This window comes from Leucopleurus acutus (assembly GCF_964270905.1).
Source record: "Leucopleurus acutus genome assembly, chromosome: 1".
NCBI classification, from domain to species: Eukaryota; Metazoa; Chordata; class Mammalia; order Artiodactyla; family Delphinidae; genus Leucopleurus; species Leucopleurus acutus.
The window spans coordinates 74,101,771-74,170,940 of NC_139142.1; the positions used below are offsets into that span (position 1 = coordinate 74,101,771).

At 46.9% G+C, this 69,170-nt stretch overlaps 4 protein-coding genes across 7 annotated transcripts in view; all 4 read left to right on the forward strand.

The window, feature by feature from the left end:
• The first annotated feature begins 5,222 nt into the window (after positions 1-5,222).
• On the forward strand, positions 5,223-10,762 carry PSMB5 (proteasome 20S subunit beta 5). Its single transcript, XM_082844627.1, has 3 exons — positions 5,223-5,426; positions 6,160-6,466; positions 10,257-10,762. Exons 1-3 carry the CDS (start codon positions 5,229-5,231, stop codon positions 10,541-10,543), a joined length of 792 nt encoding a protein of 263 aa, XP_082700753.1. The 5' UTR covers positions 5,223-5,228; the 3' UTR covers positions 10,544-10,762.
• Positions 10,763-33,973: 23,211 nt separating this feature from the next.
• LOC309957764 (uncharacterized protein C14orf93) lies at positions 33,974-44,308 on the forward strand. 3 transcript variants are annotated; one of them, XM_082833205.1, is made up of 7 exons: positions 33,974-34,026; positions 34,599-34,916; positions 37,000-37,320; positions 41,447-41,508; positions 42,099-42,202; positions 43,070-43,182; positions 43,490-44,308. In XM_082833205.1, the coding sequence occupies exons 2-7, from the start codon at positions 34,905-34,907 to the stop codon at positions 43,907-43,909; spliced, it is 1,032 nt and encodes a 343-aa protein (XP_082689331.1). In that variant the 5' UTR covers positions 33,974-34,026; positions 34,599-34,904; the 3' UTR covers positions 43,910-44,308. The 3 variants fall into 3 exon arrangements, with proteins under 3 accessions (XP_082689331.1, XP_082689330.1, XP_082689329.1); XM_082833204.1 differs by lacking the exon at positions 33,974-34,026 and having other exon boundaries at positions 34,198-34,916; positions 43,490-43,604; positions 43,725-44,308; XM_082833203.1 differs by lacking the exon at positions 33,974-34,026 and having other exon boundaries at positions 34,198-34,916.
• Positions 44,309-47,725: 3,417 nt separating this feature from the next.
• On the forward strand, positions 47,726-57,418 carry AJUBA (ajuba LIM protein). Its single transcript, XM_082855351.1, has 8 exons — positions 47,726-49,020; positions 52,017-52,118; positions 53,768-53,835; positions 53,954-54,016; positions 54,736-54,866; positions 54,950-55,001; positions 55,702-55,770; positions 56,225-57,418. Exons 1-8 carry the CDS (start codon positions 47,988-47,990, stop codon positions 56,378-56,380), a joined length of 1,674 nt encoding a protein of 557 aa, XP_082711477.1. The 5' UTR covers positions 47,726-47,987; the 3' UTR covers positions 56,381-57,418.
• Positions 57,419-67,943: 10,525 nt separating this feature from the next.
• The window catches only part of HAUS4 (HAUS augmin like complex subunit 4), a 7,772-nt gene continuing 6,545 nt past the window's right edge, over positions 67,944-69,170 (forward strand). Inside the window, exon 1 of one of the 2 annotated variants that reach the window (XM_082839591.1) lies at positions 67,944-68,101. The gene's annotated coding sequence lies outside the window, so the exon portion shown is untranslated. Of the gene's footprint in view, positions 68,102-68,192 lie in introns of those variants that run through there. The other variant, XM_082839592.1, reaches the window with a different exon arrangement.

Consider the following 69,170-nt stretch of genomic DNA (forward strand, 5'->3'; position numbering starts at 1 on the left):
CCAGAACCAGCTGAGAAGGCGTGTGATCTGTGGCTTCCCTTCTCCCTAACCCCAAACCAGGCTTTGGGACTGACTGACGGAGCAGCGCCCTCTCCCTCAGAGGACTGCTGAGGGGAGACAGAGCGAGGCCAGTAGAGTCCCCAGCGCTGGGGAGACGCTGCCCATGACACACCCGAGCGTCATCCAAGGAGTCTCCTGTCTGTCATCCTCCAAGCACCTGGAGTTGGGTGGTGGCTGGGTAACTGCAAAGGAAAGGGGGCACCAGTGGAAGGAGCAGAGCTGGGTTCCTCTGGGTTTTCCTGTGGGGGGCACTGGGCGCACAAAGATAAATAAGGCCCTGCCCCTGCCCTGAAAGGGCTGCCAGCCTAGGGAAAGGTGGAGACAAGTCAGTGCAGTGGCACAGTCAGAAGAGATTGCCATGGGCGTTCCCTGGTGGCCTAGTGGTTGGGATGCCGGGCTTTCACTGTTATGGCCCGGGTTCGATCCCTGGTCAGGGAGCTGGGATCCCACAAGCTGCGTGGTTTGGCCAACAAGACAAAACAAAACAGAATAGATTGCCATGGACCCACCGTGGCAGGAGTCCCTAATGCTGGGTTCTCTCTTCTGGGGTGTGGGGTCAGGGGGCTATGACGCTGAGCTCACAGGTTCACCTCATGGTCAAGGTGAGGAAAGAGAAATGGACTGGGGTAAGGACAAAAGAGACAAGAGCAAGAGAGCCTGGTATGGGGTGCTCAGATACCTTCAGAAAGGCAGAGTACTGAGGGGCCAGGTGAAGGGGAGCTAGAACCTGGAGATCTTTTTCTCCTCTGCTTTGGGGGTGAACGTGAACTTCCATCTGCATACAAACGTGGCACTTCTGACAGTTCTCTGGCAGTATAGCTTCTCTGACTGGTGTTAAAGTTCTGAGGATGTAGCTGAAAGGATCTATTGGTCCCCCTTCTGCCCAATAGTTCTCAATGGCAAGAGACTGGTTTGTGGTTCCAAGGCAGGAGAAACAACGGACTTTGATGCCGTAACGCTGAGTCTAAGTCTTAGACCAACCAAGGGTGGACCCTGACAGCTGGCCCTTCAGAAACATAAAGTAGATTGGGGCAGAGTGACAAGCTACAGCTACTTCCATATGCAGTATGTTTTACTAAACATGACAGCTCAGAGAGGTGCAATGGGAAGGGGTTTATTCAAAGAAACAGACGTACATGCAAAGGAAAGAGCCCGGACCCTCCAGACGTCATGATGCTGAGGCTGTGGCATCATAGTTTCCTGGAGTCTCAGTACTAAGGGCAAGTGTAACATGTTAGGGGAAGACTGGAGAAACCAGAAAGTCACACAAAGGTCCAACTAGTCCTTCTTTCTTCCTTGGTGTCGGACCACATGGGAATCTTACTGAAGAGATAAGAACGTCTCCTCTTTCTAACAACTAAGTCTTAGACTGTATATGGCTGGATCGCCACGTCTCTAAGTCAGGCCATTTTTAAGTCAGATCTGCGCAGGTGAGTGGCCCAGTAACTGGCCACCCACCAGTCTCCCCCTCTAACCTTATCCTCCACACTGACATGATTTCCTAAGGTATCACTCAAATCCCATGTCTCCTCTAGTAAGAAACCTTGAAGGGTTACAAGATCAAGTCCACCCTAGGCTGGCATTTAAGGCCCACTGTGGTCCAATCCTAATCCACCCACCACAACCTCTTTTCATGCAATTCCTAACACATCTCCCACCTCCCCTTCATCTTTTTGAATCCTATCTTTCCAAGTCTGGCTTAAGTACCACCTATCCTGAAAATACTTCCCAGATCCGGGCCGAGAGAGGAGAGACTGTGAGTTTGAGAAGAAAGGGGATCTAAGTGATATTTAAGGAAATGATCCAGACCTCCTTGGCAAAGCCTTCCTGGACCCCCAACCTCACCCCAATCTATACCAAACTCTCTCACCTCTGAACTACAGCACTTATCATTGCTTTCTTCCCCCAACCCCTGCTTTATTGAGATACAATGGACGTATAGCATTGCGTAAGTTTAAGGTGTACAATATGATGATTTGATACCTCTGTGTGTGTGTCTGTGTATTGCAAAATGTTTACACCATAAGGTAAGTTAAATCCTTCACCTTACTTGATTACCATTTTTGTTGTTGTTATGATAAGAACATTTAAGATCAACTCTCTTGGCAACTCTCAAGTATACAAGAGTATTGTTAACTATAGTTGCCATGCTGTACATTAGATTCCCAGAACTTATTCCTCTTATGACTGGAAGTTTGTACACTTTTGACCAACATCTCATTTTCTCCAACCCTGAGCCTCTGGCAACCACCAATCTACTATCTGTTTCTAAAAGTTTGGCTTTGTTAGACTCTACATATAAGTAAGATCATACAGTATTTGTTTTTCTCCATCTGACTTCTTGCACTTAGCAATAATGCCCTTAGGTTTCAACCAAGTTGTCACAGATGGCAGGATTTCCTTCTTTTTTATGGCTGAATAATGTTCCACCACATATATAACACTTTATGCGTTCATCCATTGATGATGGATATTGTTTCCATGTCTTGGCAGCTGTGAATAATGCTGCAATGAACATTGGGGTGCAGCTATCTCTACGAGATAATGATTTCATTTCCTTTGGATAAATACCCAGACATGGGATTACTAGGTCATATGGTAGTTCTATTTTTAATTTTTTTTTTGAGGAACCTCCATACAATTCTCCATAGTGACTGCACCAATTTATATTCCCACCAACAGCAGCACTGATCATTTGTACCTCTCCTCTTTGAGGTCTCCCTGAGTGGGACCTTGGAGCAGAGAACTAATGTAACGTAAATTGGGAACAGATTATGGAAGGCCTTGAATGCATGCTGAGGAGCTGAACCTTACAGACCATTTTTAAGCAGGCAAATGATAAGATCAAGATGTTTCAGGAAAATCAATCTGGTGCTGCGCAGAATAAATTAGAGATATAGTTTGTACCCAGAAAAATCAGGAGAATATTTCAGTAATTCAGGAGTGAGGAGATAAGAAGCCAAAGGCGGTATCAGTTGCAATGAAAAAGAATGTGAGAAGCACTGTAGAGGGAGAATGAACAGGACTTGGCAACCTAGTGGACGTGGAGTAAAGGAAGGGGAGTTGTCAAGATGAGCCAGGGCTTCAAGCCTCTGTGACTGGAAGAACATTATTGTCATTCTTTCATGTGTTCATTTTGCAAACGTGTATTAAGCACACAGCGGGCACAGAGATAAATAGTAGAGAAATGCCTGTCTTTACAGTTGCTGGGTTTTTTTGGCCATGCCGTGCAGCTTGTGGGATCTTAGTTCCCTGACCAGGGATTGAACCTGAGGCCCTGGCGCTGAAAGTGTGGAGTCCTAACCACTGGACCGCCAGGGAATTCCCGAGAAATGCCTGTCTTTAAAAGCTCACAATCCAGTGGGAGATAAATGTATATTTATAACCAGGTAAAATGTGAAAGTGCCTTAAGAGAGGCAGACAGCATTAGTGGCAGAGGGAAAGAACCACTGAGAGAAGTCAGGAGGATTAGTTGCATTGCAGGAGTGACTGCAAAATAATACATGCTCAGTAAACAGAGGCACTCTGCATTTTCCACACCATCCAAGTGTGAGAGCCACAGAAAGATCTTCTGCTTCATTACATTCTGATGGCTGGGTTTGGAAAGAGTTGCCAAATTTCAGCATTAAAAATACAACACTCTCAGAGTCTGTTGGGAGGAGGAGGGGCTGAGTTGGGCATCAGAGGAAAGAGGAATTTAGATATATATATATGTATTTTTTTTAATAAATTTATTTTTGGCTGTGTTGAGTGTTCGTTGCTGCACACAGGCTTTCTCTAGTTGCGGTGAGCGGGGGCTACCCTTCGTTGTGGTGCGCGGGCTTCTCATTGTGGTGGCTTCTCTTGTTGCGGAGCACAGGCTCTAGGCATGTGCTTCAGTAGTTGCGGCACACGGGCTCAGTAGTTGTGGCTCACGGGCTCTAGAGCACAGCCTCAGTAGTTGTGGTGCATGTGCTCAGCTGCTCCACGGCATGTGGGATCTTCCCGGACCAGGGATCGAACTCGTGTCCCCTGCATTGGCAGGCGGATTCTCAACCACGGCGCCACCAGGAATTTAGATATTGATGGATGTTGCTGCTGGAATCCAACAAGGAAGGGCAGATGCTGTCTTCATAGAACCATAAAGCAGGAGGCAACATTTCATACACTTGCCCACTTCCTTGCTTGTTATGGTTCCCAAAAGGGCTGAAAAATGAAGGTGGGTGAAGAGAGGAAGAAACAATGAAATACAGCACATTCCTGAACAAGAGCTTGTCTTAGCTAGCTTAAGTCAGAAAACCTCTTTGTACATCTTTATGGAGCCTCAACTCTCCTCCGGGCTCTGAAATGGTAAATTACTATTGACTCAGTTATTCAGGAGCTGAATTGCGAACCCAGTCTGTGGATTAACTGGGCCCTTTCCTTTTCCTTCTTTATTCTTCTATCTGCCTTTTGGTCAATTCATTACTCAATAGAATTTCCACCAGAGGGTGGGAGTAAAGACAATGCTGAATCTTAAAAACTGGTTACTGTTAGAGAACGTGGGTAGCGTGGAGATTGATGTTATCAAACAACAAGCGGTATAGCGCTCTTATTTTGTTGCGCTTTTCAGCACAAACTACTGTGGTTTTACTAACTTCATAGGAAAATGGCCTCAGCGTAGATCATTATTTTACCCAGTATTAGAGAGTGCCCTTACACAAAATGGCAACTTCAGTCGCGTTAACAGACTGCTGAAGCAGTAGTGATGTAAGTGTTGCTAGGACACCGGGAGGGGCGGGGCGGGGCGGGGCGGGGCTGATTTACCGCTACCGGTTTAGAACAGGTTTTCATCCAGTCACGCCCTTCTGAAAGATGGCCGGCCCCACTTCCGTCCCTCAACCTGGACGTTTGCGATTGCTTCCTATGAATTTGAGGTTAATCTAATCCCGTGTTGTTTACGTGACCAAAGTCAAGATGGCAGCCACATCTCTTTGTAATTTAAGGGGAGTGAAGCCATTTATTTTTTCCTCCTCGGTGAAAATAATCACTCGCTTCTGGCTCTTGTGTTTGGAGGCGTGGTTGCCAGGAGTTAAAATGGTTGCTCCCTGTGATAGATTTAATAGGGAGTGAAGCTGTGACGACGAGGCGTTGCCCGGCCGCTCTTTGCTAGGCGTTCTGGCAGGCAGTTCCCTTTGCCCTTACTAGACATGGCGCTGGCCAGCGTGTTGGAGAGGCCGCTACCCGTGAACCGGCGCGGGTTTTTCGGGCTCGGGGGTCGTGCGGATCTGCTGGACCTGGGTCCAGGGAGTCCCAGCGATGGGCTGAGCCTGGTCGCGCCCAGCTGGGGTGTCCCAGAGGAGCCGAGAATCGAAATGCTTCATGGAACTACCACCCTGGCCTTCAAGGTGCGGACCCAGCCGTCGCGCCGGGCTCAGTTCCGCGCGCCCAAGCCCTTCCCGACCTCCCAGCTGGTCCGGAACCCGCGGTGGTCGCGGCCACGAAACCCAGACGGAGGCTCGGACCTCTCACCCCAACCCCGGCGGTTTTGCTGTGTCACTGACCCGAGAGGCCTCGGTTCTCGCTCTGGCCGGAGTGGGGGGCGATGGGGCTGGAAGGGCGGGGCGTGTGGTAAGTGGGAGAAGGAGCCCGAGGCCGCTTGGGTTGATACCTAGGCGACCCCAGGGTGCTCCTGTCCAGGAAAGGCCGCAGCAGCAGTGAACACTGGCAGAGGGAAGGCTGTTGTAACCACCAAAGGTTTTAGAAACTGAGAAGCCCCGATAGGCCAGGGTTACCGAAACGTTATGGTTTGAGGAGGAAGATTGGTGGGAGGAAGCACTGTACTAGGAGCCAGACAATTGGGATTCTTGGCCCAGCTTTGCAATAACTGGCTGTATGATCTAGGGTAAGTCATTCGATCTCATTCCTCAGCCATCAAGTGAAGGTAATACTGAAGGTAATCCCATGTCAAGGGATTGAGGTGAAGCTCTAGTGACATTAATATGAGGGAAAGTATGTTGTGAAGTATAAAACGGCAGAGACAGAGATGTTCTGGGTTTGCACTGATGCGTAAAGAAATGTCAAAGATGATGTTTTTGTGGTCTCATGTGGCCTGTTCTGTGTTTCCTCTGATCTTAACAGTTTCGCCATGGAGTCATTGTTGCAGCAGACTCCCGGGCCACAGCAGGTGCCTACATTGCCTCCCAGACAGTAAAGAAGGTGATAGAGATCAACCCCTACCTGCTGGGTACCATGGCTGGGGGTGCAGCGGATTGCAGCTTTTGGGAGCGGCTGTTGGCTCGGCAGTGTCGAATCTATGAGCTTCGAAACAAGGAACGCATCTCGGTAGCAGCTGCCTCCAAGCTGCTTGCCAACATGGTGTATCAGTATAAAGGCATGGGGCTGTCCATGGGCACCATGATCTGTGGCTGGGATAAGAGAGGCCCTGGTGAGTTAAGCTGCAACCATGTGATTCTTGGGCTGGCACTACAGAGAAGAGGGGTTGGATGAACAGATGAATGGAAGAGCTTATGTCAGTGCTGGGGATGTGTTGGTTAGTTCTCAGTCCTTTCGTCTGTTTGTTCAAGGAAGGGCTGTAGTGCAGGAAGGGGCAGGGAAGTAGATCAGCTGTGTCATTGTCCACCCATGTGACCTTGGGCAGGTTGCTTATTTTCTCAGACTGTTTCATCATCTGTTACATGGGTTCCATGAGGTAATATATGTCAAGCATGTAGTGTCTGACACATAATGTGTTTCCTTCTGGCCTCTCCTGTAAAATGATAAGACCTGCAAAGAGTTGTATTTAAGAATTAAATCGGCTAATAGACATAAAAACTGTAGTCAGTGCCATCTGATAGAAATACAATGTGAGCCGCACATGTAATTTTACATTTTCTAATGGATGTATTTAAAAAGTGAAAAGAAATGGGTGAAATTAATTTTAACAGTTCTCTTAATCCCAAATAACTATTATCATTTCGGCATGTGTCATTAGCCCCATTTCAGGTGCTCACAGCCACATGTCGCTGCTGCCTTCCATATTGGACAGCGAAACTAAGTACCTACTCAAAAGTTAGTCATTTCTCTTCCCTTTTTTCCTGAAGAGAGTCTTTGGCCTAGAAGGGGGGCCCTTTGGGGCTCATCTCCTTTCTTTGCTTGATATAATCACCTAGGTCCTGTTGTCATCTCTGAAAAGAAATTCCTTAGCCTATTTTTCCTTTTGGTATATAAAAACCTTGCCAGGAAATTCAGTCTTGTATCTGATATCAGTTCTTTTTCAGCCAATTGTGACTGTCCCTTTAGTCAAGCTGGGATACAGCTAGTCACTTTCTGTTTAATTTTCCCCTTTGGTGCTTGAAAATAGTTACTCTTCCCTCCTATTAGTTTTGCTTCATTCATTTACCTGCCCCCCACTCCTTTTTTTTTTTTTTTTTTTTGACTGCACGGCTTGCGGGATTCCTTGACTAGAAATTGAACTGTCAGGGATTCCTGACCAGTGAAAGCACTGAGTCCTAACCACTGGACCACCAGGGAATTCCCTCATTTACCTGCTTTCTAAATGCCTAGTTTTCCTCTTTTGAAAAACTGTAGGATACCCACCACTTTTTCATTTGCTTTGGAGAATATTAGTTCATTACTCAATAGAGGATGAAATGGGCTTCCCTGGTGGTGCGGTGGTTGAGTCCACCTGCCGATGCAGGGGACACAGGTTCGTGCCCCGGTCTGGGAAGATCCCACATGCCGCGGAGCGGCTAGGCCCGTGAGCCATGGCCGCTGAGCCTGTGCATCCGGAGCCTGTGCTCCGCAACGGGAGAGGCCACAACAGTGAGAGGCCCGCCTACCGCAAAAAAAAAAAAAAAGAAATAGAGGATGAATGAGGAGAGATTTAAAAGTGCATGTGATAGAGGAGCTCAGTTTGTTACTTTGGAAATTGAAACACTTTTCTCTTTGAAAAGTGTGAAAGAACAGTTCCATACATCTTGTGTGGTCTAGGGTAGCATTTCAGAAATGTTGTTTTGAACCCTTAGTTATTGGATTGGTCCCAGGTGGTGGAAAACAATGTAAGAGAGTACAGAAACTGGCTAGCAAGGAAAACCCAGGAAGTCATAGCATAACCTAAATTGTACCATCTCAAGAAGCCTTCCTGACAAGCTGTCCCATTCAGGATGAGTCAGCCCCTGGCCTCAAGCTGACTGAGAAAGGGTCACAGATTACTTAATGCAAGGCTGAATGAGATGAATGCCACTTTAAAGAGAACCAATAAAATGTTGAAGGAATTGGGGGGGTGGGGGGATTGCTTCTGATGGGAGGAATTGAGGCGGACTCATTTTCCTGGATGTGAAAATGAGAGAAAGGAAACAATGAACAAAAGAAGACAGGGAAGAAGCATGAGATTTTGGGGGGAGTAACTGGACATCTAATTTAATTGGAACTAAAGTCTAGTTTAATTGTGAAGCAATTGGAACCAGATGGTGAGCTGCTAGGCAAGGTAGTGGCAATGGGACTTGAGGAGGGGCTTCATGTTAGAACCATTGGAACCCGAAAACTGATAAGGGCAGTGCTTTTCAACCTGGCTTGTATCATAATCACCTGAAGAACTTAAGAATCTAGACCCATGCTTGTCCCCCACCCAGACCAATTGAAAAAGAATACCTGGGGTAAGTCCTAGGCATCTTTTTTAAAAACTTCCTGGGAATTCCCTCGTGGTCCATTGGCTAGGACTTAGCACTTTCACAGCCGGGGCCCTGGGTTTGATCCCTGATCCAGAAACTAAGATCCTGCAAGACACTTGTTGTGGCAAAAAAAAAAAAAAAACTTCCTTAGAGGATTCTGATGCATAGTGAGTGTTGAGAACCACTGAAATAGGAAAAATATTAGTGATGCATTGACAGAATTTGAAAATACAGAAGGATTGGTGGGGCAGAAGACGGATGAGTTTGGTAGGTAATGGAGAACCACTAAAAGTATTTGAGGACAGGAAATTTAAATATGAATTTGGTGACAAAGGCATCCAGCTGGAGAGGCCCAGTAGGCAGATGGAAATGATAAAAATTTTACTACATCTTTGTCTAAACTTTTGTCTATACCAGAGGTTGGCTAACTTTTTCATAAAGGGCCAAATATAAGTAAATATTCTAGGCTTGTAGGCTATATGATCTTTGTCTCAACTACATAGCTCCATTGTTTTAGCAAAAAAGTAGTCATAGACAATATATACACAAATGGCTGTGGCTATGTTCCAATAAAACTTTATAAAAATGGTGGTTGGGGGAATTCCCTGGCAGTCTGGTGGTTAGGACTGTGCGCTTTCACTGCCGAGGGCCCGGGTTTGGGGAACTAAGATCCCACAAGCCACTCAGCGCAGCCAAAAAAAAAAGAAATTAATTTAAAAAATTAAAATTAAAAAAATAGGCGATTGACCTGGCCTACCACTGTACCAGCACTGTCCAATAGAAATATAGTGTGAGCCATACATGTAATTTTAAATGTTATAGTAGCCACATTTTTTAAAATAAAAAGGAAAATTAATTGTAATAATATATTTTATTTAACCCAGTAGATCCAAAATATTATTATGATGTGGTACTAGCTAGCATGTGGTACTAGCTTCATTTCAAATGCTTAGTAGTCACATGTGGCTAGTGGCTACCATACTGGACAGTGCAGGTCTTTACAATATGATTAAAATTATAGGCTTTATTCTCCTACTGTGTGACATATGCCTTGCACTCCAGATAGTCTAAACTCTGAGGGTTAGGATTGTCTTTTTGGGTTTTTTTTCCTTCATTTTTTGGCTGCACAGCCTGTGGGATCCTAGTTCACCAACCAGGGATCGGACCTGCACCCCCTGCGTTGGAAGTGCAGAGTCTTAACCACTGGACCGCCAGAGAAATCCCAGGATTGTCTTACATATTACCTCTCACAGTGCCTGAAGTTCTGTGCTTGAAACCTAAGTCATTTGAATTATACTTGCTTTTTGGTTGTACAGAGAAGACAGACAAGGCAGTTACTGTAATGTGAGGTAAGATGGGATGGTATGTGTAGAATCCTGAAGTCTTAAAATTTAATTTGATTTCTTCACCTTTTTTTTAAGTAATTTTATAGAAGTGCTATTTTCTTGTATTTCTGTTGGTCTCCCCTGGTTTTCAACAAGAATGGAGAACTGTTGCCTTGGAGGATGAATCAGATGTCAAAAGGGGTGATCATTTTTTTCTTACTAACCTCATCTCTCTTTCCAGGCCTCTACTACGTGGACAGTGAAGGAAACCGGATCTCGGGGGCCACCTTCTCTGTAGGTTCTGGCTCTGTGTATGCTTATGGGGTCATGGATAGGGGTTACTCCTATGACCTGGAGGTGGAAGAGGCCTATGATCTGGCCCGTCGAGCCATCTACCAAGCCACCTACAGAGATGCGTACTCAGGAGGTTCCGTCAACCTCTACCATGTCCGGGAGGATGGCTGGATCCGAGTCTCCAGTGACAATGTAGCTGATCTACATGACAAATATAGTGGATCTACCCCCTGAAGGAGGGCAGATGTGGCTGCTTGCCTTGCTTGGGGTGACTGTTGTTGGTAATATGGGTACAGCTCCCCATCCTCTAGTGGAGGGGTCCCTGATTGTATCCATCATTTTTTTTTAATCTCTGGTGCATTGACCTCCATGTGTTACCCGTTGTTAATGAGCTACTGCAGAGGTAATTATTTGTTTTACTTTCTTGGATGTTAACATTACACTACTCGATCTTAGCCTGTGTTGTGTCTTTTCTCCACACTGTCCCTCCTCCAAGCACTTTACAGTCAAATAAGCCGGGACAGTGGGAGGGAAGTGACTGTAATTACAGGAAACAGCGGTGTGAAGACATCGTCTAGTGAATACATTAACGTCCCCACTCATGAAGCTAATAACAAAGGAGAAGGAGAGGGAGGGAGGAGGGAGAGACTTCCTGATTCTGTCTGCAAAGAGATGAAAAGTTGATGAGGTGGAAAGATGCACAGGGCTGTACCAGGCCGAGCTCGGAGGAAAAAAGCTCTCCTCCTGTGGTGGGGGAGGGGAGGCTGATGCTACATGGAGAGCAGAAAGGTGAAGAGGGTAAGCCAGTTGGGAAGGGAAGCCTTTGACCCTGGGGAAAGAGAGGACAGAGGTGTGTGTGAAAGCAGTAGTGACCACCAGCCTGGTGATCCCGGTCCTGGCCCTCCAGTGTGTGCCAGTGTGGGAGACAGAAGGAGATGATGGTGGACTTATAGTCTCCTGGGCAGGAAGCGGCACAGAAATTTCACTGGAACGTGTGGGTGGGGAAGAGGCCCTGCTGAGAGCAGAGATGGCTGATTTATCACACCCAGCGCTCAGGGGCTTCCCAAGCTATGGTGGCAGCAGATGGCAAGGCCTTCTGTTAAAGAGAAGACATAGGACGTAGGGGAGATAGAGGAGGTTGATGGGAGAAACTTTTAAGAAATGGGAGAGGAGGGCATAAACACTGATTTGTATTAGTTGGCAAGAAGGAAGAAAGTGGTTGGTGAGGGTGACAATGCAGTGTCGTCTTTTGAGGCCAAGGGGCTGGGAAGGGTTATCCACAGAAATAGAGGGGTAAAGCCTCTTCTCCCCCATACTGCAGCAACCTTCCCTTCTTGCACCTTCCCTCCCCCTTCAGCCTCCTGCAGTCTCCCTATTGACTGATGAGGGCTGTCGGCCAGGAACTGATGGAGGCTCATTAATTGCATTTGTCAAATGCAGGGAAATTGGGAATTAGTGAGACGAGAGAAGGGAGTTTGGAAAACAAATTATTCTGGTGCCTAAGGAGATTCATTTTGCTGAAAGGTGCCTCCAGAGCCTCTGGAGCTGAGGAGCTGCCAGCGTGGACCTAGACCTGCTCTACAGTCAAAGCAGGCAGGAGCCACGCTACAGCTCCCTTCTGCGCAGCCGTCGGCAGATGCTTAGCTGCAAGAGGCAGAGACACAGTCATCTTCCTCTCACTTAGGGCAGTGTTTTGCAGACCTTTTACAAAATTAGAACTCTTTTTTAAAATTTTTATTTATTTTTGGCTGTGTTGGGTCTTCATTTCTGTGCGAGGGCTTTCTCTAGTTGCGGCAAGCAGGGGCCACTCTTCATCACGGTGCGCGAGCCTTTCACTGTCGTGGCCTCTCTTGTTGCGGGGCACAGGCTCCAGACACGCAGGCTCAGTAGTTGGGGTGCGCAGGCTCAGTAGTTGTGGCTCGCGGGCTCTAGAGCACAGGCTCAGTAGTTGTGGCGCACGGGCCTAGTTGCTCCGCGGCATGTGGGATCTTCCCAGACCAGGGCTCGAACCCATGTCACCTGCATTGGCAGGCAGATTCTCAAGTACTGCGCCACCAGGGAAACCTGGGACTCTTATTAAAAAATGAACTCTTAAAAAGAAAAAAAAAAAAGAACTCTTAGGAGAAATCCAAGCCCCTGAAAGAAATCAAATCAGATTGAAGTAGAGTTGAAGGGTCCAGAGCCTCAACCATTAAGCTTCCCCCTCCAGCCACTTCCCACATCACCTCCCACCACCGCGCATACTCCCTGGAACTTCTTGGAACCCCAAGGAACACAATTTGAAAATAACTGCCCTGGGAAATAACCTTCAGGAAGAAAAGAGAGTTGAAGATTGAAATTCTTTTACACTGACCCCCAGAGAGCATGAGACTCCCTGGGCTCTTTTCCCATGAAAGAAAATTCAGTCTGGAGAGAAGAGATAGTCATGAAGCAATGCTGCCCTTGCCTTGTTGCTGTCTCACACCTGACTTTGCAGTGGTCTAGCTGTTCAGTGTAAACACCTGTTCTGCACTGGCTGAGTCCTTATGTTCAGGCGAAAACCGCATATCCTAGAGTCCTGTGTTCTGGCATATCCCTGCTTCTCTGCCTTCCTGCATTTTGGATAAAAGAAAGACTGGCTTGGGCTTCCCTGGTGGCGCAGTGGTTGAGAGTCCGCCTGCCCATGCAGGAGACACGGGTTCGTGCCCCGATCCGGGAAGATCCCACATGCCGCAGAGTGGCTGGGCCCGTGAGCCATGGCCGCTGAGCCTGCGTGTCCGGAAAGCCCTGTGCTCCGCAATGGGAGAGGCCACAACAGTGAGAGGCCCAAGTACCAAAAAAAAAAAAAAAAAAGAAAGACTGGCTTAATGGAAGAGATCAATCTGTGGTAGGTTTTCTGGAAAGAAATTAGAGCAGAGACAGAGGAAAACTGCAAGTCTCCAGGCCCAGTGATGCTCACTCTGCAGTTGCAGTTTCTTGCTGCTGGGACTGGTGGGGAGTTAGCTTTGCAGTGATGTGTGTCTCTGCTTGTGCAGGGATGATGGATGCTGCATAGCACTGGAGAGATGCTGTTGAGTGGAGTGTACCAGTTCAGGGACTCCCATCAGATTAATTTCCCAGTGCAGTCCTCTTGACAAAGGATTATGGAAAAGAAATTGCCTTAAATAGCCAGAAGATTAATTTCTCTCTGCAATTCCCAGGCATCCAAGGGCCAGGGCTTTTTCAGTGATGTCTGACAATTTCTCCTTCCACGGATAGCTCAGTAACACCAAAATGTGACTCCTCAGGGTAGGTGATGGGACTAATCTGATTAAACAGGGAGCAAAACACTCCTAGAGGCCCCATGCTTCCTCTTGCTGGCAGGGAATGCTGTGGGGTTGAAGACAGATGTGCCTTACAGCATCTCCAAACCAGGCAAGGGAGGGCTACAGGGAGCAGCGGTGCCCTGTGGGGTGAGTAGAATGTTCATGAGGGAAGGTGAAAAGGTAGGCGAGGACATGAGGAGGAGGGAGGAAGGTCACAGTTAAATCAGGGACTGAAGCATAATAGTTACTGAGTGTTCCCTCTTTAGGCAAAACCAGAAGGTCAGTGTCTCTTGATATCCTCCTCAGCTAGCAAATGAGAAAACTGTCAAAGCCATTTGGGGAATGGAAAGTTACATCCTTTGAGGGGAAATAAAACAACTGATTTGTTATGGTCCACAGGTTCTATGTGGACTCTCAGGGGAGCGAGGCAAGAGGGGGGATGGAAAGGGAGTAAGGTGAAAAAAGGTGGAGGGAAATTGGGGGAGCATTTCCCTAGTCTCAGAAGAAGGAGGATGGTTGGGTCAGTGATGAATTCACATGAGCGTTATCTAATTTGGTGAATACAATTTCATTTTCTGTTAGTTTTGATTGTTTTGTTAAGACCCCCTCCTGCCAGGGCTCTAGCAGTAGATTAGATGCTTTGAAACTGACCAGCAGCAGTGACCTCAAGACAGGATTAACAGCTTTATGATTTAAAATATATGTATAGGGACTTCCCTCGAGGCGGTTAAGAATCCGCCTGCCAATGCAGGAAACACGGGTTAGAGCCCTGGTCCGGGAAGATCCCACATGCCGCGGAGCAACTAAACCCGTGCGCCACAACTACTGAGCCTGTGTGCCACAACTACTGAAGCCCGTGTGCCTAGAGCCCGTGCTCCACAAGAGAAGCCACCTCAATGAGAAGCCCGCGCACCGCAACGAAGAATAGCTTCCGCTCGCTGCAACTAGAGAAAGCCCGCGTGCGGCAACAAAGACCCAACGCAGCCAAAAAAAAATTTTTAAATAATAATAAGTTTATTTTAAAAATAAAACATGTATATTGCAACTAAGCATCTCTGCTATTTTGGGGTATTTTTTCTTGTTTGTTTTTTAAATTCTAGTTTCCCTTTAGGAAGCCAGAATCGTATTGGGAAAGCTTTAATTATAGCGGGCAAGATGAGAGAGCAAACACAGCAGTCACAACTGCTCTGATGAGCAGCTGTTGCCACCTCCTGCCTGACCCAGGCCGCTCCCCACCCCTGCATCAGCCGACTCTCCACATCCCCACAGTGCACCCCAGGCCTGGCCTCACAGCCAAGTTCTTGCTTCTCGGGGCTATGCCCCACTGAAGCATTTCAATAAAAACCATTTCTAAAATGTCCCATTCGCCGTTGTTAATGGGTCAGGCAGAAATTCTACCCACGTCAGCTTCTTGGGTTTATTTAACCCAACTCATTTCTCCCTGAAGCTCTGCCTCTGAGTCAGGTGCCAAGCCTAACTTGGCTCTTCACACTTTATAATCCAGACTTAGCTGTCATCAGCCGTGAAGATCTGAACCAGTTTATGTGAAAGGAAATTAGACACCGTGGGTTCAACCCCTTCTGATGCCTCCCCCTATATCAGCCCCACCCCCATCTTCTCAGGATGCCCCTTCTTTCTGTTGTCTCTCTGCTTGATTTCATGTTTTCTCTCTGCTCTCACTTTATAAAAATTCCCTTCTCTTTCCTCCACAGAATTTAAATAAAAACTAATCAATCAATAAACCAAGTGCTGCTTATGGACATTAATGTAACAAGAAAAGGTTATTGCTAGCTTCAGGGTACCCAAAAAACTGGTATTACAGAGGGAAACACAGATGGAATGCGAGAAAGTGAGCTAGAGAAAACAAGAGACAAATGAGACAGAAAAGCGACTCCTGGACAGCAAGAGTGAGATTGAGCAAAGAGGAGAGGGAGACGGGTCGTGGCAGAGAAGATGGATGGAGACATTGATGGGCAGAGCTGGACTGTGAATGGGGGTGTGGGTCAGAGAGTGGGAAGGGAGACTCAGAAGGACAAGTGATAGAGTGGGCAGAGAAATAGGGAAGAAGGAAGCAGCGAGAAGCTAATGCACAGTGAAACATGTCCCCCTGGAGACAGATAATTTCTCCAGCCATACATAATGAACACGTGCCTCTGTGTGCTGCCCCTGTACTGTCACAGTCACTTACATTCTGCAAGAATCTCTCTCTGTCTACTCTGCTTGTGCAAGGTTGGAAAGAAGGTTTGAGCTCTCTCAGAACCACCTTTTCTCAACCCAGCCAGGAAGACAGAAAAGCAGAAACCGGTCTCATAAGAGCAGGAGGGTAAGTAAGGCAGGATCACAGATTCAGTACCTTTTAACATTTTATTTTTTGACTCACAAAGAGGTCCTCTCTGCCCTCACTTTCATACCCCCTGGCCACACACCTCACACATACATGCCCACAGGTCAGGACCAAGGCTGTTCAAATAGTGAGGGGGGGCCACAAGTTCCCAGGGAGACAGGAAAGCAGGTGCTTCTGGTAAGAAGGAAATAAGTAGGTCCACGTAGAAATGTGTGTAGCCCACAAGGGACTAATGTCAAAGGGATATTTTTGTACGTATTGCAGCTCTTTTCCTAGCCTCGCCTCAATATCATCACTATCCCAAGGACATCAGACATTCTTAGCTTCCCCATGCACAGAGTTTCACAGAATACATTGACCCTTTTTTCATGGTAGTTCATCTGGAGCAGTGATGTGCATTGTTGTCTGATTAGAGGAAATCCATTGAGCACCAGGGTTCTGTGGGAGGGCTCATAATCATTCTGTTTCCCTTGAGTCTTAAGGCTGCACTCGAAGCTTAATCTTTAGAAAAGAAAGCAGTGGAGCAGTTTAAACCAGAACAACAGATTAAGCATGGTCCCACATCTCTAAGTACGTCCCAAAGAGGGAAAATGGCACATAAAGGTGGATCAGCCTTGAGTCAGTGGAGCCCAGGTGTGGTCCTTGGCTGCATGGGCTACATCCATGAGCATCTGTGTAAGGTCTCTGATTGTTTTATGATACCTGTCTTCCTTTTCAGTTAAACACTTTACTACACTTTTTGTTTATTCTCCAATGTCTAGCGTGCTGCAGGCTACTCAGTAGAGATAATAAATGTATTTTTAATGAATAAATGAATGAATGAAGGATTTCACTATGGTGTCTTAATGCCAGTGATTCTTACTCTTCTCAGCATTGTGACTCCCTATTATTGTTGCATTTCAAGATGCTGTTTGCTCCTCTGAAACATACTATGAAACGTTATATTAATTTTTAAATTAAAACAAATTAAAATTACTTGCTTTATGAATCTTTAAAAAATGTTTTGCCAACCCCCTGCTTATAAATGACTACAACTAGGTATCATAAAAGGCAGTTTTGAGAAGCATTCCTGCCCATCCCCACCTTGCCTGGATTCTGCGGTCCTGCTCTCTTTCTCTTCAAATGGCAGGATTAGTCTCACACAAAATACGATCAGCCCCTGAAGAACTGAGCTCCAGGTGTAGCTCTGTAGGTTATCTCCCTTACCATATTTTGTTTTATTTTGCTTTCTCTTCAATCCATGGACAGAGGCTTAGCCAATACCCAAGCCTGGTTCCTGGATGTCAGGTGCATGAGTGACTTGCTCTTTATAAGGGAAGGACTAATGGTGAAAGAGAGGAAGTTGTGCCACCAAGCCCCACACCCAAAAATGGAGACAAGCCACCTTTCTTTGGGTTTTGGTTTCCTTCAAAATCTAGAATTGTTGCCACTTGTCTTTCTTCCACCGGTTTAAACAAAATGTTTTGACATTCTAGGTGGTGTTCATTAACATGTGCTTTAGAATTTTCTGAAGAATTATAACGGAGTCCTAAAATGAATCAGAGAATTCCAGAGACCTTAAGACCCTAACCTTGTCTTGAGAAAGGGCTGAATCTAAATATCTAAAGTGAACAATTTTATCTATATTTTAAAAATTCTGAAATGCTTGAAAACTTCAGAGAAGTTGAAAGAATAGTACAATGAATACCCACTTACCCTTCACATGTTCACTAATTGTTATCATTTTGCCACATTTACTTTATATGTATACATCCATTTATTTATTAATATTTATTTTACTGAATCATTTGGAAGTAAGTTACAGAGATCATGACATTTGACCCTTAAATATGTCTCCTAAGAACTAAGCTATTCCCTTACAAAACCACAGTACTGCTAACACACCAAGAAATTTAACATTACTATGATCGTATTATCTAATACCCTGTCTGTATTCAAATTCACCAACTGTCCCAGTAATGTACATCATATATATTTTTTCCTGATCCAGGATTCAATCAAGGCTCACATATCACATTTAACTGTCGTGTCATTTCAGTTGCTTTAATTTAGAATAGGTCCTCATATTTGTGTGTGTGTCTCTTATGACATTTATACTTTAAAGAGCACAGACCATAATATGTCCTGTGAAATCTGGATTTGTCTGATTCTTTGCTCATGATTAGATTCAGGTTAAACATTTTTAGCAAGAATATTGCCTAGGTGATATTGTATACTTCCCATTGCACTGCTGCTGGAGACACATAATGTCAGTTTGTTACATTATAGATGACGCTGAAGTTTGCCTGCTAGGTTTCTCTATTTGGGGACTTCCCTGGTGGCACAGTGGTTAAGAATCCGCCTGCCAATGCAGGGGACACGGGTGTGAGCCCTGGTCCGGGAAGATCCCACATGCCGCGGAGCAACTAAGCCCGTGCACCACAAATACTGAGCCCACGCTCCTAGAGTCCGTGCTCCGCGACAAGAGAAGCCACCGCAATGAGAAGCCCATGCACCACAACGAAGAGTAGCCCCCGCTCACCGCAGCTAGAGAAAGCCCCAGCGCAGCAACGAAGAACCAACACAGCCAAAAATAAAAAAAAAATAAATAAATTTATTAAAAAAAGAAATAAAGGTACATTATTTGCCCTTTGTAATTAATTAGTAAACTAATAAGAAGTAGAGTGATTATTTGAAATCATGGGAATATCCTGTACTCCCATAGTCTTGCACCCATTGGTTTTAGCATCCACTGATGATCCTTCCTGAATCAATTTCTGCATTGGTGGTTGCAAGTGTTGGTTTTTCATATTCTGTCATTTCTTCTACCTGTATAAGCTGGCATCTATCTTTCTTTTCCTCTTCCTCATTGTACTTTGCATTTACCTATCTTTATTTTTTTATTTTATTGCATTTTAATTTATTCTTTATTTGCAGGTCTTTAAAGAAAAACTTCCCAGCTGTTTATACAATTTATTTTTCATTTAATAAATCGTCAAATCCATAACTCTTTTCTTTTAAAATCTAATTGAACCTCACTCTTGCTACAACATAAACTCCTTTCTTCACTCTTCCTTGAGTACTTCCCTGCTGCCTGCCTCTCTTCCTTCTCTTTTCCTTTGCATTATCTTCCACCTTTCTGTAACCTCTCTCATTTCTCCAAATCTCAACTCTCTCAGACACTTCCCTCTCCAGTGTCTCTGAGGACACAGTCCCAACTGGCTCTGGGATTTCCTTCCACTACTGTTCTAAAATGCTCTTGGGTGTGGTAATGAATAACTGTCAGAAACAGCTTCCTGGCCTCATGCCAGGGGAAGTTAGACTTCACTGTGTGGAGAGGCCCCTTTGGGATCTCACTGAACAGAAACAGTTTAAAATACTAAAGAGATCTGTTTGATTCAAAGCTAAATAAGTAGCTTTTCCTCAATTGACAAGTCATCTGTGAAGTTTAACATTTGAAATCTCAAATGCTTTCTAATTTTAAATTGTAATTAGGTGAAAAAGGTGCATTTTCTCCCTATTCTCATTACCTAAGAGCACAAAAATGGTTTACTCAAACTTTCTACCAAAGATTCCCCTGTGACAATAAGGAAAAAAAAAAAAAGAAAAAGAAATGACAGGACTTCCCTGGTGGTCCAGTGGTTAAGACTTTGAGCTTCCACTGCAGGGGGGCGGATGCCGCAAGGCGCGACCAAAAAAAAAATAGAAAGAAAGAAAGAGGGTTTCCCGGGTGGTGCAGTGGTTAAGAATCCGCCTGCCAATGCAGGGTGCACGGGTTCGAGTCCTGGTCCAGGAAGATCCCACATGCCACCCGCGCAGCAACAAAGACCCAACGCAGCCTAAAATAAATAAATTAAAAAAAGAAAGAAAGAAAAGAAATGGCTTTTCCATCTTAACTCTGACCTTTGTAGAAATGGACTCATAATTAAAGATATATCCCAAGAGATGTTGTATGGGGGTTGTGAACATTCTACTGATAATCAGAGGGAAGACAGGCTTCTCTTTCATGGACTCAGAACAAGAGAGCAAAAGAGTATAACATAGCAAGGCAGAGTGGATTGCAATTTAGGCAGAGACTAATGAATGGTCAAGAGCACAGGTCCTGGAGTCAGAAGACCTGGATTCAAGTTCTGACTCCACCATTTAATGAGCTTAATGACCTTGAGGTAAGTCACCCTCCCTCTCTGAGTCTTAGTTTTCTCATTAGTAAAAGAGGCAATATAATAGTACTTATAGTCTTGAGTACATGAAATAGAGTGGCTGGCACCAAGTAAACCCTCAATAAATGTTGATTATAATAATTGTCATTAACAGTTTTGTTTTCCCTTCATTCTAACGTTTTTGAAAATGATCACCTGTACACCTGAGGATATGAGATGTCCTAATATATTCCTATCAAAAGTGAATGTTTTCCTGGGACTTCTCTGGTGGTCCAGTGGTTAAGAGTCCACGCTTCCACTGCAGGGGGCACGGGTTTGATCCCTGCTCAGGGAACTAAGATCCCGCATGCCACACAGTGCAGCTAAAAAAGAAAGAAAAAAAAAAAAGGTAAAAAGTTTACTTTTCTAGTGATTTTCCTGGCTTATATTATTATTTTATTTATCTTTTTTGGCTGCGTTGGGTCTTCGTTACTGCGTTCAGGCTTTCTCTAGTTGCAGGGAGCAGGGGCTACTCTTCCTTGCAGTGTGCGGGCTTCTCATTGCAGTGGCTTCTCTTGTTGCATAACACAGGCTCTAGGGGCGCGGGCTTCAGTAGTTGCGGCATGCAGGCTCAGTTGTGGCTCCCAGGCTCTAGAGCGCAGCCTCAGTAGTTGTGGCGCACGGGCTTAGTTGCTCCGCAGCATGTGGGATCTTCCCGGACCAGGGATCAAACCTGTGTTCCCTGCGTTGGCAAGCAGATTTTTAACCACTGCGCCACCAGGGAAGTCCCGTATTATTATTATTTTTTTAATAATGGAAAACACGGGAAAGGAAACACAGAAAGTCTATAACCCTTAAGAATATAAGCACTAGGGCTTCCCTGGTGGCGCAGTGGTTGAGAGTCCGCCTGCCGATGCAGGGGACATGGGTTCGTGCCCCGGCCCGGGAAGATCCCACATGCCGCGGAGCGGCTAGCCCTGTGAGCCATGGCCGCTGAGCCTGCGTGTCCGGAGCCTGTGCTCCGCAACGGGAGCCACCACAACAGTGAGAGGCCCGCGTACTGCAAAAAAAAAAAAAAAAAAAAAAAAAAAAAAGAATATAAGCACTGCCACCTCATTTTCATGTAACAGGCAAAGCTGTTGCCTGGGTTGTCATATAAGCCAGGGTGCTGCTAGGGTGAAAAAAACACTTGGAGGCAACAGGCCTTTCTGCTGAGAAGCAGATCCTACCAAGAACATCCTAGACTTTGAAAACCAACAAGTGAATGGAGGAGACATTTCAGCACTGGGGGGCTGAATAAGACAGCCGGCTTGGGGCAATGAGACCTTGTAGTAACCTCTCTCTGATCCTGTTTCCTGTAAAATTGGGATGCCAATAACCTGCCTGTTTAATACTGATACAATCACATTATCTAGTTTCATATATTTCATTTACCACATTCGATTTTCCCCAATTATCCTGATAATGTCCATTATAATTTTTTTCCTAACCCCGATTCAATCAAGGATCATATTTTGCATTTAGTTCTTATGTCTCTTTATTGTCCTTTAATTTATTTTTATTACTATTATTTTTAAAATATTTATTTATTTATTTTGGCTGTGCCGGGTCTTAGTTGCAACACACAGGATCTTCGTTGTGGCATGTTTAGTTGTGGCAGCCGGGCTCCTTAGTTGCAGCATGCACATGGGATCAAGTTCCCCGACCAGGGATCGAACCCAGGACCCCTGCGATGGGAGCGCAGTCTTACCCACTGGACCACCAGGGAGGTCTCCTGTTGTCCTTTAATTTAGAACAGTCCCCTCATCTTTGTGTGTGACTTCATTACATTGATATTTTAGTAAGCGTTCAGGCCAGCTGTCTTGTGGAACGTTGTGAGGATGAAATCAGATATTTTTTAAAGCTGTGCTTTGAGCCAGTGAGGCATAACGGTTAAGAACTTGTGCTATGGAGCTAAATTTTCTGGGTTCAAGTTCCAGGTCTACCTCTTACTAGCTGTATAACCTTAGTCAAATTATTATACCTCTCTCTGTCTTAGTCTCATCTATAAAGTGAGGATAATGAGTACCTCCCCACTACTGTGGCGATTAAATAAGTAAATACATGTAAAGTATTCACAGCAGTCCCTGCACAGTAAGTGTTCATGAACTGCTACTGAAGAAGGCAAATTCTTGTTGTGGGATCTGAGTTTCAAAATCTGTGTGTGTTTAGCTAGAAAAAAAATTCACTCAATTATACATGATTATTTTTCAGTGTTTACTAAATGTCTATAATTATGCCAGCTGCTGCAGTAAAAATTTAAAAAATAGTTCCTGAAGGGGAAAAAAAGAAGTTTAAGATATGATCTCTGATCTCAAACAATTTACTAGTGTGAAATTACTATAATATGGGAAACAATCAAGGTAGAGTTAAGCACTGCTAACCTGAGTAAACATGAAGTTCATGCTGATAGTTGAGAGAAGGAAGTGGTCTGTGTTGACTGAAATAGCTGCAGAGTGTTTAAAAACTGACTAGTCAGAGAAGAGGAGACAGGCATTACTCCAGGCAGATGAAACCGCTTGAGCAAAGGAATAATACAGGAGTGAGGGCAGTGGGAAATAAGTACAAACAGGGTCCTGGGACCAGATTATGAGTAGTTTAAAATCCAGGTACAAGAAGCAGGTCTTCATGCAGGAGGTAAAGGGGGACCATTTTAGGTTCTTGAGAATGTAGTGTTAGCCAAATAGAGAAAAAATTGGGGACGAAGGCTGCGCAAAAATCCTCGCCCAAAGTGTAAGGCTACTTTGTCTTTCACCTGAAGGATGTCACGCACTTGCATGAATGTTCATTTAAAGGTGGGAGAGTTAAGCAATAGACGTGACCCAGAGACATTCCACCTGGAAATCATGAGCTCGGCCCACGCACCGAGTGCTTGATGCTTAATCCCAAACTAGAATTTTACTGACTAGTTAACCAACTTTAGCAAATTGTCAGAAGGTGCTCGCTCACCGGTTTTTTATGCTGGTAACGAAGGCCTGGTTTCACTGAGGAACAAACATGGGAAAAGGTGAGAGGAGGGTGAGAAAGTGAAAGGAAGGGGAGAGAGGTGGGGAAGGGTATAGGTGCCAACCGGGCCGCCAGGGTACGAGCGGAAGGAGGCCAGGGTCGGGGGTCGGGCGGCCCTTGGGGGCCCCCTGGGCCCGCGCCTCGGGTGCTACGCGTGTGCTCGCGGGCGGGGCGCCCAGCGGCCGCCAGTGGCCAATCCGGGCGGGCGTCCGGGGAGGGGCGGGGCTTGCCGGCTCTGGCTCCGCGAGTCCTCCTTTTTGCACACACACGAATACAAAGAGCCATACGACCTTCGGGTATCCTTTTTCCATTTTTTTTCTCCTTAATCTTGTGTGTGTTTTCAAATTTTTTTAAAAAAATAGAGATCTGTGGCAATGCTGGGGTGAGGAAACTGTTGCTAAGGGGAATGTGCGCTTTTCCCCATTTCTTTTTCTGTCTCTCTTCCTCTTTCTTTTTCCTGGTCAAGGTTTTAAATATACCAAGAAGTTGAGAAGCAGGAAGGCCGTGTACAACTGTTTCCAGCCAAATTTATAGAGATTTTTTCTTTTTGCTATCACATTTTAAGAACTGGTAAATTTTTATGGTCAGGGGAATTTTAAAAATTTATCCTCTTGGGAAGTGTAAGTTTCTTTTTTTAAGCGGGATGAAGGGATAATGTAAATTTCTGCCACAGGCAACGTGTAAGGGAGCGGAGATTTGAGACTCCCTCACAAAGCTGTTTGCGTGCGTTTTACACACCCTCCCCCAGAACCAAAACCAAGTGGCTTGAATGTGGCAATTGTCCAAGGCCAATAGGTTAAAAATGTTTGGATTTTATAATTGTGACACTCATTTCCCAGCGTGGGGGGGGGTCAAAGCCCTTCTTACAGTGTGTCTTACACACATTTTTCATGAGAACATTGTGCGTGTGTGTTTCTTTAAGCAAGTAATTTCGTAAAGATTTATCTTGGGGTTTTGTGCTTTGTGTATATGTACAGTATGTGTATATGTGCCGTATCAGATTTTGTTTTCAAAAGCGATTGCCTTTGTTTTTTTGTGTGCAAAGTAGCCCCTAGGATGTGGATTTTTTTGTTGTGTTCCCAAATGTGATCCAGACAGGATTTCATGTGCAAATTAAAGCGTAGAAGAAATCCTATGCATAGAATTACTTAGGCATTTTCATTCCATGTGCATTTACTGTATTTTCTGCTCTTCTTCTAAAGTATCAGATTAGTGAATAATTAAATAATTGCCAAGGAATATGCAGTCCATGTGGCAAATGAGGGTAGGCAATGCATTGAGTCTGTGGTTTAAAGCCGCCTTTAGTGACTGTTTTGCCTAAGTGGTTTTGCTTTTTATTGTCTCACGTTCTTAAATGTACAGCTGTGTATATTTTGGCCTTTATGTGTGGTTTGGTTGGTGTGTTCAGAAGGGAAGTTCTCTCTTGGCTTTTTGACAAAATGGTCGTTGATAGGTTGGGATTTGTTTGAAAAGCTTCACAGCTGGCAAAATATCAGGAAAATAATCCAGTCAAGTCCAATTCTCAAAAACTGTTCATGGTGGTGGTGATGGGGGAGGTGCCAAGAGGAGGCAAAGGCAAATAATATATGGGAGGGATAAGAAATGCATTTTGGTTATCATGTTGCATTTTTAAAATGAAAAGCTTTCTCCCCATGCCAAGAGCCACGGAGAGAAGTGTATGAATTAGAGAACAACAGGCTCAGAACAGCACCTCCGGTTACAGGAGACGTATTCTCACTTTTTTCTGTTACAGAACCATCGTCTCCTATTAGGAGTCATACGGAAAATATTTATATTCAAATCTCTATTGGCAGATTGGAGTGAAAGCATAGGAGGTATATGGGGTGATGAGGGAGAAACTGGAATGTCACAAGTGAAGTAGCGACCAGGAGATAAAAAAAGATCTACTGTAGAGTTCAAATTTCAGGACAACAAAACCTCTGTGTGATAATACATTTCCATTCCCCACCTCGCGTCCCACTCAGTTTCAAGCAGTATTTAAGACACCTAACAACGGCGATTAAACTGTTTGTACAGGTCTTGACATTCACTATAATGAAAGTAGCCCGTGTGGGCTCTGGGTTTATCTGTATTGAGTGCATTTTTATTCCCTAACAATACAAGTCAGATCAGTCTCAAATGTGGATCATTCCACAAGTTTAGGCCTGCGTATCTTTGAAATCTAGTCAGTCTAGTGCCCTTTGTGATGGCAGCAGTGTTAGGAATTTTTAATGGAGTTTTGCTCTTAATCTTTTTCGCCTTACTGCAGGTCTTCACGTATACTTCCTACCTTCTGGGAAAAGAGAGTTCTTCTAGAGCAGTATACACAGCCCAAGCCCCTGTCTTCCTAGACTATCTAATTTTTAGTAGAATTTTAGGCTCAGAGGCAATGTCCTTGCTTTGAATTTCTTTGTAAGAAACAAAATTCCTCCCACGAATATATCGTTGTCTTGGCCCTCCTACCAAAGCAAAACTAAACTCGGTTGGTTTTGCTTGGGAATCCGCGGGGCCCCTCGAGATGAAAACTTCTTTGAAGTAAGGGCAGCTGCCACCTTGCTGAAAGATCTGCAGCTGAGGCCGGCAGGAACGAAAAGCCTTCCGCCACCAAATGTATGAGGCCGACTTGTAGCCACTGTACCTATAATCGTGTACACGCAGCTTTGTGAGCAACAGAGAACAAAAGCAAGTAAACAAACAAAAAAAGGAAGCTAAAGATGGCGTCTGACGGCTTTGAAAAAGCCTCGCAGTCGTGTCCCTCCCTGAAGAGGCCCCACCCCTCCCTGGCTTGTTGAGTGATTGTGGATTGCGGCCAATAACGTCCCCAGCCCTGCTCCGCCTCATCGTCCAACCGCCAATCACCGGGGGCCCGGAGACTGGCAGGGCGGGGCCTCCCCGCGTGCGCGCGCTGGCCGGGTACACGAGCCGCGCCTCGGTCGTCCGCGGCCGCCCGCGCGCCCTTCTTGGCGGCGCTCGGTCAGCTGGCGCGGCGCGCGGGGCACACGCGGTGGGACACCCTTAGGGCCGCCAAGGCGGGATCGCCGCGGGAACGCTCCCGCCATACTCCCCCCAAGCCCTCCGAGCTTTTTTGGCCACGTAGTCTACCCACGGTGACCCAACGAGATCCCCGGCCGCGCCTCGGCCAATCTGCTGTCTGCGGGCCTTCTGAGGAACACCCCTTTCCCAGGACACCTAGGGCATAGTCTAGCGGGGGCCTCAGTGGCGGGTCGCCCTGTTCCCTGCGGCCTCGAGGGCGGAGCTCAGCTCTATTCTCCCTTGCGCCGCTGTGTCCTCCCTGCCTGTGGCTGAAACGTTCTCTTCGGAAATTGTTCTGCTGTCCCTCGTGCCCACTTTGTCATCTTTGACTAATATTTAATCAGCTAACGTTTACCGAGGGCTCGCTGGGCACACGAGACAGCTTTAGGAGCTAGTTTTTCATTTTTCAGTTTCTCCAGAAATGCAGGAAGAGGCATTTACGTCAGGCACATGGATATGGAAACCTTAAACCGGTAATTTAAATCTCACCAAGTTGCTTTTTAGCACATGTAAAGAAAAAAGTGCTATATCGGGTGAAAAACCCTCGTACTACTATACAGACATACTTGGAATTTTCGGATTACGTGGGATCCTTTTCTTAGGAACTCATTCTGCCCTCTGGGTCTACATCTTTTTTACCCCTAGAAACGAAGTCTTAGATTTTGTTTTTTTGTAGATCCTTAGATGGGTCAGTCTTTAAAAATGTAGAAAAATACTGTTTTATGGTATTTACTTACCTGCTCTTGTGTGATAAGGAGCTCATGTCTGATAGAAATAGGTTTTGAGAGGACCTTCTATCCGGTGAGCCATTTTGCACCTTCAAGTGGGGGAGAAGGGCTGACCGGCACAGCAGGAACTTTTAAATTTATTTATTTATTTATTTTTGGCCGTGTTGGGTCTTCGTTTCTGTGCGTGGGCTTTCTCTACTTGTGGCAAGCGGGGGCCACTCTTCATCACGGTGCGCAGGCCTCTCACTGTCGCGGCCTTTCTTGTTGCGGAGCACAGGCTCCAGATGCACAGGCTCAGTAGCTGTGGCTCACGGGTCCAGCCACTCCACGGCATGTGGGATCTTCCCGGACCAGGGCTCAAACCCGTGCCCCCTGCATTGACAGGCAGACTCTCAACCACTGCGCCACCAGGGAAGCCCCAGAGCAGGAACTTTAAGTGGCCATTTTCCTTTTTTATTTCTTAAAATGAAGATTATGGTATCGATTGCTATGCTTTCAGTAATCACATTTAAGGAAGTCCATTGCTAGCATGACCCTGAATGAGTCAAGGGCCCATTATAAAAACATATATCATTTGAGTGATACCATACCCTATACACCTATTAAACAGTGGGAAAACTTTTATTTTTCATAGTTTGGAGGTGAACTCAGTCATGCAGAAAATTCAAACTCAGAATGGGTTGAAGCAAGCAAGGGAGCTGCCAAGGGTATGATATATTTAGTTCTAACAAAAATACATGTCTTGGGAGGAAAGGGATAGTTAAGATTATGGACAGTCTCACCCTGAGCTGTCTGTCTAAAGAAGATGAGTTTTCTTTCTTCTTTATCTAAATACTTATTTAAAAAAAAACAAAATTTTTGAAAAGTACATTTTCTAGGCTCCTTTCACATGTATTAAAATTAGACCAATACAGAATGAGCCCCAAACACACAGATTTTATGTAAACTTAAGTTTGACAGCTGCTGCCATTTTGTGTTGGCAGCTCATCATAGGATTGAAGATCTTTTTCTTAACATTCAATTCTAAAAGTTGATAGCATTTTGCAAAAGGCATGTATGTTATTCAGTGGTGGTCAATCTTAGTTTATTCCTGTTTTTTCTTTCTTGAACAAGAATGCAAACTCTTGGTTTCAGAATAAATCAGCAATCTGAAGTTGCAAAAGTTGACAGTATTAAAGTTTAATAATAATGGTATAGACACTGCCTGGATAATTTACTCCAGTTAACTGTTGCTTTGCCAGACATTCCATGGATTGCTTCATGGGCTATTAAACAGTTATACATTTTGAGAGGTAAAATAAAGATACCATAATAAAGTTTAGCTATGTTAATAATGTTGGCAGGGTTAAATGGGCTTTAGAACCTTAAACTAGTGATGGAAAAAAGCAAGAATGATTAATTACGGTAGGTCTGGAGTGTTAGAAAAGAAGAATTTAGCAGGTTGTAGCAACAGATAATGCAGCACTATCTATAATAAAGTTCTTTTATCAGTTTGAATTATTCAAACTGAGAAATGTCTGTAAAGTAAAAAGAGTGTCTCAATAGCATATATCTTCGTCTTCCTCTCTCCATGTCAATGAATCTTGGCCGCTGAGTTCATCTTTTTCTTCTCTGCAGTCTCAGGGAAGAGCTTGCCTTCCTTCCTTCTCATGGGCGAATCCTTGCTTGAAGAAAACTTAAATCCTTTCCTAATATGTTTATCCTTTCCTTTTTCACTGGCCTTTTTCTTTCTGCTTTTTAAACATACTGAGGCTCTAGTGCCCTCTCTGACTTCCTATTTCCTTCCTTTCATAACTAAACTCTAGAAAACTTGACTTCATGTCTTGCTTCCATTTTCTCTCCATCACGTTCTCTTTCATCTACTGCATAGTATTACTTTCACTACAAAAAATACCTCTCTGGTCATTGCCAGTGACCATCACAGACAAATAAAATGTATTTCCTTAATTTGCATCTTTTCTAACCATTCTGCTGCACTTGTCACAGTTGATTGGATCCACTTTCTTGATATTCTTCTTCTTTTTAATAAATTTACTTATTTATTTTTGGCTGCGTTGGGTCTTCGTTGCTGTGAGTGGGTTTTCTCTAGCTGCAGCGAGTGGGGGCTACTCTTTGTTGTGGTGTGCAGGCTTCTCATTTCTCATTGCAGTGGCTTCTCTTGTTGAGCACAGGCTCCAGGTGCGCGGGCTTCAGTAGTTGCTGCACGTGGGCTCAGTAGTTGTGGCTCACGGGCTCTAGAGTGCAGCCTCAGTAGTTGTGGTGCACAGGCTTAGTTGCTCTGCGGCATGTGGGATCTTCCCAGACCGGGGCACGAACCCGTGTCCCCTGCATCGGCAGGCGGACTCTCAACCACTGCGCCACCAGGGAAGTCCCTTGATATTCTTTGTACTTTGGCTTTCATAACACTCTTTTCCTCCCACCTTACTAACCATTCTTCTCTTTCAATGAAGCCTCTTGCAAGGATTGGCTCAAAGTGCTGTCCTTGGCCTTTGCCAAGGACTTTGTATTTACTCCTTGGAGAGCTCATTCACTCTCTGAAGTTCAAATATAACCTCCTACTAAAGTTTCCAAATCTGCATTCCAGCTCTGACCTTCCTCCTGTTTTTGTTTTTCAGTCCTAGCCAGTTGCTTTCAGAACATTCCATTTAAAGATGCTGCCATCAATTTGAAATTTAACATGTTGTATAAATACACATCTCAAACATGCTGGTGCCTCCTCTCAGCTTCCTCATTTCTATCATTCTGTCAGTGGTACCATCTTCTGACCCTCAGGTTTATAATCTTGAAGCTGTCTTTAACCAATCTCTATCCCCCACATTTATTAAGTTAAGAAATATGATCAGTCCTTCCTCCAGGATATTGAACCTTCATATCCACAATGCTGATTCTCATCACTTCTCTCCAGGATTAAACAATCTCCTAACCTCTAACTGTTCCACTTTAGGTATCTAAGACAGGGGTCAGCAAACTATAGCCCCTAGTCTTAGGTCTGGCCTGCCACCTGTTTTTGTATGGCCCATGAGATAAGAATGGCTTTTATATTTTTTAATGTAAATATTAAATGTAATTTGTGACATTTCTGTGTCCATAAATAAAGTTTTATTGTAACACAGCCATGCTCATGTTTATGTATTGTCCATGGCTGCTTTGTGCTACAGTGGCAGAGTTGAATACTTGTGACAGAAACCACATGGCCTGCAAAGCCTAAGTTATTTACTATCTAGTCCTTTACAGAGAAAGGTTTGCGGACCCCTGCTCTAAGAGTTTCCTTAACTCGATTTTCAAAGTCCTCTGTCAGCTTTCTGTACCTTTTATATAAGCCATTTTGCTCTGATCTCTCACATGTACCCTTTTAATTCTGTTATGTTTTTTTTCCTCTCACTTATCACGTCTTCTTACGACCCTCCCAGTTCATCCTATATCTTGCTCAAGGCTCAATTGTAGGTTTTTCTTCGATAAGCCCCCTTCCACATGATTTCATTCTGTTGATCTTTCTATTATTTTGAACTAACTCCTCAAGATTTTTTTAGTCTGTACCATATTTTTAGGCACATGTGTATATTTTGACTTGTTCTTTAGACATTCTATTCTCACATGCACCGTAAGCTCCTTGTGTGTAGGGACTTTTGTCTTCCCTTCACTTGAGTACTTGGAGGTGGCAATCCATTTTGGTGACTCATCCTTTAGCATGGCCTTTCATATAGAGAATTTTTAGAAACACATTTTTGTTGTTGTTTTTAACTTGCTCATCTTCTCTAATGGGGATATATGTAACTAATGATATTAGTGTTTTGTTTTTAATAATTTATCCAGCATTTGAATTGGTGTCTGGTTAGTAAATATCATAATGTGAAATGTTCCTTTAACACCTGCCAACTCCAGTTTCCTCATGCTTTTATTTCAGTGTCTTAGAGCTTATGTGGGAGACTCTAGCAGGAGCCTGGGAAACTAAGTCAGCAGTAATATCCATAGGAACCCCAAAAGAGTTATTTGAACGCCATTATGCTACACTGCACTGTACCAGGTTTTTATAGACATATTACTTCAAGAAAACACCTATTTGTTGCCCTGAACGTGACATTCTAAAATGGACATAATTAGGTAATACACAAAATCGAAAAGCAGAAAGAAATTGAGGGACAAAATTATAGAGCAGATAGTATCATGATATTTTATGTCAACACAAATATGAAAATATATTTAGCATTAAAAACTAGCAGAGTTGAAATTATCCTTAGTCTAAACCAGGTCATGATAGTAAGTAAATTACAAATACTCTGTTTTCTCAATACCTTTCTAATTTGCGTCACAGAAGGTTTTGTACTGATAAATGCGTCTTTGTATACTTGAATTCATTTTTTCTTAGAAATGTGCTATTAAATTTAGAGGGGAAACTCCCCAAATTCTATTTCAAGCCATTGTATTTTTTTTTTTTTTCAAGATTAGGACATCAGGATGGATGTCCAGGATGGGAAGACAAAAGGTTTCAGGAATCTCGCTGTTACGTGTGGAGCACTGACTGTGTGCCAGTATTCTGTAGATGCCTTATATATATTATATACAGTCTTCACAAAAACACTCAAAGTAGGCAGAGATGAGAACACTGGGGCTCAGAAAAGGGAATTATATGCCCAAGTTCACACAGCCCATTTTAGTGCTGTTTTGGGAAGATTACCTAAGAAAGACCATTTAAGGGGAGGGAGGGGCTCAAGGTAGGCACAACGCTGGCAGGGGTAAAGGCCTCCTGCAAGAAAGAGTGAGTTTTGGGGGCAAAAGTATTGCAGTTGTCAATTTGATCCCAGGAAGTGTACCCACCCGGAGTCCCAACATGATGCATCTTTATTTCTATTTTTTTTTAATTTTTAAAAATTGAAGTATAGTTAATGTAAATTATATGTTACAAATGTACAATATAGTGATACACAATTTTTAAAGGTTATACTCCATTTATAGTTATTATAAAATATTGGCTACATTCCCTGTGTTGTACAGTATATCCTTGTAGTTTTATACATTATTTATTTATTAAAAACAGTTTTTTTAACTGAAGTATAGTTGATGTACAGTATTATATAAGTGACAGGTCTTAATTTCTTGTTGTACAAATCCTGAACCCAAGTGGTATATTACTGTTTACATAATTTTCTTTTTCTCACAACATCCATGTTTCAGATTAAACTCTGCATGATGTTGGTTTTGAAAAACTTAAAAACCCCGCTGGAGCATGTAGGACCTTATTTAGGAAGGAAAAGGATATATTAATGATTCATCCACAAATTGACCTGGGAATCACTTAGTGCTTTCCTTTAACCTTTCGTTTTAATTTGACTTTAACCTTTATTTTTTGTTGTTGTTGTTTTTGTTTGTTTGTTTTATTTATTTTTGGTGGCGCTGGTCTTCATTGCTGCGAGTAGGCTTTTCTCTAGTTGTGGAGAGCGGGGGCTACTCTTTGTTGCAGTGCATGGGCTTCTCACTGTGATAGCTTCTCTTGTTGCAGAGCACGGGCTCTAGGCACGCAGGCTTCAGTAGTTGTGGCACGCAGGCTCAGTAGTTGTGGCGCACAGGCTTAGTTGCTCCACGCCATGTGGAATCTTCCTGGACCAGGACTCAAATCTTCCTGGGCCATGTCCCCTGCATCGGCAGGCAGATTCTTAACCACTGCGCCACCAGGGAAGTCCTAGCCTTTAGTTTTTTAGGTTTAACTATGCCTTCCAGTGACTCTAATGATAGAGAAGCAGTAAATGGATTTAAGTTCTTACAAGATGTGAATATCTAGCACAGAAAAGCATTTCTTCGATATAAAGGGTAGAAAAAGCAAATTAAAGACTATTCTTTAAAAACCAAATGTAATTAAAATGCATTGTCAGATTTACATTTTAGTACCTCAGAGGCATTGATATTGCCTGTTTCCGAAATGAGATTGCTGACTCAAAACAAACAAACAAACCAAATCTTGGAATGTGGAGAATTCTCCTAACCTTCTCCTCTCCTTTTTTTTTTTTTTTCCTCTCTCTCCTCTCCTTTTAATTGTGATGTTATGATATAATTTACAGGGTAAGATAGAAATGTATCTCTTGAGGAAATTGTAAACATACTTAAGATTTTGTCACTTAGGGAGCTTCAGGCAGAAAGATTCTTTTCTCTGTAATCAAGTGTCATTTAGAAAATGACAATATGAAGTTCCTTGGAGTGTTCTCAGTGGTACAAACCAACCCTCCCACACTTTTTTTTTCCTCCTGAAGTAGTTTAGTTGCTTAACTACAGTGATTCAAAAGAGAGGCAGTTTGGCTTATCATTGACATTCTGGTCTCTCCTTTTGGGGGCTGGTTGTGCGGGTAGAGTGGCAGCATGTAGCTACTTAGACAATCCCGTTCAGCTCTGCCTCTCCCTTAAGCAGCATGAGAAGTGGAGTTGAGGGTCCCCAGTTGGTTTCTCTGGGCTTCCAGCTGGAGGATTCAGAACAGCTAGTTTCTATTGCAGAGGCTGTAGGCCCAGGTGTACAAAGTGTGAGAGTAGGGGGCTGTGCACAGCCCTGGTTACTGCAGCTCAACTCTCCTATCCAGCTTTTCCTTTCATTTCCCTGCCCACCCCCAAAACATTAATGATATAATAGTGTGAAGTTGGCAACATGTTGGGGGCTGCAATGATTGGCCTTTTCCTTGTTTAGGAGTCTTACTCTGAATGCATCTGTATGCAAATTATAAAGACGGTAGAATCATGATTTTTTATGTCAACAAAAAGTGGTATCAGTTTAAATACACACACACACTAAACTGAAAGTAGCCATAACTGGATTCTGCTGTCTTCCCCTGACCTTGAAAAAGATATATAAGTTCTCTGCATGTCTCTTCTCTGGCCCTGGGTTAACATGTGTTTCCTAGAGCTGTTGTGTGGATGAGATTAACCTACATGAAGTGTTCTGAACTCCTTAAGGAAGGATGTCAAAACAATAAAATGCAATACTGTTTTTACAGCCAAGACAGAGAGATGGAGAAGACAGATCTACATTTTCTTCCTTAATTTTCTGATCTTTCCAGATGCCGGTGGGTCCTTTTGAGTCCCATCTCTGTTCCTTAGCTTGGAGTGGTGGGGAATTCCATGCCTTCCACCCTCTGAAACTGTGTTCCTCCCGAAGGCCTTTGTAGGCCCACCCTTTTGGGAAGGGGTGAGTGTGACCCCCAGTGTGTTGAGCTAGGGCAGCACAGGATCTGCACAGAGAAGAAGGCCCTCTGCTGCATAGCCCAAGGAGAGGCAGCCATGGACTGTGTGCCCCTTCAGGACTAGCCCACTCCTCCTTCACAGAACCCAGCCCCGGGGGCCCAGGCTGCTCCGACCAAACTCCATGAAAAAGGAGAGTGAATCCAAAGAGACCAGAGCTTCGTGCGGTCCGGTCGACTGGGGACACTTTTGCAGCAGTCCAGCAGCGTGAGCACGGGCCTTCCTGCCTCTGCCACCATGTCCTTCAGCGCCACCATTCTCTTCTCCCCTCCCAGTGGCGGTGAGGCCAGATGCTGCTGCTGTGCCTGTAAGAGCGAGACTAGCGGGGGCAGCACAAGCTGTCAAGGCGGGAACCCTCCTCCCAGCACCCCGATCACGGTCACCGGACACGGCCTGGCCGTCCAGAGTTCAGAGCAGCTCCTGCATATCATCTACCAGCGGGTGGATAAGGCCGTGGGTCTGGCTGAGGCTGCGCTGGGTCTCGCCAGGGCCAACAACGAATTGTTAAAACGTCTCCAGGAGGAAGTGGGTGAGCTGAGGCAAGGGAAGGTGCCCGTCCCCGATGAAGACGGCGAGAGCCGGGTGCACGGCTCCCCGCCCGAGGAGCCCGGGCCCCTCAAGGAGAGCCCCGGAGAGGCAGACAGGGCCTTGCCGGCCGTGGAAGAGGAGTGTGACAGTGTGGGCAGCGGCGTGCAGGTGGTGATCGAGGAGCTGCGGCAGCTGGGAGCGGCCTCAGCTGGGGGGCCTGGGCCCTTGGGCTTCCCGGCCGCTCAGAGAGACGTACGGCTCCCGGTATGCGCCCTGGCTGCAGGCGAGGGGCCTCCGATGCTCAACCCCGTGAGTACGCAGCGCAGGACACTAGCGGGGCTGTGCTTCTGTGCTCTTCCCGGCCTCTTTCTCTTCTCTTCTCTCCATCCTTCAGCCTTTCTTTCGGTTGTATCTGTGACAGAACAGCACGGTACCCAGTTTCCTTTGCCGGCAGGGAGAGTCAGCCCTCCTGGGTTTTTTGTTTTTTGTTTTTTTGGGTTTTTTTTTTTTGGTACCGTGGCCTCTCCGGCAGAAGGTCATTTTCTGGCGTGAGTGGTGTCGGGGCAGTGGTACTGCGCTCCCTCTCTCTTGCTCTGCATGGCACCTTCTCCACAGCTGCCTTGGCTGCTCCGTGGGTTCTGCCTCTCCTGGCAAGGATGCCTGCCGAGCACAGACGGCTCATTCATATTTGATCACGGGCCCTCTGCTTGCCAAGAGGAATTCAGGACTATGAGGGAGATGGGGATGTGAGGAGAGAGAGGCAGAGGCGGGGAGAGAGAGAGAAGGGAAAGTGGGAGGGAGAGGACAAAGATAATAGCCGACAGGTGTAGGGAGGGAAAGAGGCAGGCGGAAATGAAGGGAAGGAGAAAAAGTGGAAAACAAGAGCAGAGGAGAAAGGTGAACCTAAATGGAAGGAGAATTGATGCAAGAGAGAGAAAATGAGGTAAGGTGGGAGGGAGGTAGAGGACAGGAAATAAAAATGAGGAACAGAAATGAGAGTTGAGAGTTCACAGTAAGAGGATGATAACATGTAGGGAGAAAGAGGGAAGCGAGCAGGCCTATTTTGTGAGCAGGAAAAGACAAAGAAGCACATGTGCTATTTCAGCTTCTTTACTGCTCAGGGCCATATGAGCAGGAAAATCCTGGCTGAGGAGAGTAAAAACTGCAGAAGTAGTTTCACACATGGAAGTATGGAAAGGAGATGGAGCAACTGTAGAGATCTCAGAGATGGGAAACTAACAGATGTGTTGCCACTTGAGAGACAGTGGGAGGTCTGTCAGCTCTCCTCCACCCTCTCCTCCAGAGCGTCCTCCCTCTGCCCTGTCTCTGTTCCTCCTCCCCGCCACGACGAGGCCCAGACACCCAGGAAAGTGTAGAGCAGCAGAACACACAGGGTTGATGGGAGGGATGAGACTCCCAGCCCATCTGCTGGATCTGAGGAGTGTGACCAGTTGTGTCACACTGCAACTGGTCACTGCTCCCCTCCGAGGCCTAGCCACGTGCGGGTGATGGCCCCGCGGCTCGCCTCAGTCTGTGCCCCGCCAGGGACTATCCTTGGTTTGGGACTGTTGGAGGAGGAGCTGGGAAGGTGGGAGGAGGCTAGGAGGTACCTGGCCAGGCAGAGCCCTGAGCTGTGGTTCTTTCTGGCAGGGAAGGCTTCCAAGCCAACAGGATGGAATTAGATTTCACAGCACAGAAAGCAGCTCACAGGTCTATAAATCTCAGCCTCCTCCCCCACTTCTTTCTGTGTTTTTTTCCCCCCACTTTCACTGTTTTGTTTTCTGGGCTGCAAAAATCCCCCTCCTTTCTTCTTTCCTCTCTCTCTCTCTCTCTCTCTCTCCCCCTTCCTCCCTCCTTCCTTCCCCTACCCTCTATGTCCTTGAGTGAGGGCACAGGCAGGCAAGCAGGTGTCAGGGCAGTGACAGTCAGATGTGGCCAGAGCAGGATCAAGGTGAGGGCACACACTGGCCCCCGCAAAGGGAAAAGGGCGGGGTCGGGGAGGCAGTGCTAGCCTCTCTAGAGATTTCCGACTTTATATCTCCCTCCTTTGCTCCCATATCTCTCCTTTTTATTGTTATTTTATTCTCTTGCTCCTCTTGCTTTGTTTTCCTTTCTTTTCATCACTTCCTCCCTCAACTCCTTTCAGGCAAAACACTTACCCAGCTACATTTCCTATACTCAAGCACACAGCGTAAATGACTACTCACAAAGCGTCAGAAACATGCCTTCTCTGTATAATCAGTCCTGTGGTAATGACCCAACATGAGAGGCCCTGTACCCACAGAAATATTTGCCCACACTCCTTGTTCATTATACTTGGCCAATGAATGATGGTTGATCAGGTTCCCGTAAGCCTGGCTGGCTAATAGGCTATTCTTTTTTATGTTCTTAGCTGGTGGATGATTATGTGGCCTCTGAGGGTGCAGTGCAGCGGGTGCTGGCCCCTGCTTATGCCAAGCAGCTTTCACCAGCCACACAACCAGCGATCCAGCGGACAACCTCAGAGACAGGGCCGGAAAACGGAACCAAGCTGCCCCCGCCCCACCCCGAGGACATGCTCAGTGCTGCTGCTGCCCTGGAAGGTGCCTTGGAAGAATCAGGCCCTGGGGGAACTGGGGAGCTGAGACACTCTCTAGGATTTACTGCCTCCCCATGCAGGACCAGAGGGAGTGGGCAGAAGAACTCCAGGCGCAAGAGGGATCTGGTCCTCTCTGTAAGTGAGCTCGCTTTCTCCATGTTTTTCTTCAGTCTGGAGAGATAAGTGAAGAGGGAAATGTGGGTTGATTTTAAACCTCCCATATTGAATGAATGGTATCCTGAAGCCTGCTGGAGTGGGAGGGGCAAGAAGGAGACAGCCTCTTCCCTAGCCCAGGGACAGGCAGCCCTGCTGCTATCAGTGGAACTTCTTTAGATCTTCCCAGATAGATTGATATCTTCCATTTAAAGATAAGGGAATTATATCATATATATAATTATATAATTACATCATATCTCCTGGTGATCTCATAATCCTGATGGGAAGATCCTTAAGGGGTTGAGCAGATTGACGGCAGCAGAGCAGCACTGGAAACTGCCTGCAAATTACCAGTGTTCAGGGTGAGTAGCAAGGGTCCCCATGGGCGGAAAGGCCAAGGTGTCCTGAGGTGGTCTCATACCCCAAAGATGCAGAGGGCCACTCAGCTCAGGTGTAAAAGGTTTGGAGATTCTACTGATTCTCAGAGCACTTGGCAGGGAAGGTACTGATATGATCCAGTTCTGCCTGAAACCTTGCAGTGGATCGCAGCCTCGGAGCGTCACTAAACATCCTACAGTGTACAGGATGTCTCCCCCAACACCCCCATTATCCAGCCTAAAATGTCAATAGTGCCGAGGTTGAGAAACCCTGTTTTAGGGTGACCGCAGACCTTTGGATCCGCTCTGTCGCCCAGAACATCTTTCTGATAACTGTGGGGATGTTCTTTAGCCATATCGTGTTCCCATTGACGGTAATGGGTCTCCACTCTCTGGATAATGGCTGATGAGGTAACTTGAGGGCTCTGGTTAGGAGTGGAGGTCACCACTGACATCCAGCAAGATCTCATCATAGTATAGAACTCATTTCTCCTTGTTACAGTCTTAGTAAAGATTGAAAACAGCTGACTACCATTTATACCTCCTTTATTCATATTACTTCTTTCTTTTTCTAAGAGATCCTACTTTACTCTGCCTTTTCATTTGATGTTTTTACATTGACGTATGCTTTTTTTTTTCTCTCTCTCTCTCTTCCAGAAGACACCATTCATAATCAGTATCAACTGGTTTCTAACCTTCATTTCAAATTTTGGTTATGTTCAGTGACATGTCACTTATCAAGAACAGGGCATAGGGGGACTTCCCTGGTGGTCCAGTGGCTAAGACTTCATGCTCCCAAAGCAAGGGGCCTGGGTTCGATCCCTGGTCAGGGAACTAGATCCCACATGCTGCAACTAAGTGTTTGCATGCCGCAACTAAAAGAAAAAAAAAAAAGATCCTGCATGCCATAACTAAAGATCCCGCATGCCGCACGAAGATCCCGTGTGCTGCAGCTAAGACCAGGTGCAGCCAAATAAATAATATTAAAAGAAAAAAAAAAAAAAAACAGGGACTAGGTTTAGTTTCTTTGTCATGGATTTCTGGCCCAAGAGGGCACTGTTGTTGCCAGTGATAGAAACGGAGGCTTATACCTAGAAGTACATTTCAAGGGATTTCCCAAAAATTCATAGTGCTTAAATTGTGAATAAATGTGTGACAATTAAAATTTGCATAAAATCAGGACTTTTGATCAGTTCCATTCCTCTAGTGCCTACTAACTCCAGCGAGAGGTCTAGTGATGAGGCCTGGCTTCTTCCTGCCCTTTGGAGAGCTCAGCATGGGACCTTCTGGGAGGACAGCATTCTCAGTCATCCTGCTCTGTGTTATAGTGCTTGAAGAGGCGTGAGAGGACCAGTCAGGGAGTCTTGCTGCCTGTCACAGAGAAAGATGTAAATGTTCTTGTATTAGTCTGTGGGTTTAGAGGGAGAGGGATAGTTGCAGATCTTCACTGTTCCAACCTTTAGCTCTGGGAAGGAATGAGAGAGGCATCTCTCCAATCTGATGAAGCTGCTGTGGGTCGCTGCTAGAGATCCAAAAGGACCAAATCGGAATCTTAATTCCTTGGACTGCTGCAGATCCCAGCCACCCACTGGGGAAATTATTCATTTTTAGCTCACTCAGGAGGTAGGTGAGCCAGCAGCCTTTACAGTCTTAATGCTTATTATTGTCTAGAGTATTTTCCCTTTCCACTTCAAGCTTGGTTGGATGTTTATCAGCTGATCTCTTCCAAGCCACTTGAATTGGAAGCTATGCAACTCCCCCACCCTACTTTTTTTTCTTTTCTTTTTTTCTGCAACTCTTTCAAATTCTTTCTGAAGCATTTACCCATCTTTTGTGATTTTTCAAGTTCGGACTTCTAAGAGGTAAAATAACTATATCAAATATGAAGCTAGTACAACAGTCTTTTTTATAGAGTGGAGACCCTAACCATAAAGAGTTAACAGTAATTTCCTAAGTTGATATGGTCAGTCAGCCATAGGGCTAGGAGCGTAAATTGGGCATTTTTTAATATGAAGCTGAAATCCTGAGATCAGCATCCCATCAGTTTGGGACTGGGTAATTTCCATTGACTGAAGGACCTTGGAATGAAAATATAATCAGAAACAACAAAACTAAATTTAATAGGAAGAAATGTAAAATCCTGCATTAAAGTTAAAAAAAAAAAAACAGTTGCAGAATGGTGGAGATAGTAATCCATGTGGAAAATGGACTACAAGCTCACTATGAATGAACCCTGTGACACTGAGAGTAGGGATGGGCTTGCTAAGAGAGGTACAGCATCTTGGGTTTCATTCCTAGAAGTATAGAGTTCTAGTCGGGGAAGTAATGTTCCCTTTGGCCAGACCTCAACAGATGAGTTAGATTCAGTTCCAGGTGCCATGTTGTAAGAGGGACACTGGCAAACCAGAGAGGCTCATAGTTTCATGAGGAGTCTGTCTGGCAACTATGTCATGAGGAATGGTTGAAGCACTTGGTGTTTAGATGGGATAAGAAAAGACTTGGTAAGTACATGGAAGCTGTCTTCGAATACTTCAGGTGCTGTTAGGGCAAAACTGGGGTCAGATTTTGGAGCATCTAAGGCAAATTTTTTTTTAATTAATTGATTTATTTTTGGCTGCACTGGGTCTTTGTTGCTGCACGCAGGCTTTCTCTAGTTGAGACGAGCTTGGGCTACTCTTCATTGCGGTGCATGGTCTTCTCATTGCGGTGGCTTCTCTTGTTGCGGAGCACGGGCTCTAGGCGCGCGGGCTTCAGTAGTTGTGGCACGTGGGCTCAGTAGTTGTGGCTCGCAGGCTCTAGAGCACAGGCTCAGTAGTTGTGGCGCTTGGGCTTAGTTGCTCTGCAGCATGTGGGATCTTCCTGGACCAGAGCTCTAACCTGTGTCCCCTGCATTGGCAGGCGGATTCTTAACCACTGTGCCACCAGGGAAGCCCCTGAGGCAAAATTTTTTAACAATTAGAGATATTCAATAGTAGCTGAGTCAAAAACTAGTGAGAACCCATCATTAAAGGTGTATAAGCAAAGGTAGTGACTTCCCTGGTGGCGCAGTGGTTAAGAATCCGCCTGCCAATGCAGGGGACGTGGGTTCGATCCCTGGTCCGGGAAGATCCCACATGCTGCAGAGCACCTAAGCCCGTGCACCACAACTGCTGAGCCTGCGCTCTGCAGCCCGCGTGCCACAACTACTGAAGCCCGCACGCCTAAAGCCCGTGTTCCTCAACAAGAGAAGCCACCGCAATGAGAAGCCCACGCACCACAACAAAGAGTAGCCCCCGCTCACTGCAACTAGAGAAAGCTCACATGCAGCAATGAAGACCCAACATAGCCAAAAATAAATAAATAACATTAAAATTTTTAAAAAAAGAAATGTCCACTTGCAGTAGCCCTGGTGTATATTTGCTCTCTCCTTGCTGTTAGGAGTGTGTTTGTGGAAGTGTTTGAAACCCTCTACTGTAGTGATCATATTCCCTGGGAGCAGAAGGAAGACCAGGGGGTAATCCTGGAGACTCCACAGAAATTAAATGAAAAGGAAAGAAAGGGAGGGTTCATTAGAAATACTAACTTGGATCGGCTCTCTGGCTAAGAAAGGGCATCAACAGAAATGGTACCTAGACTATGGGCAGGATTCAGGCAGAGAACCCCATAGGGACAGTGCCTAGGGACCAGAGGAGGGTTTCATCATATTTGCTCCTGGCTTGATTCTGTGTTTGTTTGTTTGTTTCCCCTAGAAATTGGTCCACAATGTGCATAACCACATCACCAATGACAAGAGATTCAATGGGTCTGAAAGGTACGATCCTCTTGAGGGAAAAGATCATAAGGAACTTTGCCAAGGAGAGGGAAATAGAGGGGGCTGCTTCAGTATAACAGTGAGGGTAAGGCTTCCATCTCACCATTGCCCCTTGTATGCTGTCTTAGGCCATGGAGGACTTTACCACAAAGTTGATTAGTGCTGGGAATCTCTGTCTAGCTTTTAAAATGCTGACGAGGGACTTCCCTGGCGATCCAGTGGTTAAAACTCCACTCTCCCTGGGCTTCCCTGGTGGCGCAGTGGTTGGGAGTCTGCCTGCCGATGCAAGGGACACGGGTTCGTGCCCCGGTCCGGGAGGATCCCACATGCCGCGGAGCGGCTGGGCCCGTGAGCCATGGCCGCTGAGCCTGCGCGTCCGGAGCCTGTGCTCCGCAACGGGAGAGGCCACAACAGTGAGAGACCCGCGTACCGCAAAAAAACCCCCAAAAAATCCTCCACCCTCCCACTACGGGGGGGCACGGGTTCCATCCCTGGTTGGGGAACTAAGATCCCACAAGCCACGTGGTGCAGCCAATAAATAAATAAATAAAATAAAATACTGCCTTATTCACTCTCTTCTCTTGTGGCAGCATCAAGTCCTCTTGGAATATTTCAGTAGTGAAGTTCCTTCTGGAAAAGCTCAAGCAGGAGCTGGTAACCAGTCCCCACAATTACACTGACAAGGAGCTGAAAGGTGAGAAAAACTAAGTTAACTCCCATCCCATCCTTTCTTCATCCCCTGTTCCTGGCCAGAGGAGAAGAGGCATATGGAGATGATTTAGGTGGTTTTGAAACTAGAGGACTTTAAAAAATTGGTTTTGGTTATTCTTTTCACCTGCAATACACACAGGATTGTCTCTAATTGCCTTTTTATTCCCCTACTCAGTCTGAAATGAAAATGGGAGAAGGAAAGGGCCAAAACACCATCATGCATGACATTTACACGCAGAGCCTGAATCTAGGGTGTTATAAAAAGGAGGTCAGAATCCAGCCCTGCTCTTTTGTCCCTAAATATTATGTCCTGGGTTTTCTACTTTCCTTGCTCTTCTGTTATTTGTCTGTAGCACTAAGAAAGCTTCTGCTAAAAAAAAAAAAAAAAAAGAAAGCTTCTGCTGAAAAAGTACTTGTAATCTGCTGTCAGCTGAGTAGAATGGGGGTAGGTTTAACTGGGAGTGGGGGAAGGGAGTTACAGAAGCATTGGAGTTGTCTTTTTTTTTTAACGTCTTTATTGGAGTATAATTGCTTTACAATGGTGTGTTAGTTTCTGCTGTATAACAAAGTGAATCAGTTATACATATACATATGTCCCCACATCTCTTCCCTCTTGCGTCTCCTTCCCTCCCTCCCTGGAGTTGTCTTTTTATAGTGGGAGGAGTTCCTGTTGGAGACGGAGGGAGGCAGAGGGAGCTAAACCAGAGAGGAATGAATAGATGCTGATGGATATACCCAGAAAGCCCATCGTCTAAACAGTGGTTCACCCTTCTCCCATCCAGTAGTATTAGGGCCAAAAAAAGGGCTGAGGACCCTGCTTTTTGCTGCCTGCCTTCTCCCTCCCCACCAGGAGCCTGTGTAGCCTACTTCCTTACTAAGAGGCGTGAGTACCGCAACTCCCTGAACCCCTTTAAAGGCCTAAAAGAAAAAGAGGAGAAGAAACTTCGAAGTCGCAGATATCGGGTAGGTTTCTAGTCTTTCCTTTCAAGATGCTAAACTCTAAACGCTAATAAATAAGTCACAGTGGGAAGGGCCAGGGGACGTGGCATCTGAGAAAAGAGTTGAGATCCAGGAACGGAGCAGAGGAGGAGGAGGAAGGGAGCCAGTTCTAAGATCTGACTTGGGTTCTCTTGAGGACTTGTGTTCTCTTGAGAACTTGGTTCTCTCGGGCACAGATTTTACACAGCCTCCCTTCCACCCAAAGCCTTTCCCCAAACCTAATGCGTGGTTTGTTGCTCTTCCTAATCTCTGTCCTGGGCTCCTACCTTAGCTTTTTGCCAACCGATCCAGCATCATGAGGCATTTTGGCCCTGAGGACCAACGCCTGTGGAAGGATGTGACAGAGGAGCTGATGTCAGATGAAGAGGACAGCCTTAATGAGCCAGGTGTCTGGGTAGCCCGGCCTCCCCGTTTCCGGGCCCAGCGCCTCACGCAGCTCTGCTACCACCTGGATGCCAACTCTAAGCATGGCACCAAAGCGAACCGTGTGTATGGACCTCCCTCAGACCGCTTACCTTCTGCTGAGGCCCAGCTCCTTCCACCAGAACTTTACAATCCTAATTTCCAAGAGGAGGAGGATGAGGGAGGTGATGAGAATGGACCTGTCTCCCCATCTTTTGACCAACCCCACAAAACCTGCTGTCCTGACTTGAACTCGTTCATTGAAATCAAGGTGGAAAAGGATGAGTGAAATCTATAACCAAGAATAACTCTGGCATCCGCCTCTTCCCATGTCCTCAAAATGGGTGGCCACAGGGCTTCCCAGAATAACGAGATGTCTTCTGCAGTCTGAGAAAGCAAAGCTGCCTCTCTTCTCAACACAGTCTCCACTAGAAGTGGAAGCTGGCAGCTCTGGTGGGATAAAAGGACTCATCTCCAAGGGGGAAATTCTCCCCCCCTCCCCCCGCTGTGAACGACAAGCCAGAAAATGCTTATTCCTAAGCATAACAGTGCCTCGGAAGAGCCTGGGCTGAGAAAAGGAGGATGGGTCCAAGAAACAGGAGGCCTTCTTGACGTATGCCCTGGTCTCTGAGTTGTTTTTTCTTCTGGTTTCACTCAAAGCTCTAGTGAAGCGGCCCTTGGTCGTACCTTCTACTTCTTCCCCTGACTGCTGGTCTTGCTCCGCAGTGGAAGCCGCACAGGACCAGGCCAGGGTAATACTGCCACCTGGTGGACAGTTTCAGTCATGGGCTTCATTCTTCTGAGCAGAACACAGGCTCCATCCGTATTTGGGAATTGGGATCTAGATGTAATAGCTATTGTTTATTGAATTATATAAGGAAGATTTTATTATTCCCATTGTACACGTGAGGAAATTAAGGCTTAAAGAGTTCCCCTGTCTCACCAGCAGCTGCTTTCCCACCGTGTGACCAAGCAGTATACGTGGCTTGGTAGCTATCTCTTAGTCCTGTCAGCCAAGCTGTATTTTGAGGAAGGTGAGTGTGTGTGTGTACGTGTGTGTGTGCACACAAGCACACATGCAGAATATATATACACACACAAAATTTGTGCCTTTTTGGATGGATTGGGAAGTAAATATGGCTTTCTCTTCACTCTGTCAATCATACAACAAATATTGATTTCTTACTAGGTGTCAGGTGCTGTGCTAGGTGCTACGGATAAACTGTTGAACAGGTTAGATACTGATCAGAAGTTTTATTGTCTAGTCAGGAAGCCAGGCATTTAAGTAAGCAATGAAATGAATTGTGATAAGTGTGATGATGGGGGAATGTAGCTACCATGGCTATGTACCACAGGGGTAACTAACTTGCTCTGGCAGTCTGGAAAGGCTTCTCGGAGAGTGTTTAAACTGATGCTTGAAAGATGGGGAGAAGTTAACCAGGAGGGAAGGGGAAGCCAAGAGAGTGTTCCAAACCTAGGGAATAGCAAGTACAAAAGTCCAGAGGCAAGAGAGAGCACAGACAAGGTACAGTTCTACTGCAGAACCATTTGGGGAGGGGATGTTGCTGAGAGAAGAGGCTGGAGAGATAGACTCTGTAAAATACCTTAAAGAGTATAGACTTAGTTAAAGCACAGTGAGAAATCGCTGACAGGTTTTAAACAGGGAAATAAGAGGATCAGTTTTGTGCTTTTGAAGAATCATTTGACCTCAGGTTTCAAGATGGATGGGAGGGAGAAAGCCTTGGCAGGGAGACTTTTGCAGTGGTCCAGGAGAGAAAAGATGATGACCTGATACATACATATATATATATATATAGTGGTGATGATGAGGGAAGGACAGATTTGAAAGATATTTTGGAAGCAGAATTGATAGGACTTGCTGATAGGACTTGCTTGGATTTGAGGTTAAGGGAGGAGGACATAGGGTTGATGTTCAGGTTTCTGGCTTAAGTAGCTAAGTGGTTAATGATGCCGTTTACTCAGGAAATGCTGGAGGAGCCAGTTTTGGGAGGCAGGGAAGGTGAGGTCAGGGTGTTGTGTGCCTTTGAGACAACCAAGTGGAGATGCTATTCGTCAGCTGAGTTTTTAAGTCCAAGAATGTCTGGGCTAGAAATATGGATTTGGGAGTCACCTGTATACAGAGGCTAATTAAGGTCCTGGGAATGGAGAATAGGGCCTGTGGAGCTCCCAGCTCCAGTTCAGACTATGGAGTGGCTACCCAGAGGTCGTGAGCCCTACTGGAGCATGCGCTGTCAGCGCATCACACCCCCTTCACTTGCGTCTCCTTCCTGTTATCCCCCTGAAAACACAGGTTGTTGGTCCCAACTGTGCCCACTGCTGCCACTACCAACTCCTGGATGGGCCTCCTTTCACGGCATCTCAACTTTTCATAAGATTTACTCTCCCATTTTAACCCCAAAGGAGCAAAGTTCCCAAATGTTAGAGGATGTAAGTAATTGGAAGGAAGAATCCAGGTTCTCCTTCCCCATGTGGAAACAGGAAAGGAGGGAGAACGTTATGGTTGATTCTGAAGACAGCTCACAGCAGGCTCTGGATGCAACCTGATAGCCCCCCTTGGTTACTAATGCTTTTAGTCCTCCCTGCTTCCAGTCTGAGAGTAAACTCTCCTCTGGATCAGAGAAAAGCTGTAGGCCTGACCTGGGAAACAGAGAGGCTGATTCTCAGGAGAGATGAGGTCAGGGAGACAATGCAGCTAGGACAGAGAAGCCAAATAGTTTGTGCCAAATTAATTTCCCCAAAGATATTAACCTTCTTTCCTCCCCCATTCCCTAAGGCTACACTAAAATTATAAAAGGTGTTCAAAATGTTGAGATGAAAATAATATGCATGATTTGTTTGCATATAATTTTCATACGAATTTACTATCTAAATACGAAGGAGTCATTTCTTTCTCCATTCCCCTCTCCCTCGCCATGTGCTAGTCTGGGCAAAATCAGTTGGCTGATAATTAGGCATGTTCAGCTTCCGCCATGGCTTCCTCTTTTCCTTATTCTTGATCCTCCTAGTATGGCCAAGATCAGCCTCTTTTCCTTTTCCACCTTGATCATTTTCACTTGCTATCTCCTCTAAATGACATTTTCTTTTTCTCCCTTTTAAGTTAGTACTTATTCTTTATCACCAACTACTGTGGGCCAACCAAGGGCGAGGCGTTCGCTAGCTCTAAAACCGGGCCTTCTATCCCCAGTCACCTGAAATATTTGCTAAAAATCTCATTTCCCAACACCAGGGGGTGTCTATCTATCCCTCTATCTGTCCTACCCTGAAGGTAGAGATTAGTCCCGAGCCTCTTCCTCTCTCCTTTTACATACACACGAAAGCTCCCTCCCTCCCGTTACAGAGTTTTGGGTTCAGAAAGCTGTCTTTTTATTGCAGCTTATCTGTTTGTCTCTCATTCTCTATGGACCTGAACAAATTTGTCTTTCTCTTGGTCTGTTCAGCCTTCCGTCTCCGCACCACCCACGATCCCATTTGGTCCGGCTCTCCTTCTTTCCATACCTGTCTTCCACCACCTCTCTATAAGGGCTTCCTCGCCTTTCTGGGCTCTTATGCGTCTCTGAACCTCTTTATCTATCTACCTTTCTTCTCTCTCCCTGTCTCACTACTTCTGTATCAGTCCCTTCTTATCTCTCCTACAGTCCCCACACTAGGAACAAAGTCATGGTGTTTGCGCAGAACATGCCTCGCGTCGCCCCTTTCTGAACCGCGACATTCCACCGTGCCCCTCCGCGCATTCCAACTGCAAACAAAGAGTTCCCCTCCCCCTCCCCCACTTTTTCATGTCCCAATTCTTGAGTGATGTAGTAGCAACTGTCCAAACTGCCCCTCGCCCTCCTTTCGCCACCAGTCGGCGGATCTCCAGCTCCAGGACACTTAGCACCAACACCCGCCACCCCCCCTTTCCGGCGCTCCAGATTCCTGCGCCGACACCCCCGTTTGTCTCGCACACGGCGCTCCGCCCCTCCAGGAAAGTAGATCCGGCCAGGCAGACAAAAGTTTGGGAGAGAAGTTGGGTCGGTGCTGAGTGTGTGAGCGAGGGGGGCGGGGGCCTGGGAGAGTGTGGCTGCCGGGCGAGTCGACGCGTGAACAGATAGACCTGCGGACCGGACAGCCGCGGCCGTAGGCACTTCTAGCCCCGCTTAACCCCTGATGCGCGGGGGGACGCAACCCCTCTCGCTGGGGGATGCTGCGGGATTCTTGGCGCCGGGCATCCGGGGCGCCCGCTAAACCCCTGTGCCTATCCTGTGCCCCTGGGGAAGCGAAGTCCGGCCGCAGGGAAAGAGAAGCGGCCGCCGAGACGCTGCAGGGTGCCGGGCGGGGAGGGGGCTGGAGGCCCCAGGCCCTAGGGCATGGAGCGGTTAGGGGAGAAAGCCAGTCGCCTGCTGGAGAAGTTAAGACTCTCGGACTCCGGCAGCGCCAAGTTCGGCCGCAGAAAGGGTGAATCTAGCAGGTCTGGGTCTGATGGGACCCCCGGGCCGGGCAAGGGGCGCCTGAGTGGGTTGGGGGGACCCAGGAAATCAGGGCCCCGTGGAGCTACTGGGGGACCTGGGGATGAGCCGTTGGAGCCAGCCCGGGAGCAAGGCCCCCTGGACGCTGAGCGGAACCCTCGCGGCTCCTTTGAGGCGCCGCGCTACGAAGGCTCCTTTCCTGGGGGGCCGCCTCCCACCCGGGCCTTGCCTCTACCTCAGTCATTGCCCCCCGACTTTCGGCTGGAGACGGCCCCAGCCCTAAGCCCCCGCTCCAGTTTCGCCAGTAGCTCAGCCAGCGACGCGAGCAAGCCGTCCAGCCCCCGGGGCAGTCTGCTTCTGGATGGGGCGGGGGCTGGTGGAGCCGGAGGTAGCCGACCCTGCAGCAACCGTACCAGCGGCATCAGCATGGGCTACGACCAGCGCCACGGCAGCCCCCTGCCCGCCGGGCCATGCCTGTTTGGCCCACCTCTGGCCGGGGTTCCGGCGGGCTATTCCTCTGGAGGGGTGCCGTCCGCCTACCCCGAGCTCCACGCTGCCCTGGACCGACTGTGCGCTCATCGGCCCGCGGGGTTCGGCTGCCAGGAAAGCCGCCACTCGTATCCCCCAGCCCTGGGCAGCCCGGGAGCTCTAGCCGGGGCCGGAGTGGGAGCGGCAGGGCCCTTGGAGAGACGAGGGGCGCAACCCGGACGACACTCGGTGACTGGCTATGGGGACTGCGCCGCGGGCGCCCGATACCAAGATGAACTAACAGCGTTGCTGCGCCTGACGGTGGGCACAGGTGGGCGAGAAGCCGGCGCCCGCGGAGAACCCTCGGGGATTGAGCCGTCAGGTCTCGAGGAGCCGCCAGGTGCGTTCGTTCCAGAGGCCGCCCGGGCCCGGATGCGGGAGCCGGAGTCCAGAGAGGACTACTTTGGTGAGTGAGAGAAGTGGTTAGGGACGGGAAGAGACCCGTCACCGCATTCGGTTCCCCACTGCCCCGACGGCGGGCGCTGGGAAGTCGGAGGCAGAGACGCGGGGCTAGGAAAGAGGCAAGAGGAATTTCCCCTTCCCACTGGGTTTCAAATGGACCACGGGCACCTTATTCCTACTAAATTCAACCCCCCTGATGATCTCGTGAATCCCAGTTCCTCAGCTTTAGATCCTGGGTTTTTCGCGGTAGGAGGCCTTGTTGAGGGGAACCAAGTGGGGCTGGGAGAGCATCCCCCCATCTTGCTCCCCCCTCGGCGGCGTTGCCCCTGCAGGCTCCTGCGCGCCGCGCCCCCAGCCGGGCCCAGGCTCCGCCCGCAGGAATTTGGGGAATGCGCGGGTGGGGGGGCGGGGCGGGTGGGCCGCGTGCGTGCCGGCTCCTGCCCGGGCGCTCCAGGTGCCCGCGGGCGGGGCCGGCCGCGCGGCACTGGGCTGAGGTGGGGTGCAGGGGGTGGGGGAGCTGCTTCCTAACACGCGCGGAGCTGTGGCCGCTGTCGGGGAAAGGAGCCCGGGGGGGAGGAAGAAAGCCCTGGGACGGAAAGCAGAGACCCTACTGCCGTCTGGCCCCAGTCCTGCTGGCTCCGTGCGTGGGTGGGCATTTAAGCCGATACCCGGTGGTGTCAGCTTCTGTTTTCCCCATCCTCCGGAAGTCAGGGCAGAAGCCTTGACCACCGGGACCACATCACCCCTGGATGGATGGCGACCGTGTATAGCTGCCAGAAATAACCCGGGCTTCAGTTCTGGCCATAACCTGCTCAGAATTCAGGCACGAAGTAGCCCCTTATTTCCTGCTGCTAAAGAAACCTGGTCGCCGCCTCTCTCCCGGACGCAGTTACCTTCAGGAAGTGTTAATTGATTATATGTCTCGGCTATTGGGGGGGGGATATTGGTGTCTTGAACGATCTTTTAGTCAAGACCCACAGGCACCACTTCACTGTATAAAACAATGCTAATCTGATTGTGATAGGAAGTACAGAAAGAGGTGGAGGGCCTGCTCCTAGGTCTGTGAGCCTCTTCAGTGTTCCCAGCATCTTCTCACCTTTCTCACCATCCATGTTCCTGCCCCAGACCCCATGCTCTAGAACACTGTGGCTAGAAATGTAAATAGAGAGAGGAACCCAGCCAGGGAAGGAAGGTAAGGGAGGAGGTTCAGAGGTAGCAGGGCTGCAGGCTAGTTCAACTCCAACCTTCCCCCATTTCCCCCCCACCCCGCCCCCACCTGAGAGAGGAAAACCCAGAGGAGATGATGCTTTGGTCACGGGAGACTAAGTGACAGGATCCTTTTAGCAGTTTCCTTTTGAGGCTGGGGAGAAGTGGTTGATGGGTGGAGAGAAGTCTCCTCGGCTAAGCCATCAGAACCAGAAGGAAGAAAGGAGCTGGGAGAGAGTGCAGTAATATGGCAGGAAGAACCTAGGAGTGGATATGCTGGGTTAGAGGAGGTGAGGCAGACATGCCTGAGCAGTTGGCTCTTGTCTTCCCGTAATGTCCAAGGCTTCCCAAAGAAATGGCTCTGACAGGGCCCCCTGGCATGGCAATCTTGGGGCAGAGCTCCCCTCCCCTGGGGAAGCCTTGGACCCCGGTGAGGGGGAGGGCTGCTTCTCTCCCTAGGGGTCAGTTTGCCTCCTCTGACAGAACCCCCAGCCTGACTGTACCCTCCTATTCCTGCCCCTAGTAGGGGCCCTCTTCCTTGGCTACAGCCTTGCCCAGCTGCCAGAGGGTGGGAGCAGGACAGGCCTGGGCCCATCAGTCGCTGCAGCTGCTGCACGGGCTCCCAAGCCCCTGGGCAAAGACTGGATGGGCCCCAACAGGCAAGGAGTGTGGCAGTGTGCCGAGGGGGAGAGGTGGGGCGGGGTGAGGCGGGCCCGTTGGGATCTGTTCCCCAAAGACAGGCCCTAGCCCTCACTCATGGGCCTGGAATTGGGGAGTGGAAGGAGGGAAGAACACACCCAGGAAAGGGGGGTGCCAGAGCCAGGTGTTATGTATTTTAGAGGAGATGTCAGGGAAGAGCAGTTTGGCTCTGTTCCTCCTATGATAGAAGATGACAGGGAGACATGAGGGGTTCTGCCTCCCTTCCCCCCTTCCTCTGCAACCCTCAATCCTTGGAACACACCCTGCATTCTCAGCAGCCACCTCCCCAGAGGAGTCACACTCACATGGTCCCCTCTGCACAGGGCCCTCTGCTGAGCCAGATCCTTCTTTCCATCTTTGGAAGCCTAGAGGTACAGAGCAGAAGTCATTCTGGGGCTTCCCTGGTGGCGCAGTGGTTGAGAGTTCGCCTGCTGATGCAGGGGACACGGGTTCGTGCCCCGGTCTGGGAAGATCCCGTGTGCCGCGGAGCGGCTGGGCCCATGAGCCATGGCCGCTGGGCCCATGAGCCATGGCTGCTGGGCCTGCGCGTCCGGAGCCTGTGCTCCGCAGCGGGAGGGGCAAAAAAAAGAAGTCATTCCGTAGCCGAATGGCAGTTCGTTTGACAGATGGAGAAGCCGAGGTCCTGGAGAGGCTTTCTGCACCTGGCGTGCTTTCACTAGGAAGCTTTTTCCAGTCTGCTGCTGGGCCCTTATGGACTCACATCTCTGACTGTCCCACACAGTGCCACGGTGATCATATCTTGCCTGATTAGTCTTTTCTCCCCAACAGAAACCGAGCATCTGAAGTCCAGGGACCCTATCTTTGAGTTTCTCCAATTTTCCACAGTATTGGGCACAATGTTGTTGCGAGGCACTAAATAGATGTTCAGAAAATGTCTGTTGATTAATCAGTGAACAAGAATAAGTCTGCCCAGCCAAAACCTTGCTGCATCCCATTAACTCTCCCTTCCCAAAAGGGAGCCCGTCAAAAGGAGGCTGTGACTGGTGGTCCTTTGCCATCAGAAAAGATGAGGAATCCCTGGTTTTGAGCTGGGGGAGTGCGCCATGATGCTGACAACTTCTTCTCTCCTCTCAGGCACCTGTATCAAGTGCAACAAAGGCATCTATGGGCAGAGCAACGCCTGCCAGGCCCTGGACAGCCTCTACCATACCCAGTGCTTTGTCTGCTGCTCCTGTGGTGAGTGCAGCCCCCAGACCTTCTGGACCAGGGCCTGAGGCCTCAAGCACTCCCCGCACACATACACACTCACAAGTGCCTAGGGAAAGCAGGGCTTGTGCCTCTCCATTTGCTGGTCTGGCCCCCACCTTCTCTCTTGCTTCCCTTCTCTGTGCTCTACCTGGCTCTCTCCCGCCCGCCCCCATGTTGGCGCCCCTTGCTGAGGTCAGCCCTCCCTCTGCTGAGCCTCTTTCCTCCGCTCTATTCCTCCCTCTTTCTTCTGCCTTCCTGCTTGCCCAGCCTGGACTCCCTCCCAGCCCTCCGGCCTCTCCTTGGAGGGGCTTGGTCTTGGGCAGCCGACTTGAGTTGCCTGGGGCGACAGTGAAAGACTGGAATGTGGGAAGGGTGGGGTGGGCTGAGGGAGCGGGGAGCTGTGGGGGAGTGGAGAGGGGGGTTTTCTCTCGGCTGGTCAGAGTTCAGCCACCTCGCTGGAGTGCAGGCCACCGGGCCATGCCAAGCTGATGACATCACGCTCCAGGAATGCCCGCTGCTGTTAGCTCAGGAGGCCCGCCAGGAGCAGGGGGTGCTCCCAGCGGCCTCAACTCCCCAGCCTTTCCCTCACCTCCCTCATTACCCGGCCCCCCTGCTTACCCACTCTGATTCCTTTGCTGGACCTTTAATTTCCTATCTCTGCCTGTCTGGCTCCAGCCACTCCCATCCCCTGCCTGGCTCCCTTTAGGTTCATCTATCTATTTGTCCTTCTGTTTATAGAGCCTCTTCTGGGAATGTCTCTTTCCCTCTCTCTACTCCCTTGTGTCTCATAAGTTTCTAAGTCAACTTTTCTAAACCACTGGACAGAGCTGGCAGTGGAGATTTTGATGAGAAGAGGGCAGAGGTGGGAAACTTGCCCATTCTCCACCCTTGTCTCATTCCTCCTCATACCTGATAATTTAGACACCCTGGAGCAGTTCCTGGGTGTTGGTTTCATGGGGAGCGGTCCTGCCTTGTCTGCTTGCAGAAGATCCTGGGCTGCTTCTGACCCCGGAGACTCTGGGTCCCTCTAAGCTTGGGGAAGCAGCCTAGTGCAGCAGGAAAGGGGACCAACTTTGCTCTCAAACAAAGCACTTTGTCCCCAACAGTAGTCCCAGTATGTCCTGACCTCCATGGAGCCTATCCCTGGGAGACAGACAGGGCTAGGAGAATAGGAGAGCTGTGCAGAAGCTCCTGGGTTGAAAGGTCCCAGAGAGCAAAGTCCATGACAGTGTGATTGTCTCTGAGCGCATTGTAGGGCCCCGTGTTCAGAGCCCCTTGACCTTGTCCCCCAGCCTGTGGTTGGCTTTGCTTTCCCAGGTGGCTCCCCGAGCAAGCACAGGCACTGGAGAAGGCGGCACCCCTTTAAAGCAGGGTCACAGAAAACTGTTGAGGGGGGCAGGAGCTGGAGAAGCAGCAAGCGAAGGAGTGGGGATTGGCAGGAGTGAGACCAAACAAATTGGAATTGCATCAGATGGGGTATTTGTGTGGGGAGACGGGACAGACAGCAGTTAGGAGGACAAGCTCTGAAATCCAGATTTAAATGCATCATGAAACACCGGAGAGCAGTTACCCCGTGGCGGGGACGCCCTGTGCCTGGACCCTGGGAGAGGCTCCAGCCCCTTGTCTACTGCTTCTAGGGCGAACTTTGCGCTGCAAGGCTTTCTACAGCGTCAACGGCTCTGTGTACTGTGAGGAAGATTATCTGGTGAGTGAGGGGTCCCCTGGGCCTGGAATTGGCTCCCACCCCTTTCTCTGTGGCCCACTGGGGTTCCACCCATCAGGTCATTCTCGGCCCGTAACATCCTCCCTTGGTCTTCTCCTAGTTTTCAGGGTTTCAGGAGGCAGCTGAGAAATGCTGTGTCTGTGGTCACTTGATTTTGGAGAAGGTAAGCTCAGTGTCTTCAGCTGAGACTGTGAGGCTGAGGGGCCGAGGGGTGGAATCAGGAACTAAATGGATACTGAGAAAAGGTGGGGGGAGGAAACCTATCAGCAACTACTTGTGTCCCATTCTTCCCCAGAACCGCTGTTTACAGTGGCTTCTCTTTGCCTATGGGATCAAGTCTGGACTCCTCTGCCTGCCACCCCAGGCTCCCGTGATCTCTAACTCCCTAACTCTGCAGGCACAACCCAGCCCTCCACCTGAGCCAGGAGTGTGGGGTCCTGAGGCTTAATCCCCTTTCTGCTACTGGCTGGGATCAGTTGAAGCTCAGTTTTCTTTTCTGTAAGGAGGAGTTGGGTTGAATCAGTGGTTCACAGCCCTGGCAGCCTAGCAGACCACCTGGGAAGAAGTAAAGAAAATACCAATGCTGGGTCATCACCAGAGACTGTGGTGAATACTTCTGGGTGGGACCCAGGCATTGATGGGCTTAAAAACCTCCCTGGGTGACCCTGATATGCAGCCAAGTCTGAGAAACACTGGCCTGGATGCTCCCTAAGACCTTTTTCAGGGTTTCTGCCTCCATTTTAAGACTCCTTGGTCATCCCAGATTACACAGCATTGTTCTAGGACGAGAGCAGGGGCTCAGATGAGGTTAGTGGGAGCAGCAGGGAACGTCATCGGTAGCTGGAGAGCAGAGACTGATTCTCCTCCCGCCCCACGAGCCAGATCCTCCAGGCAATGGGAAAGTCCTATCACCCAGGCTGCTTCCGATGCATCGTTTGCAACAAGTGCCTGGACGGCATCCCCTTCACTGTGGACTTCTCCAACCAGGTGTACTGTGTCACCGACTACCACAAGTGAGTCCCCCGCCCGGGGTGTGGTGTGGACCTGGGCTCAGGGATTCCCCTGCCTCAGCTCCCCTCTGTCCTCTCTCTTTCAGGAATTACGCTCCTAAGTGTGCGGCCTGTGGCCAACCCATCCTCCCCTCAGAGGTCAGTATGTCTGTGTTCTCCTGCAGGGCAGCCAGTGCTGCTGCCTCTGGGGAGGGACTGGGGACATGCCGCCTGGCCTCCCCTGGGAGGCAGTGGTGCTGAGGAATGTACTCCACGAAGATTCCCGTGTGACTCTGCTCTCTGGGTCATCACCCTGACCCCAACATCCGGGCCTGGACTTGTCTGACAGCCTTGCTGGACCCAGGCTCCATCTCTTTTCTCCCAGTCCAGAGAAGGAGACTTTCTCTGAAGTCAAGGTCACCAGCCCCCAGATGTAGGGGCTGGAAAAAGGTGGGAAGAATCCACAGGGCTGGTAGGAAGGGGTCAGAAATGGTTTACGCTGTGTGTGCCAAGGGAGAGAAGCCAAAAGCCCACGAGGAAGCAGGCCCTGTTGGGTCTCCTCGTCCCCGGCTTAGCTGACTTTATTGATGCAGCCTGCCTCTTTCCTTTCCCTCCGTAAGGCCTGAGCCCCTGGACAGAGGGGAGGCTCCACGAGGGGACACGCCTTCCTGGAGGCCAACGAAGGAGAGGGGGGACGTTCCCGCAGGGTCTGCAGAGGCCACCTCAAAGCTGCAGACCGTGGCAGAGAGGCTCTGGAGGCCTCTGTATGAACCTCCCGTTGGAAGGGGGGCTGGTGGGGGAGGGGAGAGTTGGGGTTATCGCGCTGCTCTCATGCCCATGGGGGTGTGCATTATTTCAGGGCTGTGAGGACATTGTGAGGGTGATATCCATGGACCGAGATTATCACTTTGAGTGCTACCACTGTGAGGTGAGTGTTGGGCGCCTGGGCTCCCAGAGGAGAGCTAGAAGGGGGCTGGGGGAGTGAAGCCCTAGAACTGCCACAGTCTGTAGGAGAGGTCTAGGATACGGGAAACCAGGAAGGTGCTCTGACCCATCTCCAGTCTCTTTCGCGTCCTTCAGCCACTCTCTCTGGGTGTGGTCGTTTAGTCCTTTCTAAATCTGGCTTCCCCAGAGTCAAGACTCCCAAAACTAGGGACTCCTGGTAACAGCTGGAAATGGGAGCCTGTCTCATTATTTCTGCTGTAGCAGCGACACCTGGCGTCCAGCTGAGGTATTTTCTCAGGTTTCTCTTCTGGGAGTTCATCCCCCTCCAACCCCGCCCCCTTTTTCCCAGTCACTGGGAGTCTAGGGCCCAGCAGGGCCGACTTCCACGATGTCCCTGGTTCCTGGGCTGAGGTAAACTAGGTGTCCTTCTTCCCTAGGACTGCCGGATGCAGCTGAGTGACGAGGAAGGCTGCTGCTGCTTCCCTCTGGATGGGCACTTGCTCTGCCACGGCTGTCACATGCAGCGGCTCAATGCCCGACAGCCCCCTGCCAATTATTGGGTCGGCCAAAAAGTTCCTTCGGTTTTTAAGTAAAAATAAGAGACACATTTTTCATTTTCACCAAGAACTTTATTGGACAGTGTAATCACTGTTTTGTTCCACTACCTTCTACCATTTTTCAGGCAACTTCATAATTCCGTCTTCCCAAAACTTTTTATCTTTTTGAGCAAAGAACTGTTCCAGGTGCCTTTTACAGTCTTCCAGGGAATTGAAATTTTTTCCATTAAGAGAATTTTGTAAAGACCGAAATGAATGGAAATCTGAAGGTGCATTGTCTGGTGAATACAGCGGATGAATCAGAACTTCCCAGCCAAGCTGTAACAGTTTTTGCCAGGTCATCAAAGAAACACGCGGCCTTGCTTTATCCTGATGGACAATTATGCATTTTCTGTTGACTAATTCCGGATGCTTTTCATTGAGTGCTGCTTTCAGTTGGTCTAATTGGAAGCAGTGCTTGTTGGAACTTATCATTTGGTTTTCTGGAAGGAGCTCGCAGTAAAGGACTCCCTTCCAATCCCACCATATACACAACATCACCTTCTTTGGATGAAGATCGGCCTTTGGTGTGGTTGGTGGTGTTCATTTTGCTTGCCCCACGATCTCTTCCATTCCACGTTATTATTGTACAGTATCCACTTTTCATCACCCGTCACAATTTGTTTCAAAAACGGAACGTTTTCGTTACATTTCAGTGGAGAATCGCATGCAGAACTATGTTCAAGAACATTTTTTTTTTCGCTTAACTTAGGTGGAACCCAAACATCAAAGCGATGAACATAACCAAGCTGGTACAAATGATTTTCAGCGCTTGATCTGGATATTTTGAGGATGTCAGCTGTCTCCCTCGTTGATTGTTCTCAGTTAATGTCTTGATTTGATTGCTATCAACCAACTGGTCTACCCAACCGCGGAGCTTCATCCAACGAGAGATCTCCAGCATGAAACTTCGCAAACCACTTTTGACACGTTCGATCAGTCACAGCACCTTCTCCATACACTGCAAAAATCTTTTTTTGCGTTTCAGTTGTGTTTTTACCTTCCTTGAAATAATAAAGCATAATATGCCGAAAATGTTCCTTTTTTCTTCCATCTTCAATATTAAAATGGCTACACAAAAATACACCAATTTTTATAAGTTTTTTTAAAATGCACACTGATGTGATAGCTGTCACAATACAATCTAACAAAATTGTTTCAAATGAAGTTAAAGACAACTAAGCGCTACTAGAGCCATCTCATGGAAAACATCAAATGAACTTTTTGGCCAACCCAGTATATCTGAGATGCAGTCACTGCCGCTGCCGTCACCACCATTGACAAATTCCTCTGGCCACTGGGCCCCTCTGAGGCCAGCCAAGAAAAGGAAGGCACTCTGTAGCCCTGGCAGAAGAGTCCTCTAGGGAGGGCCCCAAGGGCCAGAGACCCAAAGATCAAGACATTCCAAATGGATTGTGGAGGAGGAGCCCTCCAGTTGCCATGATGTGGGTGACTGGCCTTTCTAGGTGTGCAGCCTGTGCTGTAGCACATAACAGGCACACACAGGCGGGTTCCAGTATTTTCTAAAGGTCTGATTCTAGTCTGTATCTCTAGTATACATTTGTGTGCACACACGGGCACACACACACAATCTCTCTCTCTCTCTCTCTCTCTCTCTCTCTCTCTCTCTCTCTCTCTCTCTCTCTCGTCAGGGGACTCTTACACTTGGTTCATTAGTAGTAGTTCAGCTCTCCAGACCTGCTGCCTCTCAGAGGAAACCAGAGTTATTTCCACCACAGCTCCCAAACTCTTGAGGTTCCAGGAGCCAGAGAGGCAAAACACTTTCACTTGGTTCTGATCAGTTTGGCTAGATCTCTTAAAACCAATCCACTAAAAACTTGTTTACTTAAAGTTCACTTGATGACCAGTTTGCCAAAAGCTGAGTTCCCTTTTGGGTATTTTTATAGCCATTTAGTTGTTCTGTTCGTTTTTGTCACGCTTGGGTATTTCAAGGATTTATATCTTTTCATCTAAGAGTACCCCTGAGTTATCAGCCGCATAAATTTATCAAATTTGCAGCACTTTGTAAATGACGAGATTGCTTCCTACCTTTATGGATATCTTTTTCTGTTACCTACTTTTCAAACTTTTTTAAAGTTTCCAGCAATAAATAGAATTGGTACAGACATTTTGTGTATCATTTTTTGTGTTTCTTAATCCAATATTCTTTTCCAAATTAGATGCTTTGAAAACTGTAACAGAGCTCAATATGATTTTGATGACTTGGTCTGTCTACTACATTCCTGCTGTTGAAAGGCCAATATAGTCTCAACAAATAAACAGGCATGTGGCATATTCAGTTGACTAACAAAGGTGTACAGACAACAGCAATGAAACGTGAAAGGGTGAATCTGCTAAACTTTTTGAAATGCTGCAGATTTGATAAATACTTCTTTGAAACTGTCTCTAGGTGAATTGGTTTTAGGCAAATTAATCTGATAACCTTTGATCCTTAGTCTTTATTCTCCACCACTTAGAGTTTCATATTGGAAATGACTCTTGAAAACAGAAATTCCACATTTAGGGATGATTCTAAGATGACTTTGCCAGCCAACCTGGGAATTGCATAAAAGAGGCCTCTGAGTGAAAGTAAGAGATCAGATTCACACCATGGAGTGCCAGAGTGGGGGAAATGCACTTTTTTTTTGTTGGCAGGGTAATGTTCTGAAACAAAATTACGTGTTCTACAGCTGGGATTGCTTCTTCTGAACTATTGTTATTAAATAAGTGAATAAATACAAAGGCTCCGTGACTGGGAAAATTTCTCACCAGGCTGCTCCAGGTCTGGGAAATGCAGACAAGCACGTGTAGCCTTACATCCATCCCTTCGGTTGTTTTACTCTTGGGGGTCTTGTCCACTCTGTCACTCTGACCCCTTGTTTCTTACAGTGGTTTTGGCCTCCCTCTACCACTGACTGGCTGATTCCTTCCTAGGTCTGTGCTCGTCTGTCCTCACCCTGAGGGGTCCCCAAGACTCTGTCCTTGCCACTAGGGCTACTTCCTCCCTCCTTCCTGAGGAAAAACAAGTGCTAATATCTGATGAAGACGGGCCCAGGGAAGGCAGGCCATGGCATAGGAGCAGCCCCAGCTGTCGCAAGGCATCACTGGCAAGTTCCAAGTGTACCCCACATCTCAAGAGTTCCCCTCCTTCCTGTTCACGGGGAGATTGTTCATCCTTAGCAGTTCTATTTACTATTTCCTGTTGGTATTGAAAGATTCATGGGATGCTGCCAAGGATACAGCAACAGGTGGACCTTGTTTGGCCAATGTGCCACCTGATTTTCATCAATAGCCAATAGGCCGGAGACAGCGAAAGGGGAAATGGAAGAATTATGGATCCGTTTTGTGTCTCTTTAGATGAGAGTCACGGACAGGGGTCAGGCTTTCACAGCAGACTTGAGCTGTTTGCTCTGGCCAGCCCTGTTTGCTCCAGGCCAGAATGCGGCTTGTGAATAAGCCGGCTGGTGCAGGTTCTCTGCCTGACTTCTTAGAGACTTGACTGCTTCCCCTTCCGCCTGGAGCTCTCAGGGCCACAGAAATGGTAAGACTCCGTTTATAATCAGGCTGGAGACCATCCTCAGTCAAGGAGGACATACGAGAAAGCTGTTTCAGGGCACAGAAAGCCATTTGGATGAGGTCCCTGAGATTGTACCTAGATGGAAGGGAATTAGAAGGGGGGAATAAAAAGAGACTAACAGGACTGCGAGAAAAGGATTGGGAAGAAGCAGTGAGTTGAAGCATTTTTATTTCTTTTTTTTTCTTTTCTTAGAAGGACCCATACCCCAGAGCTGGCCTAGGGGCATTCAGAATCCTAAAGGCAAGACTCCACAAAAAGGACAAGGGTCCAACCAATCTCAATCCTCTCCGTCCTCTCCTCCCTTGCAGCAAGGAAGACCGAAGGCTGGGCCTTTGCGGTGTCAATTGCTTGCGGAGGGCCCTGTTGTCCACGCTTGGCTCTCGTTGGGAAGGAGGTCCTAAGGTTTGACCTTGGAAATCTGAGCAGACTGTTCCTGGGACATATAGATTAGACCGGTCTATCTGTGATGGTCGGGAAGTCATCAGAGGCAAGTTCTGTCCACTGTGGTTATTATTTCAGCTACTCTCCTCTTAGAAAGGATAGTGTTGACCCATGTGAAGGGAGCGGGGGGAGATGGGTTAGGAGGAAATCTACTAAAAGGTACTGGTTAGGCTTGTATCCTAGAGAGTTAGAGCCAAGCGAGGTGTGCGTTTAGAGATATCACTGTCACCTCATTTTACTGAATGAAGAAATAGAAACTCTGAGTGATGATGGGACTTACCCAAGGTCACACAGCTGGAAAATGACTTTCCAACTTCTGAAGGCTAATAAAGAGCTTATTTCCCCTCTTCCCTCCCCACTACCCCCACCCAGGGACTCCCAGGGAATAAGTAAACTGTAAATGAGACAAGTGCTTCACTATGACAGATAATTAGGGCAAGTTTTAGCGGGAAAGCCAGGGAACACGAGAGATAATAATGAAAACTTTTGGTTCTTATTAGTGCTTTTTTGTTAATTAGGATTAGCAATCACCAAAGTACCTTTAAGAGCACATTAGGGGAAACAAAGGAAATATACTGCAGGGGAGTCCCTGTCCTTGAGGAGGTCACAGTCCAGCCAGGGAGATAAATACACACGTAAAATGCGGTGAGACGATTACAAGCAACATGTCAACAAATGCAAAGAAATTGAGTGTTACAACGAGACCTAATGTGCAGGGTACAGGTGACAGTGATGAAACGGTCTGGCTTAGAGTATAGATCAGAAGGTGGCAGCCCACTGGCTAAATCCTGTCCCCAAATGCATTGAGTTTGGCCCACTGGGAGTTATTTTTTATAGTATTAACTTGAACCCTAGTTGAAGAAGGAAAAAATGCCAGCTAATAAATGTAGAAAGAATGACAGAATTGGAAAAATGGCATTTTGTGAACTTTAATAAAACTATTGATCCTAGCAAAGATTATTAATTGGTGTTAAACACCATAGGTGAAATGATTGGTAGACAACTGCACACTCATACAGCGCCAAGTAACACTGTCAGTTTACAAACTTGAGGACAAAAATGTAACTGTATATTGGAGGGATCAGACTGTCATCACTCATTTCCTGGAAACAGTCTTGGTATCACTTACCAGTAGGCCAGTTCTGGTATGAGACAAATACATAACCCAACCTAGCATATATTCTAGCTGCTCCCTACCCCAAAAGAAGTATTAGATATAACTTACAGTTTACAGGAAATATTGGGGATAGAGAAACGAACTAATGGACACTAGGAGGAAGCAACTGGACAAATCTAGGAGATGAAGCATTCTGCAGGGCAACTGGCCAGCTCTCTTCAGCAAGTCAGTATGATTTTTTTTTTTTAAGCCAAAACTGCTATGAAAGAGACTTAAGGTATGCAATAATAATACAATGCATGGTCCTGGATTCCCTGTTAGTTTAAACAAATTGCTACAAAAGTTGTTTGTGGTCAACTGGAAATGTTTTAATATGGACAGGGGATTAGATGGGGTGAAAATTTACTGAAATGGAAAGGTCAAAATCATTAATAAAATACCAGTTCCAAAACCATAATCATTTTGCTTTTAAAATATCTATATATTTATGAATAAAAAAGATCTGAAAGGATATGCACTAAGGTGTTAACAGTGGTGCTCTCTGAGTGGTGGGAATATGTTCTGTTGTTGTTGGCCTACATTTTCCGTTTTTATACGATGCACGTGTACTTCCTCTGTAATAATAATAAGCTATTATGAATAAAATAACTGGTTGCCAACATTTACATTTCAGGAGATTTCATATAAAAATCTGGATATTATACACAAAGAGCTGGGTTTCTAAGGTTTTTTGAATAATCAGAAACTCTGTCACCCCGGGCTTCCATTGCCACATGGCAGCAACTGGTCAGAACCGAGTGATGGCTGCTCCTTTGCTTGATGTATTCTCTCCTTAGTTTGTCACAGTCCCCACCACTCTTTGGTCTGTGCCCTTCATACATTAATTACCTGCCTAGCTCCCACAGACTTTTTTTTTTTAATATAAATTTATTTATTTATTTATTTTTGGCTGCGTTGGGTCTTCGTTGCTGTGCGCGGGCTTTCTTTAGTTGCGGCGAGCCGGGGCTACTCTTTGTTGCAGTGTGGGGGCTTCTGATTGCTGTGGCTTCTCTTGTTGCGGAGCACGGGCTCTAAGCACACAGGCTTCAGTAGTTGTAGCACGTGGGCTCAGTAGTTGTGGCTCGCAGGCTCTAGAGCACAGGCTCAGTAGTTGTGGTGCACAGGCTTAGTTGCTCTGCAGCATGTGGAATCTTCCCGGACCAGGGCTTGAACCCGTGTCCCCTGCATTGACAGGAGGATTCTCAACCACTGTGCCATCAGGGAAGCCCTCCCATAGACTTGTGAGTCAGTAACCCTTGATTTGGATGATCAAGGGCTCCCCATCCATAGAGTCTCCCATTATTAATCATTTGAAAATACTGATAAATTAGTTTTGAAATGCTGCCCAAGAAAAGCATGCATTCCAGAAATATCTGTGCCTGTGTTTTTATACAGCAACCCAGTCATGGGAAACCCAGATGTAACACATAATCTACTTAGCTACCATGGTTGAATACTATAAATTAGTTTGGCAAAATTTCTCTTTGGTAAATGGAATATAGAAAGTATACTAAATTGCTAACTTCCTCAAGGATTTGCTTTTTTTTTGCATAACACCTTAATCATAGGAGATGTTTCAATATTTACAGTGTATGTTCTTCCCAAGCATGAAACTCCAAATGCCCTTTGGTAGGTCTATTTCTCCCACTGGCTCTGACACAAGTTTTAAAGGAGAAAATCTCTTCCATATGCAGCTCAGTATGAGACAGTGTCATCATCAGTTTAAAGCCCAGGGAAATACTTTATCAGCCCGGTACGTGTTTGCACATTACAGCACCACACTCAGTCGGTTATAACAAGAACTGAACACGTTGTGCTTCATGTCTAGCTTTTCAAAATGATATGAGTCTTCTTCTGAGTCAATTTCCTTTAACTGTTTCATATTCCTTTGGTAAAAATGGTTTCAATCTGTCCCATTTTTTGAGCCAAACTTCTCAGCTTTTCTTTGAGATCCAAAATTTCCTATCAGGCCTTGTTTATATCCTAGCTCACAACAGAATCTCAGTAAAACCAGGCTCATTCCAGTTTGTATAACAAGTTTCCATGAACAGTCAGGCCACCCTTGAAGCCACAGCGCTGGGTTTGAAAGCCCCTTGGAAGGGTTAAGCGTTTGCAAAAGTGGCACATTATGAACATTTGTTCTAAAATTTTCATTTGATGTCATAGGTTGATTACATATTTTCTTTATCCACCTGGTTTCTCCTTAAATCATGTACTTACAATGGGCATGAAATTTTCTAGCTTAATCAATAGTTGTGGCTCTGAATAACTTCATTTTCCAGTGAACACCCTTGAAAATAATTCTGAAATCTCTTGACTGCCTGTAAAATTTTTATTCCTGAAACTAGCTCTGAGTCCATAATACCATAATATATTCCTGCTACTTGTCTTCAGATACTTTCAAAGTGGTATGGCTTTGTTTGTTTGTTTGTTAATTTTTATTTATTTTTTATTTTGGCCACGCTGCATGGCATGTGGGACGGTTCCCCAACCAGGGATCGAACCCAGGCCTCCACAGTGAAACCACTGAATCCTAACCACTAGGCCACCAGGGAATTCCCCAAAGTGGTATGGCTTTAAAAAATTTTTTTTCTAAACAACTGCTTAGTTAAGCATGGTTCCATAATTCAATGGCTATTTTAATGTCCTAGCTTTGAAATGGGTTATGTAAGCCCAAATTTTCAGTGGGAGAAAATACTCTACTCAAAACTTTCCATTAAAAAAAAAACAAAAAAAAACTTTCCATTAGTTTGATAAGTAGAATCCTAAATGCTCACCCAAAATCTCTATCTTTGGAGCAGCGTTTTGTTTCCTGGCTAGGGTATGGGAGGCAGAGTCCCTGCAATATTCTCAGCAAATCTCCATTCTTCTCTGCAATTCTAAACAATGCAGGAAAGGAATGGCCCAAGTCTGAAAGGCTAAGTAGACTTTTTCTCAGACTCCCATTTACATTTATTATCGTTAAAACATATGTGAATATGTTTTTGAATATTGTTTTGAATCCTCAATCAAGAGCAATGTCTTCAAGAAGGTAGAGCTAGATTGTGAACACGAGTTATGCCTAATTTATCTTTCTCCACCTCCCCCCTAACACCCCCTCCTCCACCAGAGTCTAGCTCAGGAATACTTGAGCATGTTCATGGCTTTATCATTAAAGAACATTTAAGAAGTGGGCGATTGTATTTTGCATATGGTATGGCAGAAGGTGAGATGAACAACAGTGATGAAGAGACAGGCCTATAAAGGCCAAGCATCCCACGGAACAAACAAAACTATATAAGGTATTAGCACTGTGGGGTGGTCAAAAATTCATCCTTTCAACAAATAAGCGCCTCTGTATGCCAAGCACCGAGATAGGTACCTTGGGGGTCATGGAGGAAGCACCTCCTTAAATACAAAACCAAACAAATTAAGGTTTTAAAGAGGATTCTGTAGCACTTCTCAACAATAAAAACATGAACTGAAAAAAAAAATGAATTATTAAGAGTAGCAACAACACGGATAAAACTCAAAATTAACTATGCTGAGTAAAAGAAGCCAGACCAAAAAAAAAAAAGAGTACATCTTTATTTGATTCCATTTATATAAAATTCTAGAAAGTGCAAACTAATCTACAGTGACAGATAGCAGATCAGTGGTTGCGAGGGGCCCGAGAGAGGAATTACAAAGGGGCACAAGGAATCACTTAGGGAATGACGCCTATGTTCACTATGTTGATTGCGGTGATGGTTTCACAGATGTATAATTATGTCAAAACTTAATGAGCAGTACACTTTAAATATTGTATGCCAAAATACCTCAATAAAGCTGTTTTTAAAAAAATCCAGAGCAAAGAGATAGAGAGGGAGGGAGGGATGGGAAGAGAGAAAGAGAATGAATTCTAGGGCCTCTCTCGCAATTCTTTATTGCTCAAGGACACCAGATGGTGTCGATTGTAAGATCCTTTTTCGGTATTCCACTGCAGTCTTAGCTGCCAGGATGGTCTATAGGCTCAACTTTCTCGTCTTAAGTAGAACTGGCCTGTGAAGTCTTTCACTTCACCTGGTCTGGTCTCCTCTTGGACCCAGGATGCAGCTTGGACTCCTTGTCTCTGCCTCCACTTGCTGGGATGTTTCCTCCATTCGAAATGATCCAAATTTCCTCTCCTTTCAGGCCCAGCTAAGAGAAGATTTATTTCAGTCTTCCCTATCCATTCCTGCAGAAAGAGTTCTGTACCTTCTTCAATTTTCTCTGGTATTTATATTCTTTTTTTTTTCTGGTATTTATATTCTAAACTGCTCTTTTGACACCTTTTTGCTGCCATGTACTGTTTGCTTTTCATATGTATGTTTTATCTTCTGAACTAGATTATGAACTTCTTCAGGGCAGGGACTGAGTCCTATTTATCTCTGTGTCTCTCCCAAGGCACTTAATAAGTGCTTAATAAGTGTCAGTTGTAAAACACCTCACTTTGACAGTCTTTCCAAAGCATTATCTCAGCCATTATCTCATCTGATCATTACATCAACACTGTGAGATTGGAGGAGCTAGAAATATGTTAGTTCTTCCTTTTGACAGATAAGGAACCGGAAACCCAAGGTCACACAGTTTGTTAGAGACACAGATGGAACAGATAATTGCATGTGAAGGTTTGATCCAATTCAAGTCTTCCCAAGGCCCTCTGCCCTCCTACCTGAAGACAGGCCTCTGTACCCTTCACCTCCTCATTCCCCCAGTACTTTAGAGCTGCTTAGCCAAAGCTTTGTAGTACCATTTTAGAAAACTTGGCAACTATGAGACATGAAATTTCTGTAGATTTCTGATCAGCTCTGAGTCACCAAAGCATGCCTGCTATTTTGTTCCAAGTGCTGTTTGTTAGGGACATTATGCCTGATATTTAATGACGCTGCACTACAGAACTGAGGAAGCATAAATGATCTTTAAAAGCCTTAGAAAATGACAGCACTTTAAGCATGAAAGGTGGCAGTTGACAAGATGACCAGGGGTAAAAAATTTCTGCACTGGATCTCCCTATTTCCCTATGTATTGCTCGCAGAATTCTCTAGTTGGTACCAAAAGAAAAGGTTAAACTCTCTGCCACCCAGCACATCTAGCCCTGAGATTCTTTTCCCTCTACCCCAGACTATCTGCTTCTCTGATGCAAGAGATTTCATAACCTTGGTGCAATTTACTGAGCATCAAATATTTTTAAAATAATTCACCTAATTCCAGTCGACTTTGAAAAAAGGGTGGGTGGGGGTTAAGACAGAGAGAGGTGGGTAGACCCCCCTGAGGGGAGCAATGACCTTTGGTCAAAGTCCATAGCCAGCCTGAGGTCAAGGCCAGAGAGGAAGTCAGGGGAATTGTCCTCCCACCTCCTGCTGGGATCCCCCATTGGCTGATACTAGTCAGAGAATATGGGAACCCTGAAGTCCTGAGGTAGTCCTTACCTTCTACATAGGTTGAAGAGAAGGTGGGTCTGGGGGGCAAATGTAAGGCATCCAGCTCACTGGTCTAGGGGTGGGCAGGTGACCCAACCTGGCAATAAGACATATGGGAAAGTCTGCTGGGTGCTCCTGGGAAAGATTTTCTTCCTTGACTGGTACAGGAAGAAGGCTCTTCCCCTTCCATCTTGCTTGGGATGCTGTTGAGAGGATGTACTCCTTGAACTTCTGAAGCCACCTTTTGACCATGAGGGGATTGGGAAGAGAACTGTAAACAACCTTGATACCAGGGAGCTACTAAGAAGCCTTAGGACCCCCAGCTCCAGACTCCTGGTTAAGCAAACAATAAATGTCCACATAGTCTAAAAAAGGAAGACAGGGGTTTTAGTGAAGGATGAGAGGTAAAGGAGAGGGCAGAGGAGGAGCCTGGGGGAGGAAATTGGGTGGGAAGCCCATCCAAGGGGCAGGGCTGGCAGCGCCAGTGGGCGGCAGGTCTGGGAAGGTTCAGAGGGCCCTTGGGTCAGGTTTACACTCTGCAGGCCGCGACCTTGAGCAAGCCACATAACCTCTTTGCGCTTTAGTCTTCCCCTGTGTAAAATGGGTATGATAGTGACTTCCTCGTAGGACACTCTAAGAACTAAACGGGGCGGAGCAAGGGAAGTAAAACTCTTGGCATAGACTGACTCACTGTGGGCCCTCAGTAGAAGCCGGCAATTATTACCGTCTTCTCAACGTTTGCCCTCAACATGGGAGAAGGTACCCAGGAGAAATGGTAAAGAAGTCTGCCTACGACGTCTCCCTTTCCCAGCCCGGATTCCGAACACCCACTCTGCCGGCCGTTGGGGTCTAAGGGCGCGAGCGAGGCGGGGGGCGGAGCCTGCGTTCCCGCCTCGAGCGGGGCCCCGCCCCCTACCACTGCCTCCGGTGAGCTTTCGGCCTTTTCCCCTCCCCCGACCTCCCCGCGCGATCCTCCCGGGCCTAGTTTCCCGCAGCCCCTGACCCCGGTCCGAGAGAGAGGTTCCGGAGCCCGGGCGCGGCCAGGGGCCGGGTGTTGCCGCCGGCCTGCCCGCCCCAGCCCCCTCGGCACTGCCTCGGGAGCTTCAGCTGCCCACGCTGTGCAGGTTTGCTCCGGAGGGTCGGCGGGCGGCGCTGCGGGGAGGAGGAGCGCTGGGAGGGTTAAGCCGGCCAGTCCCCGGTATCCGGTCGCCGAGACCGCCCTCGGCCTTGGGAATCCTTGACTGCCCAGGCGGAAGGAAAGTAGGCGCTGGAGAGCCCGCGCCGCATTTTGATTCATCTCGGGCTCTGTAAGGGTCACATCTTGTGAAAATACCTGTAAAATCAATTTAACGTTCAGTGCAGCGTGTAAAGACAGATCTAAGAATTTAAAAGACGCCTGAGTCAGAACATTTAAATGCTTCGGTCCTTGTATCACCGTTTAGACACGTCTGAGTGCAAAGGGTGGAGAATCGAGCCTGATTGCTGCCACCGTTCACGCCCTGTAGCACTTTAAAAGGGTAGAGGAAAGCACCCTAAAAAACCCCAAGTGGGCACTTCCCCTAGGGAGGGAAGAACAGCTGACTTTTTTTGAAATTTGGGTTGGTCCTCATTTCCGTGGGCGAATTTCCCTGCAAAATTTATTTTCAGGCTTAGATCCGTGATAAACAGAATGCTAAAACACTAAGTAGTGGCTTTTGTTGACAAGTCGATTGTGTTATTAATTCTTAATGTCTCATCCAAGGCAGGAATCGTTATCTCAGTTTTGCAGGTGGGAAAAAGTTTGGCACAAAAAATCAATTCCCTTAAATTCGCACAGAAGCAACGGCTGAGCCGCAAATTAAGTCTTAGCATACTGATACCTCAGCTACGTCCCCCTCTAGACCATGTTACAACACAAATGAGTAGTTACTTTGATGTTACTCATAAAACCAGGGAGTAAACCAAATGTTCTGTGAACATGAAGTGTTAAATCGTAGTAACCTATGTCTGTTCTGCTTTGGGAGGCTCAGCTTCCCTTTGGAGTTTGATACTTTGCAGAGAGGAGGGGGTGGAGCAAAGAAAGAAAAAAATGGGAAGTCATGTCAAGGGAAAAATTTTGTCTCCACAGAGTCCAAACTGTGCCCATCTTTACTGCCCTTTTGTGTTGATGTCATTCTTTTCAGTGTACTCCGTGTTCTGGCAAAACACCGACGG

What these genes read in the sequence shown, in the direction of transcription:
- PSMB5 (XM_082844627.1), top strand. Translation starts at nt 5,229, where the DNA reads ATGGCGCTGGCCAGCGTGTTGGAGAGGCCGCTACCCGTGAACCGGCGC. An exon ending in CTACCACCCTGGCCTTCAAG is followed by an intron (nt 5,427 to 6,159) that starts GTGCGGACCCAG and finishes TGATCTTAACAG; the next exon opens with TTTCGCCATGGAGTCATTGT. An exon ending in CTGGGATAAGAGAGGCCCTG is followed by an intron (nt 6,467 to 10,256) that starts GTGAGTTAAGCT and finishes CTCTCTTTCCAG; the next exon opens with GCCTCTACTACGTGGACAGT.
- LOC309957764 (XM_082833203.1), top strand. Translation starts at nt 34,317, where the DNA reads ATGTCCTTCAGCGCCACCATTCTCTTCTCCCCTCCCAGTGGCGGTGAG. An exon ending in AGAGGGATCTGGTCCTCTCT is followed by an intron (nt 37,321 to 41,446) that starts GTAAGTGAGCTC and finishes TGTTTCCCCTAG; the next exon opens with AAATTGGTCCACAATGTGCA. An exon ending in AGATTCAATGGGTCTGAAAG is followed by an intron (nt 41,509 to 42,098) that starts GTACGATCCTCT and finishes CTCTTGTGGCAG; the next exon opens with CATCAAGTCCTCTTGGAATA.
- AJUBA (XM_082855351.1), top strand. Translation starts at nt 47,988, where the DNA reads ATGGAGCGGTTAGGGGAGAAAGCCAGTCGCCTGCTGGAGAAGTTAAGA. An exon ending in GTCCAGAGAGGACTACTTTG is followed by an intron (nt 49,021 to 52,016) that starts GTGAGTGAGAGA and finishes CTCTCCTCTCAG; the next exon opens with GCACCTGTATCAAGTGCAAC. An exon ending in AACCCATCCTCCCCTCAGAG is followed by an intron (nt 55,002 to 55,701) that starts GTCAGTATGTCT and finishes GCATTATTTCAG; the next exon opens with GGCTGTGAGGACATTGTGAG.